Source organism: Hemiscyllium ocellatum, chromosome 3, assembly GCF_020745735.1.
Source record: "Hemiscyllium ocellatum isolate sHemOce1 chromosome 3, sHemOce1.pat.X.cur, whole genome shotgun sequence".
NCBI classification, from domain to species: Eukaryota; Metazoa; Chordata; class Chondrichthyes; order Orectolobiformes; family Hemiscylliidae; genus Hemiscyllium; species Hemiscyllium ocellatum.
The window spans coordinates 122,682,373-122,754,461 of NC_083403.1; the positions used below are offsets into that span (position 1 = coordinate 122,682,373).

Sequence of the window (72,089 nt, forward strand, 5' to 3'; positions counted from 1 at the left end):
CTAATTTATTGGAGTTCTTTGAGGATATAACATAAACTGTGGATAAAGGGAGACAAATCTAAGTACTGTACTTAGATTTCTAGAAGGTACTTCATAGTGTGCCACTTCAAAGTTTATTTGGAAAGCTCATTATGTAAAGGGTGAGGTATTAGCATGGATAGAAGATTGGCTAATAACAGAGAATAGGTACAAATGGGTTACTTTCTTGTTGGCAAGATGTAATGAGTGGCATATCACATGCATCAGGGCCAGGATCTCAACTGTTTACAATTTATATAAATGACTCGCATGAAGGAACCAACCGTATGGTTGCTAAATTTGCTGAATACACGCAGTCCCTGCGTTGTGAGCAGGTTCTGTTCTTGAGTATGTTCACAAGTTAATTTGTGGGCAATTTGAAACACAAAACAGGACATTATAAAGTAGTTGTTTTTGATTAAGAGCCTTTTGGATCTTTAAAATTAATATTAATACCCCTCTGTATGGGACCTCATTTGTAAGTATGAGTGTTCATAAGTTGGATATTTGTAGATGGGCACTGCCTGTATGCAATAAGTAGGAAAGTAAGTTTATAAAAGAACGTTAAGAGGTGACAAAGGAATATAGCACAAAAACAGAAATTGCTGACGTAACTCAGCAGGTTGAGAAACATCTGTGGAGGAAAAAAGCAGAGTTTCACCAGCAATTTCTGTTTTTGTTTCAGATCACCAGCATCTGCAGTTCTTTGTTTTATTTGTACAAAGGAATGTAGATAGGTTAGGTGAGTGGGCAAATGGAATACAATGTGGGAATTGTAAAATTGTCTGTTTTGGCAGGATGCTTAAAGAAGTATTATCTAAATGGTGACAAATTACAGAGCTCAGAGATACAGAGTGATGTGGATGGTCTAGCACACAAATTGCAAATTGTTTATATGGAAACTCAGCAAGTAATTAGGAAAGTAAATGGAATGTGATAATGTATAGCAAGGGAATTTATTAGAAAAATGAGATGGTTATGCTTCAGTTATACACGGCATTGATGGGACCACAACTGGAGAACTGTGAACAGAATTGGTCTCCTTATTTAAGGAAGGATGTAAACGTATTGGAAGTTGTTCAGAGGCTTAATACATTAATACATGGAATAGGCAGCTTGTTGGGGAGGCTAGGCTTATATCTGGATGTATGTTTGCTCACTGAGCTGAAAGGTTCATTTCCAGATGTTTCATTACCTTACTAGATAACATCTTCAGTGGGCCTCATGCAAAGCAATGCTGAAAATTTCTGCTTTCTATTTATATGTTTGGGTATCTTTGGGTCGGTGATGTCATTTACTGTGATGTTATTTCCTGTGAAGTCACTTTCTGTTCCTTTCCTCAGGGGGTAGTAGATGGGGTCTAACTCGATGTGCTTGTTGATAGAGTTCCGGTTGGAATACCATGCTTCTAGGAATTCTCATGTGTGTCTTTGTTTGGCTTGTCCTAGGATGGATGTGTTGTCCCAGTCGAAGTGGTGTCATTCCTCATCCGTATGTGAGGATACTAGTGAGAGAGGGTCATGAACACCAACTAGCCACAAAAAGACATGACCCTCTCTCACTAGTATCCTCACATACCAATGAGGAATGACACCACTTCGACTGGGACAGCACATCCATCCTAGGACAAGCCAAACAAAGACAAGCACGAGAATTCCTAGAAGCATGGCATCCCAACCAGAACTCTTATAAAAAATCACATTGAGTTAGATCCCATCTGCCACCCCCTGAGGAAAGGAACAGAAAGTGACTTCACCACAGGAAATAACATCACAGGAAATGACATCACCTACCCAAGGAAACCCAAACATATAAATAGAAAGCAGAAATTTTCAGCATTGCTTTGCATGAGGCCCACTGAAGATGTTACCTAGTAAGGTAATGAAACATCTGGAAATGAACCTTTCAGCTCCTCGAGCAAACCTACATCCAAAACCTCAACCTGAGCTTCAAATATTCTCAAAACTCGCTAGGCTGTTGGAGTTTACAAGAGCGAGAGGCAACTTGATTGAAAAACATGGAATCCTGAGAGATCTTGATAGCGTGGATATGGAAAAGAATCCAGGAGTCACTCAAGATGTAGAGTCACCCATTTAAGACACAGGTCTGGAGAAATCTTTTCTCAGAAATTTGAGAGCCTTTGGAATATTGTTCCTCAAAAGGTAGTGGAAACAGACTATTGAATATTTTTAAGGCAGGGCTGGCTAAATTTTTAGATTAGATTAGATTACCCAGTGTGGAAACAGGCCCTTCGGCCCAACAAGTCCACACCGACCCGCAACGCACCCATACCCCTACACTTACCCCTTCACCTAACACTACAGGCAATTTAGCACAACCAATTCACCTGACCTGCACATCTTTGTGACTGTGGGAGGAAACCGGAGCACCCGGAGGAAACCCACACAGACACTGAGAGAATGTGCAAACTCCACACAGTCAGTCGCCTGAGGCAGGATCTTGATATGCAAGGCAGTGAAAGACTTTTGATGGCACGCAGAAAGATGCAATAATTATATCAGCCATAATTTTTTTGAATAAGGAGGTATGCTGGAGGTCTAAGTAACTACTTCTGCTCCTTGTGCCAAAATTGAAGTCAAAGGGAATCATGTGGGATGACTCTCTGGGGTTGGTATCACATCTAGCATAAGGGCTGTTGTCCCCACTTCAGAGCCAGATGGTCTGGATCCATATCCCACCTCCTCCAGAGATGTGTAATAACATCTCCAAACAAGTTGATTAGAAAATAACTTACAACTACAGTCATCTTCAGTTATGCTAGATATAAGAGGCGAATTATATCAAGTTCAGAACATTGTTGCAGAACAGGCATGTCATGACACAGCTCTGGAGTAGGTAGGAATTGAACACAGACCTCCTGGCTCAAAGGAAGGGATACTACTACAGCTTCACTAGAGGACATTAATTTTACTCAACCTGTTCAGAGATGTTATTACACACCATTGGAGAAGGTGAGACTTGGATCTAGTCTCCTAGCCCAGAGGTAGGAACATTACTACAGCACCACAACAACCTTTCTTCACTAATGGATACTTCTCGATATCCAACTACTGTCAGATGTTTCTTCAATTTACTGTATAGTATACAAGATGCACTGCAGCAACTCAACAGCACAACTGTTGCTGGGAAAAAAAACATGGAACTCCTTTCCTGAAAGTAACAGACAAATGCAGCAGGTAATCAGGAAGACTGATGGAATATTGGCCTTTATTACGAGAGGATTGGAGTAAGAGTAGGGAAGTCTTACTAGAACTGTACAAGATGCTGATGAGACTACATCTGGAGGATTGTGGGCAATTTTAGTTCCCTTATTGCAGTAAGGGATCACTTCATTGGAGGTAATTCAGAGGTGTGGAGAGATTGTCTTACGACCAAAGGCTAAACAGGTTGGGACTCCACTCACTAGAGTTTAGAAAAATGAGAAGTGATCTCATTGAAACATATAGGATTCTTAAGGGGCTTGACAGGGTAAAAGCTGAGAGGATGTTTCCCCCTCATGGGAAGAGTCAAGGACCAGAGGGCAGTTTCAGAATAAAAAGGCACCAGATTAAGACAGAGATACAGAAGAATTTCTTCCACGTTGTCTTTAGAATTCTTTGCCACAGAGTATTTGTGTATTTAAGGCTGGGACAGATAGATTCTGATCAGTCAGGGTATCAAGGGTTTTGGGGAAAGAACAGGAACCTGAGGAATATTTGATTAACAATGATCCAATTGAATGGCAGGGCAGGCTCAAGAGGAGCAGGAGTAAGCTGCTCAGCCTGTTTATTGTAGTGTCAAAATTTTGACTAGATGGGTTCCGTTGTTATTTTATACAGTTGTAAGGTTAATTATTGGTCTCCATTCACTTTCTTGTATTGAAACTTGTGCTATTTTAGGACATACCAGCAGAGTTTTTATTTTCCTGCTTTTAATTGCACTTCATTTTTTAAAAAGAATTCTCATGCTGGTTCTTGTTTTTGCAATCTCCTGTTTGAGGACTTTAGCAGATATGAATGGGTATTATTCTGCCTTTCTTGCTTTCACTAATCCTGGCATGGTTTTGGCTTTCAGTTTCAGTATTACAGAAGCAATATCTGAACTTGTGCCCAAAGTGACTGTTGTTTGCTTCAGCTAATTCAGTAAACTGCACCGTTCTAAGAACTGCCAGAAGAAATTCAATGACAGAATGGACACCGTACTTTCTAAAATTTGAGATCATCATCATTTGGGGTCCTGAATATCATAAGTTCTGTCAGCCACTGGGCTATCTGCTTGTTTATAGCACTGGATGGGTTTTATTTATTTGGTTCCCATTGATAAGCATGTCACCAATGGTGATCTTGCTGCAAAAGAGATTGGATGTAGGTTTTTAAAAAAAATCTCTAGACAGAATAAATGGAAACTATTCCCATCGTTGGAAGATTCAAGATCCAGAGGAGACAGATCTAAAGGAAGTAACAAAAAATCAAATATTTTAAGGGATACTTTTTTTCATTGAACAGTAATTGATTAATGTCTGAACTGCATTGCCCAAGATGCTAGAGACAAATTCAGATCGTGAATTTGAAGGGGGAATTGGAGAAGCATCTAAAATAAACATTTGCATTGACAGGAAAAGAGCAGGAAAATCAGACTAGCTTAAATCCCAAACCATCTGTAGAGGTACTGAATATTGTGCAGTCATTAGTAAACATTCCACTTTTACTTTATAATGAAGGAAGGTCATTGACTCAACGGTTGACACCACCTCAAGAAACTGCTACAGCAATATCTCAGGAAAGAATGGATTAGCCTCTCAGCAACCATAACTATCTTCTTCTGTTCTAGTTATGACTCAACCAACCAATGGGGACTCTCTCTCTCTCTGTTGGTTCAAGTTTTGCCAGAGGTCCTTATGCCAATCTGAACCAAAATCTGCCTTTATTTCAAGTTACCCAAACTATGGATTAGTGAGGTTATTTCTGTGCGGGTCCTATCAGGAAGCACTTAATGACACCTTCAATCACTTTGCTGCTGAAGAAGGGCCTGATGGGACAGTAATTGGCCAGGGTGCTTTTGTCCTGCTTTTTGTGAACATGACATGCCAGATTGTTTTTCCCACACTGTTACATAGATGCCCAAAGTATCCTGATATGTTCATTATATGTTTTGTAAGTTAGGCCTGGATTGTAGATGCTCAGGAAGGCAAGCATTTTTCAGAGAACTTTCATAAGTATTCTTGTATGGAGAATAAATTGGAATGAGAATTACATAAATGTCATTGCAATAGTTTTTGAACAAAAAGCAAAAGCCAATCTACAAAATAAAGATTTATTTCTTATGATTTTAGCTTTACAAACTGAAAACCAGCCCTATATACAAAACAAGTTAATTCTAAAACAATTAATTAATTTCTATATTTATAAAGATCAAAAGATGAATCAATCTTGTGTGTGAAGGGACTCACGTGCAAAAGCATTACCATGACAAAATACAAAACTTACAAATAGAAAGCAATAAAGATGATTAGACAAAAGAAAAAACCTCAAAACAGGGATCAAAAAAATTGTGTATTTAAACATTGCAGAAAAAAAAATAAAATTTAGATCAGAACCTCTTACACACAGCCAAATGAGGCAAATTCTGCATATCAACACTGTACAAACACTTGTTTAACAAAATACAAGTGACCGACATGCCCTAGGTTGAAAACACACCACAGTTTGATGTACTGTAACAGTGAGGTGCAAATACCAACATGCTGCACTGTGTTAATGAAGGAAAAGGCATAATCCCTTACAGTTTCTCAGGCTGCAAAGTTAGAAAGCTTAGCCAAACCTATTCAGCCATAGATACTTTCCCAAAATGACGAATTTCTAAAATAATGTTGTTTATTTAAGTATTTGCTAGCTACAATTTTGAATTAAAATGGCTAGGAAACCAGCCCATTGTGAAATATGATTTTTTCAGTGATATTATTGACAATGAAACAAGCTGTTGCCTGCAGTTGGTAATAAAGAGCATTGTTGGAGTGACTGAAAAAGGAGGCTTTACAAAAAAATAAGTAATTTACATATATTTCAGATTTGCATCCATAAATTGCAAAGTGTTTGACAATGTTTATCAGCTTAGGGGCTTGGAAGCTCCTTCCTTAGCTAGACTGTCTGCTGCTTCATTTCCTGGGAAACCAGCATGACCAGGGACATGCATCTGCAAAGCAAAAGGAAAACATACTACATTTAGACACTCACTGCTATTAATATCTAGTTTCATAATTTATATGCTTTACAAAATCAGTTTGGGAGTTGGATTTAAATAAAAGATTAAAAGGAAAAATAATACATAATTGAAAACTGATGGAAAATTGGTAACAATCCTAATGTTATTTAAAATCAAGCAAGCCTAGGTGACAGTTAAATGGTAACAAGTTCAGTGTTAAAAGTGTAAAAATATTGAACGATGGGTGACCCATATTTAGGCTACAAGATCAACACTTATCTCAGAAATAGGATTATGATGTTATTTAAATGAAATAAACTAAAACTCGTTGATAAACATGATAACATCTTGATTATTCCGACATGAGAGAGGACGATCATGTCCATTATATAAATAAGTTATTCTTTAGGGTCACAGAATCAAAGAGTCATGTTGAGGGTAAAAAATTAAACTGTTTCTATTTCTTTTTGAGGACATCTAACAGCCATGAAAGAGGGTTCTGGAAATTAATTCAGTTCTTTAGTTTTCATTTAGCTGGACGTTTCTCCCTGAATATGGCAGTCTGCTGTTAGCTAAGAGCAGGCATACAGAAAAATATCAAAGGAACTGTGAAATCAGTTGAGACCTGGTAGCTATGCAGAAGCTGTGGGAGTGGACTGGCAAAAAAACAGTAAGGGTCTATACAAGGCAGTGAGCGTAGAAGGCCTTTAGTAACCAGGGATGTTCCTCATTTTTAAAAACTCGGCAAAAACTTGAGTGAAGCCCATTCTTGAGCGGAGAAGCCCACAATTGTTACCAAGTTTACAGGGTCACTCAGTGGAAAGATGTGCAAAAAAATCTTGAATCTGAAGTGAATTTGAGAGCTGTAGGTTGTGTCTATGTGCGAAAAAATATTATTCTAACATTTTTACTAATGTAGGCATTCAGACATTTAAAAGTACAGATAGTACAGTATAAAATTTGAATTTTATTATCTGCTAAGACAGGCCATTTTAACATTACTTCCTATGTGAATCAGTGCTTCACCTGAAGTCTTTTTGTTTAAAATCATGATTTTCAGGAATACAATTTGAGCTCTAAGCAAGGAAACTTGTATAGTATAATTTAGTTTTGTTTAAAAACCAACAAAATATTCAATTGTAGTTCTTTTACTTGATCACTGAGTATTCAAAATTTCTCTTAGAACATTAACAGCTTTCAACAATAAATGCAGTACAATTTTTACTCAAACAGTTGTCTGCCCAGTCTAATATTTTGTTTAATAAAAAGCAATATATTGCAGTTGCTGGAAACCAGAGTGTGGGGTTCAATTCTAAAAGAAAGGTCATATTAGACTTGAAACGTTAACTCTTTCTTTCTCCACAGATGCCAGACCTGCTGATATTTTATTTGTGTGCTATGTGACAAAATTTATCACGAACCTTTCATGCGTTAAGCACTTAATCAGTGTTTATACATCAAAAGGCTGGTCTATATTTAGCTGCCACCCCTCCCAAAGGCTACCATAAAGTTATATGAAAAAGGCTGCACAGCAAAGTTTAAAAAGGGACCATGTACTTAAGCCATGCTCAGCAACTAAATGTTAAAAAGAAACGTTGCTTCAAACCCCTGATTTTGACCAAATAGCAGCAAGCAGGTTGAAATGTATAACTACCTCTAACACTCTATTAGCAGGTAGATTAAGTTCCAACACAGATTATAATAAGTAAGAGCAACACATTTAAATAAAAATATTTTTAAACTACAAGTTGTGCCTGCAAGTTCACCTCTCCTTTATTCACTCCCAGAATTCCTTGTTTTCTCCCAGACAAGAAGAACACCAAGAATTGCAACATAAAAACTTCATATACAAACGGTCTTTCCTTATTCTTAATTCTTCAACTAGAGGTCAAGTGCTTACGCAACTGCTCTGTTTTCACATGTGAAAACTGACGGAAAGACATGTAAAACAAGAAACAAAAAAAAAACACAAACATGTTGACAACAAAGATGATACAAAAGCAGGTGCTGAAATGAATTGAAATGCAAGTCAGAGAGAAGAGCAAGCAACAAAAAGACAGCGACACATGGGAGTCAATGTGTGGTAATGAGCAAAGAGTCATTTTCTTTTCTGAAAATGCTCAGCAGGTCTGGCAGCAACTGTGGAGAGAAATCAGAGTTAACATTCTCTCCACAAATGCTGCCAGAACTGAGCTTTTCCAGCAATTTATAATTTTGTTTCTGATTTCCAGCATTCGTGTTTTTTTTGTTTACTGTTTTTCTTTTTTTGCTGTGCAGTAACATGGGTAACTACCCAGCAGCCAAATAAAAGCATTTTCATAAACCTTGCATGAAATTCTTGGCTGCAATTTCTGTTAGTGGCTCAACAGCTGATTTCCAAGAGATTTTTGGACATTCCCAGCCTGAGTTATAGGTTGGGGTTATTTTCCCTGGAGTGTCAGAGGCCGAGGGGTGACCTTATACAAGTTTATGAAGCTGAGAGGCATGGAGAGGGTGAAGAGTCAAGATCTTTTCTCAAGGGGAGAACAGTCCAAAACTAATAAGGCCTAAGTTTAAGGTGACAGGGGAAAGATTTAAAAAGAGATCTAAAGGGGAACTTTTTCACGCAGAGGGTGGTATAATTTTGGAATGAGCTGCCAGAGAAAATGGTGGATGCCCTTACTACTGAGTAAAGAACCTACCTCTGACATCTGTCCTATATCTATCACCCCTCAATTTAAAGATCTGTCCCCTCCTGCACTTACCACATTTAAAAGGCAATTAGAAGAGTACATAAATAGGAAGGGCATAGAAGGATATAGGCCAAATACTCGCAAATGGGGCTAGATTAACTAGGATTTCTAGTCGGCATGGATGAGTTGCCCTAAAAGGTGTTTCCATACTGTACATCTATGACTGATTGTAAATAAAAAAAGTTGCATACCCATTCAATATTTATACCAGAGGTTAATTTGTCAAGTCTTTCAAAGTCTTCTTTGTTGATTACTGATCCTCCAGTACTAAGCTTCCAGCCTTTACACTTCCAAGATTTGATCCACTTGGTGATACCTGTTGGAAAGAAGGACAAACTTGCATTTCATTCACAAGCGCAAGACATCAAAATATTCACCAAAAGCTAATGAAGTGCTTTAATTGTGGTTACTGCTGCAACTGCAATGTAGATAACACAGTAGACAGATGGATTGAAACAGCACTAAGGATTAAAAAGTTAACATAATTTGATCCACTGATAACATTTATTATCTGGGAGAGATAGAGTTCACCAAGGTCACATAAGCAGTAAGTTTAGTACTTTTCCCTTGTAGGTTTAGGGAGAAGGAATGGCTTAGTGGTATTAACATTAGACTATCTATTAATCCAGAGACCCAGGTAATATTGTGGAGAATTAGGTTTAAATCCCACCATGGCAGATGATGGAATCTGAATTCAATTTTTAAAGAATCTGGGATTAAAAGTTTAAATGATGACAATGACATTGTGCCGATTGTCTACAAAAGGTACATTTAGCAAAAATCACTAAATAGTCATCAGAAGCAGATACTGACTTGGTTTCCTTCCTCTCCTCCACCACCCATTCCAAATCATGTCTGGAACAGAATTGGATACTACTTGGAGATGGATAATGCTGTTTCCACGCATTTAGTGTCATTTTTCATTAAAGTGGAGACTGTTTGTTGAAGAGGTCAGTGGAAGAGTCTGTGCAAGTTTGGCTGGCAAGCTTGTATCATGATAACCAGTGTAATGAAAAGTGTTATGTCACCAATAATACTATAAGCTATATATTTGCTCTAGCTCTCGGTCATGTACCAGTACACAAAGTCCTGGCACAGGCAGACAGGATAATTTGACTCTTCTACCTGACTCAAAACATTAACACTTTCTTTCTCCATAGGTGCTGTCAGAGCAGAGTTTCTCGAGCATTCACTATATCTATTGCTCCACAGATTACAGCCACTTACCATTAATTGTAAACATGCTGTCTGTAAAAATAACGAGCTTTTCAATATTGAGTTCTTTGGCCTGCTCAATTGCTCGACAAGCTGCCTAATGAAGAAGAAAAAAAAGCAATTTCAGTAACTTTGCTCAACAATGGTCAGTAAAGTAAGTAATGTTTGATAGCAGTGCAGCTTTCACAAATCTTGTTGGCATGTCATGGTTATGACAGTAAAGTGATGTCACCAACATCATTTCTTATTAAACCAGAACAGATGCAATCACTTGTGCACTGCTTTGTGTACAGATAGGATTTGGTAACATTTTAGCTACTTTTTTCAATACAGAATACTTACAACTATTTCTGCCCTTTGGTTGGTCTGTCTTCCTGCAAGTCTTTCACTAAGGTTTCTGAGATAATAAATAAAAATTAACAGTAGAAAGGGCAATATAAAGATAATAAATCCACACAATTTTAGTTAGAGAGAAGAAGGTTAAGAGGTTTTTTAAAATAGGCACACAAGATAATCTGAGGGTTAGATCGGGTGGACAGTGAGAGCCTCTTTTCTCAGATGGTGATGGCTAGCATGAGAGGACATAGCTTTAAATTAAGGGGTGATAAATATAGGACAAATGTCAGAGGTAGTATCTTTACTCAGTAAGGACTTGGAATGCCCAGCCTGCAACAGTAGTAGACTCATCAACTTTAAGTGGTCATTGAATAAATATATGGATGATAACGGAATAGTGTAAGTTAGCTGGGCTTCAAATTAGTTTCACAGGTTGCTGCAACATCGAAGGCCGAAGGGCCTGTACTGTGCTGTAATGTTCTACAATACCAAACTCCTGATCTCAATTACATTCAAGAGTAGGTATGAGTGTTGCAAGAAATGGCTCATTTGTCACAAGATTTTGAAAATTGAAATGAGTCATTGCAGATCATTACTTAGCTTTGCATTCGGAAGAGACAACACGGTGAATCTTGAGCTTAGGGAAGATATTGCTCAAGTTATTTTTTCCTGCTTCCCTCAACTATCCTACATTTTCAAGGCATCAGCCACAAAGGTGTGCAAAAGCAGCCCACCAATTATTGTAAGATATCCCTTGACAATCCTCCATGGGAGTGAACTGTATGAAACATTAACTAGTGTGGCTCAGGAGCCCCACTCCAGTGAAGACAGTAAGCTGAGAAGTTGCCCAAATTGCTGGCCTATTGTCAGCGAGTCATAAGCTCAGCCAGCTGAGTTTATACTTTTTTCTTGCCTCTTCCAATGCCCTCCCAAACAGTCAGTCAATCTCTGGAAGGTGACAGCCATCAAATTTTAGCAACTAGAAGACAAGTGTACACCCTCTTCATGTCTCGCTTTTGGCTTTCTTGCAGCACAGATAGGGACATTCAGCAGGTTATCAGCCAGTGGTCAGTTCACTACACAGGTCTTTTGAGAAAATGCTGTTACACATTCATTAAAAGTGGTCAGCAATTTGTGTAGAAAGATGCTTCAGAACACTAAGTTGTTATCTCCAAGGCATTGACGAGGAGACATCCGAACCAACAAGGGTAAAGTGTTCAGTCTTTTCTCCTGCTGAGCATATTTTGTAAATGTCTCACTAATCAATACAAGCATGCAGGGGTCTCAATTTCTCAACTGGTCATTCTTAGCTTGTAAAGAATGGAAAATGGATTATCCCCAAGCTGAGTCAGAACGTACTGATTTCACCATCACGTAAAAGACTGCTGTGGTCATGTGTCTAGGTATGTTAAATTAACAACTTCAGAGTCACAATTCAGCATTAACACATAGCAATGTCCTGAACCAAGACATGTTTGTTCCTGACATTAATTGACAAACTAAGCTTTTTACAGACATGGGAGTTTATCCACGTGCATGTCTTGCAAATTGGTTCAGTAGTCCCTTCAGCAAGACTGTAGAATCTCCTCATTTCTGACGACAAAGGCCTGGATTACATAAATCCACAAATCTTCAAATAATAGAAACAGGTAGGACAACTGTCTGTTTACCTATTCTTAAATTCTGGATCTATCCTCTATCTTCTTCAGCCTGCCTGTACTGCGTCAGAGCTCGATTTTTAAAAAAAAACATATGGTTTCAACCAGTTCCAAATTACCTTGACGTTTAGTTGCCAAACTCAATTTCAGCCTTTGTTTTTTCATGAATTGGAAGGGTCAATTTCCCTTCTAAATTAGCTGTCGCCCCAAAAATATACACGCTCTCAAACCTTCGATTCCATCACACGCAGTTACTGTCCTATAACGACCAAAGTGAATGCTGTTTTCATTGCACAGACTTCAGTATTTGTTTTAAAAAGCACAAGCTTTAGAATTGAATTTCATGAATTGGCTACTTTCACTGAAAACCCTTAAGTCGGTGATATTTTAATAACGTAAATTCCTTTTTTTCGGTTAAGTTAATGGATTTTATTACTTAGTTACAAGGTATATACCAGTGAGAAGTGGGAGGTGGTGGGGTTTAACAGAGGTTCTGGGGGTTGCCTTGGAGTATGAGACTGGGGTAATTTCTGGTTCCAGTATCACTTTAGGGACAGAATGTAGAACTTGCTTTCTTGGAGAATTCCTGGAATCTGGCTGCTAAAGGGGAAGCCAGTCTGCAGGCAGTCCTCTGGATTTGGAACATTTGGGAAGAGAATGAGAATAATCAGTGGCTGATTAACACGGGAAAATTTATATTGCGTTTCTGTCATTGTTGTTACACATATCCCAATAATGCATCAGCACTGAAAGCATCTAACAATTAAAGTCAGCCACCACAGATAAAGCAAAGTGACTATAACTATTATCCCAGGAGATCTCACATCCATTTAAAACTTGAATAAAAATATTACAGATTCTGGAAATATAGGAAAACAAATATCCATTTAAAATTGGTTAGAGTGGAGAGTCTACAAAATGCAAAAATAGCTCAGTAGAAAAACAATATTAAGAACAGTAAAAATCAAACAAACATTCACTTAAAAATCATTACAATTACAATTGTTGTTGTTAATTTCTCACAGGAGTTTCCAAATTGAAAATAAATTATTTTACTTACAGGGAATGACCTGGTCCCCAGTACACACCAATTCCAGCTTGAGCTCTCTTCCTCCCATTACTTGAACAACAGCCATCTGTGTATACTGCAACAGCATCTCCTGATCAAAAAAAAAACCAACAAACTGTTGGATTTGTTTACAATAAGTGACATTTGAGGAAAGGGGTTGATCCTTCAACAAATTCTTACAGCTAAAACATAGCTGAACACTTTAAAAATATGAATTTTTCACAAAGGAATTCACACTATGTAACTGCACCTGGTTATTACTTTGCTTCTTTAAATTGATACAAGACATTGAGACAGTTATATTTTAATTGTCTCTATTATTCAAGACAAGTTGGAGTAGTTTGGAGAGAGAAACTCGGCAGGTCTGGCAGCATTTGTGGGAAGAAAGTACAGTTAACCTTTTGCATCTGGTGACTCTTCATCGGGTATTGGAAAGGGGAGAGGGGAGTGGATAGGTGGAGCTGGAGCCCAGAGAGAGAGAGATACGATAGGGGTAGTAAATAAAGGAGAAATGGATAGCAGGCAGAGACAGAAGAAAGCTCTGATTATCACTTATTCAGCCGATCTGTAGGAGAAAATGGGTGAATTGTACGAATACAATCCATATAAACTTGTGGGCCGGGGAGTATGTAAGAACGGGTGGCTGTACTAAAAGCAACCCAAGTCTTAACATGATAGGTAGTAAAAAGTGAGGTCTGCAGATGCTGGAGATCAGAGCTGAAAATGTGTTGTTGGTTAAAGCGCAGCAGGTCAGGCAGCATCCAAGGAACAGGAAATTCGACGTTTCGGGCATAAGCCCTTCATCAGGAATCCCCAAGTGCAAAATGAGATGATGTTCTTCGAGCTTGCATTGAGGCTGTTGTTTGGCGTGCAAACAGTTAACCCAACTTCACACCCACTCAACCCACGTCATGCTGGAGACATGGCACAGTACTGGCAGGTGTCAATTCAGTTTCAGGGCCTGTAGTACTCACAGGTGTGTCTGCTGTTCAGTAAGATTTATTAAAATTTCACTATTAAACTGTTTTTTATTCCGAAAACCAGCTGGCTCCCGAGGGTTTCGGACAAAGGATTGTGTACTTGTACAAGTTTTTTTAAAAATAGATAGATATTTTTATTGAAAATTTAACTTGTACAAACTTACAAAATAATACACACAAATACAAACATTAATATACAATTAAGTATTAAATAAACAATAACCAAAACCTAACCAAAAAAAATTTTAAAAAAAAGAGAAAACAAAACTCAACTCACTACTAATCTAACCTATGACTAACCAGAGCATATAATAAAATACCTTGCATTACTCAAGAGAAAAAAAGGATAACATAGTAATTAAATAGTGAAGTAAATGCTCGGAACAAATTAACATCAAGTCATAATAAAATCCATATTCATGCGGGATTCCTCCCCCCAAGGGCCCCTGGACCAGCCAGAACCGCTATCACAACTAGATGAAAGCCCTTGACAAAATGGCTGAAATATCTGTGTCTATATAGTTCAGAAAGGGCTGCCATATTTTATAGAATAATTCAGTTTTTTGGTGCATCATATTTGTAAGGAAGTCAAGGGGAATATACTCCATGACCAACCTATACCAATTCGAAAGTCCTGGAGGGCCCTCAGAGACCCAGTTTACTAAAATATTTTTCCTTGCACAAGAGGAGAGAATGGAAAATAATTTCCTACCGTGCACATCCAGGGAAGGCAAGCGCGAAAAGCCCAGGAGAAGAGATACTGGATCTACTCTAATTTCTGCTCCCAAGAAATCTGTCAAAGCATTTCTACTCTGACCCAGTCTTTGCGGATCTTATGACATGTCCACAAGCAGTGTGTGAGAGTGCCCATCTCTATTTTACATTTGGGACACATTGGAGATGCTTCTGCCAATCATTCCGGTGCTAGGAGTCCTATGGAGTATCTTTAACAGAATGGCCTGGGTTCTATTACAGATGGAAATTTTTCTGGCATTTTCCCAGATGTCATCCCACATTTCTGTGGATATTTCCAACCCCAACTCCTGATGTCATGTTCTAAGCAAACGTTCCATGTCTTCCGACACTTCATGTAATAAATGATAGAGAGTGCTGACCGAGGGTAAACCCATTGGCTACAACACTCTACGTTCTCTATCTAATAACATAGTCTTCATCTGTATGTAATCTGGAATTTGGATGTATCGAAAGAGGTCTCCATTAGATAGTCCAAATTTTTGGTGTAGTTGTTCAAAAGATATCAAGACCCCCTCATCAAACAGATCTCCTAAACAGGAGATAAATCCTGGACCTCCAGGATTTAACTGTGGTGTCTGAGAGGCCCGATTGAAAACCCCATGCCCCCACTATAGGAGTAAAAGGGGAGGTTTTATGTAAATTACCCTCATTTTGCTGCATTATCTTTCAGACTTTAATTGTGTTTAATACTGTAGGGTTTTTACAATGGTCCATAATGGCTTTCATCTTGTCTAAAAATAAGAGGTTAATAAGAGGGCACTTTACTTGAGAAGCCTCGATGTCCAGCCAGATGGGGCCTCCTCTGACCTGCACTCAATCAGCTATGTAGCTTAATAGGGAACTCAGCTGATACTTCCTAAAGTCTGGAAAATCCAGCCCTGCCCTTGCTTGTGGAAGCTGTAGCTTCTTTAACTTAAATGAGGGACCAGTCTATGATTCCAGATGAAAGAACCAAGACAACTATATAATTGGCACAGTGCCGGCCTCGGCAGCATCACCGGGAGCATTCTCATAGGGTATAAGAGATGGGGCAAGACATTCATTTTAATTAGAACTATTCTACTTAACCAAGAAATTGGAAGATCCCTCCAACATTGAAGGTCCTGCCTTATCCTTTCCAGTAGATGCACAAAATTGACCTTGTATAGCTGGCCAAATACTGGGGTGGTAAAAATACCTAAATATAAAAAACCCTCCAGAGACCACCGAAAGGGAAAGTGAGATCTGTCCAATAAGTGGGACATACTAGCGAGACCACCCATCGACATGGCCTCTGATTTTGAGAACTTAATTTTGTAGCCTGAGAATGCACTAAATAAACTAATAACTTGGATCAGGCAGGGCACAGACATCAAAGGATTACTAAGAAAAAGAAGAACACCGTCTGCATAAAATTACCCTTTATGTTTACCCATGCCAACCCTCGGGGCCGTTATATTAGAGTCAGCCTGTATAGCTTCCGCTAGTGGCTCAATTATTAGCGTGAATAGTAACGGAGAGAGAGGACATCCCTGACGGCAGCCCCTACCCACATCGAAGCTATCCGAGCCTAAGCCATTGGTGATCACGACTGCTTTGGGGTCATTATACAATGTTAAGACCTATTTAGCAAATACCTTTCCAACGCCAAACCTTTCCAGTGTATAGAACAGGTATGACCATTCAACCCTGTCAAATACCTTCTCCGCGTCCAACAAGACTACTATTCCTGACATTCTTTCCTGATGACAGACTTGAATCACATTCAAAACTCTTCTAATATTATTAGATGATCTACGACCATTGATAAACCCAGTCTGGTCCTCTTTTATGATATATGGCAATACCCTCTCCAGCCTCAATGCTCATGTTTTAGAAAGAATTTTAAAATCTACATTTAGCAAAGATATTGGTCTGTATGATGAGCAATCTTCTAGGTCCTTTCCTTTTTTGAGAATGAGAGAGATATTTGCTTCTCTTGACGAAGGTGGAAGGCAGCCCTGACGATATGAGTAGTTGTACATGTTCATAAATGGACCAGCTAGTACTCCTGCAAACGCTTTGTAGAATTCAACCTGAAATCCATCTGGACCCGGTGCTTTACCGCTCTGAAGCTGCCTGATTGCATCAAGTATTTCCTGGGTTGTCAGGGGAGCATTCAGGACCGACACCTGTTCTGGGGTTAAGTCCGGACAAGCCAGGCTTTTAAAAAAAGGACTCCATCTTCACAATTCTGCGATTTATACAAATCGGAGTAAAACTTTCTGAAAATTGTGTTGATCCTTTTATGATCGTGAGTCAGAGTACCAGCACTTTCCCTGATGGACATGATAGCTTGGGGGGCCTTTTCTCCCCCTTCCGAGAAACACTAGGTATCTACCAGGCTTATCGCCAAATTCATATAATCATTGCTTTGTAAATAATATTTCCCTCTTTGCTGTTTGTGTAAGCGTGGTATTCAGAGTTGTCCTAAGGGCCATAATCCTTTGTAATTTAGCAACAGAGGGCCTATCAATATACGCTGTTTCAGCTGCCTTTAAACAAGCCTTGAGCAGACGCTGTTGTTCTCCCATTAGTTTTTTCTGGGTCGCCGATTATGAAATGATCAGACCCCACGCATAAGCCTTAATGGTCTCCTACATCACCGACGGGTTACTAGCCGTACCCGAATTAATTTCCAAAAAAGCTTTGAACTCATGAGAGAAATATTTTACGAATTTACTATTCTTCATCGAGAAAGAATCCATACGCCAAAGTTGTTCCTCGTCTTGATTTCCATATACACTGCAGCATGATCAGAAATTATTAATTTATCTATTTTGCAGGATAATATGGAATTCAAAAAGGTCGAGAGGGCAAAAAACATATCAATTCTAGTGTGACACTTGCAGATGGAGGCACCACCATACATCTACTAATCCTAGCTCTTTATTCAAATCTGCCAATTGCCTGGATCTGGGGGATATACCTGCAGTACTCTTGGGTATCCGGTCTATCTCCAGGTCCATAATGGAATTGGAATCTCCCCCTATAATTGCATGATGAGCCCAGACAGCCATCAGTTTGGAGAAAGCTTCCATTATAAATTTGAAAGAATGCACGGGGGGGGGGGGGACAGTAGAGATTCAAATTCCCATATTCTTCTCCAGTTATAAAGGGCTTTAATCCGTATGTACCGTCCAGATTCATCTTTTATCTGACTTAAGATTTTGAAAGAGAGATTCTTCCGAATGAGAATGACTACTCCCCTACTTTTGAACTGAAGGATGAAAAGAAGGCCTGATCAAATCTACCCCGTTGTAATTTCAAGTATTCTTTATCCAGTAAACATGTCTCCTGTAAGAAAGCTATATCACCCCTTTCTTTAAGGTTTGGTAGTATTTTCTTCCTTTTGATTGGCGAATTACGCCCCTTGACATTCCAGGTGCACCATTTAATTGAACGACTAACCATAATTGTCCAGGCAGGTCTGAGAGGCCTCCCCCTGGGAGGAAAAACCCCATCCAAAACATCCCAAGCATACACCATAGAAAATTCACAAAAAGATTCTTTAATACACTCACGCCAATATAGTAAAAAAACTATTTCTAAATAAAAAAAATATAAAACATATTTTAAAGGAGATTTTCCCCCTTGCTTGTATCCTCACGCAACCAGTGCCCCACCCTCGACTGAGGCACCCCATGAATTAGAAAAATTCAAGTGTACTATAAAGCTAAAGTTAAAGTTAACGGTGAGTACTGTACCACGCACCCCCCCACCCCCACACCAATACCTAGATACATTTAGTAATGCTAATACCATGTATAAAACATATAAAACTATGAAGTTAATTATTACCTGCTGAGACTTTAAGTATAATAACAAAATAAAAAAAGGGGAAACAACCCCACTCTAAAAGAAAGAAATACAGTAGGACAAGGCAAACACCGCTCCCCCCCACCCCCCTCATCTGAATCAACTAGACCACCCAGCCTGTATATACAAGAAAATCGCGTAGTGCAGAACAAATAAGCCCTACCCCCACCCCAAGAGATGATATTAAACAATAAAGGAAATAAGGGGGAAACAAAAGGGTAAACTGGGATAGGGGGGCAGGACAACATCATTAACCACATGGATTAATTCTTCCAATCCATTTAAGAGAGAGTCCAAAAATTCCTTGGCCTTCGCCGGCGATCCAAAGGAATAGACGGACCCTTCGTGGTTAAAACGCAGCTTCGCTGGGTAGCGCAGGGAGTACTGAATGTTTAAATCCCTTTGACGCTTCTTCGTTTCATCAAACGTCCTCCTCTTGCAGACCAAAGCTGGGGAAGAATCCTGAAACAGCATAATCCTAGATCTCTCGTATGTCATAGCCTGGGGATCTTTCCCGAGAGTTCAAGGCTTCCAGGAGCATTTGCTTCTCTCTGTAACAGGACCGGCGGAGCGCTGGACCGACCCAGGCCTGCATATTCCAACCCGGTAGGCCCATTCTATCCGCACCTGGCATGATCCTGCCTCCAGCTTCAACATCTGAGGGAGCCACTACTACAAAAACACTGCAAGTTGGCCTTCCTCTTCCTGTTCAGGAAGGCCCAGCAAACGAATATTTTTTTCGACAACCCCCCGATTCTCGAGGTCATCAATGTGATCTTCTAAGGCCCGGACTCGCTGTTCAAGAGTCTGAACCCGACCCACAGCCGATTCTGCAGCAGCCTCAGAGGTCGCGGTCTTTAGCTCCACCCCTCCAACTCTATGTTTAATTTTTTCAATACCTCGGTCATGCTTTTGCAGCACGACCGAGAACGATTCCCACCTGCTTCTGGACTCCTCTATGAAGATGTCGATCTTCTCTTCCAGCTTGGTAATTACTACAACAAGTCTCGCCACCGTAGGGAAGTCCCCCAGAGCGGATGCCTCTGCTGTAGCTGGGGGTGTTCCTGCCTGCTTGTGAGCTGTGGGCATTCTTTCCCTTAGTCATTTTAACAAAAGCACCAAACTATTCAAGTTTGATGCAAATGACTGACTGTATTGAATTAAAAAAAAACTTATTTTGAATGGTTTGGCAGATGTGGTGGAGGCGAGCAGTCCACTTTGCCCGAGTCTTGGACACAGCACTACAGACTCAGACTTGATGGGTTGCCACCATCTTGGATCTCCATACTTATACAAGTTTTAAAATGCGAAATCTTATCATCTAATTCTTTACATCTCACTGGGAAAAATCTGTATCCCTTGGAATAACTTATCAGATGGGAATCATTAACATGTTCTTGAAAGGAAGATTAGCATGCAACTAATTCATACAACTTGAAATTGGATTGTAGACATAAAATGTTTCAAAGCATATTAAAAAATATGGAAGGAAATAATGAAAATCAGAGGTGTGCCCAAAGGTTATATTGAAATGGTGGATGTTAACAGTGTCTTAAATGAAGTTAAAAGGTTTTGGGTAGGAATTCCATGAGGTTCAGGTGATGGAGAGCAGTCACCAGTGGAGGGTAAGGATGTGGAATTGAGTTGGTTAGAGTGAAAAAAGGACAGCTAAGAACACAGTTAATTGGAAGGATTATTAAGTAGGAATTAAATATAGGCAAACAAAGACAAAAAGTTGATGGGTGAGTGAGTTTACACTTAATAGAATGACTAATGCTGCCACTCCATTTCGTAATTTAACTGGCCACATCAAATACTAAAGTGTTTGAGAGGTGAATTAACCACAAAATAAACAATAGTTAAATTAAATTTAGCTTTAAATATCTCATGGAGTTGAAAGGGGGCTCTTGTGGTGCAGTGATAGTATCCCTACACCTGGGTAGGAGACAGATTCACATTTCATCTGCTTCAGAGGTGTGTAGTAACATTTCTGAACAGTCTGATTTAAAAATATTTTCATCCAGTTGAAAATAATTAGTTAGTGCAAATAAAAATCGGGCACTAGTCAGAACACATCTCAAATACTGTGTGCAGTTTTGGTCTCATTATTTAAGAAAGAAAGTAAATGTGTTGGGCACAGTACCAGAATGATACGTGGATTGAGCAAGTTGGTTTATGAGGCAAGGTTGGACAAGCTGAGCATGGTTTCAGCTAAGTTTAGAAAAGTGAGAGATGATTTGATTGCAGTTTATCAAATCCCAAACACTCTTCACATGGTGGACACGGAAAGGATGTTATTTATGTAGGTGAGTCCAGAGCTAAGGAATGCAGTCTTAAAATCTTTTAGGACAGAAATTAGGGAAATATGTTTTAGTTAGTCACTGAACATATTCAAGTGACAAATTATGGTGGTAACCAAATCGCAAAACTAAAACGTACTGCCTATCAAGTCAAGTTTCACCATTCAGCCTGGCATCCAACATTACCATCAGCTGGGGCATAGCAACTTGCATCTTGCAACTTGAAATGTAAAGATAAAGTGCAATCTCACTTAATTCCAATAGCATAAGATTTCAAAAACTACAACATGTAAAGTTTAACATGCTACTGCCATTGTTTCTAAGAACAAAGAAAATTATAGCACAGGAACAACCCTTTAGGCCCTGCAAACCTGTGCGGATCCAGATCTTCTATCCTCTGCTGGCAATGTGTTCCAGGCGAAAGGGAGGACTGCAGATGCTGGAGATCAGAGCTGAAAATGTGTTGCAGGAAAAGCGCAGCAGGTCAGGCAGCATCCAAGGAGCAGGAGATTCGACGTTTCGGGCATAAGCCCGACCCAATGTGTTCCAGGCACCTACCACCCTCTGCGTAAAGAACTTTCCACGCAAATCTCCCCTAAACTTTTCCTCTCTCACTTTGAACTCGTGACTCCTAGTAAGAGTCTCTGTCTTTCCCCCACCTCCGCCTTGCAATCCACCCTGTCCATATTGTAGACTCATGATTTTGTAGACCTCAATCAAATCCCCCCTCAACCTACATCTTTCTAATGAAAACAATCCTAACCTACTCAACCTCTCTTCATTGCTAGCACCCTCCATATCAGGCAACATCCTGGTGAACCCCCCTCTGCACCCTCACCAAAGCATCCACATCCTTTTGGTAATGTAGCGACCAGAACTGTACGCAGTATTCCAAACGTGGCCAAACCAAAGTTTTATACAAGCATAACATCCTTACATTTACATTCAAATTGCTATCATAGTAAAGAATAGCATTCCAGTAATCACTTGATATATCTGCATCCTAATCTTGTGTGAGTCTTGCATTAAACCACCCAGATTATTCTACACCTTTGAATTCTGCAGTTGTTCACCATTTATGTAATACTCAGCTTTTTCCTTCCTGCCAATGTGAACAACATCACATTTTCCCACATTTTTCACCACCCCTATCTATGTCAGTCATAATCGTTATTAGGTCATCTTCACAACAGGAGCTATAGGGAGAGGTTGAATAGGCTGGGGCTGTTTTCCCTGGAGTGTCGGAGCCTGACAGGTGACCTTATAGAGGTTTATAATATCATGAGGGGCATGGATAGGGTAAAGAGGCAAAGTCTTTTCCCTGGGATGAGGAAGTCCAGAACTAGAGGTCATAAGTTTAGGGTGAAAGGGGAAAGACAGAAGAGACTCAAGAGGCAACATTTTCACTCAGAGGGTGGTACATGTGTAGAATGAGCTGCCAAAGGAAGTGGCGGAGGCTAGTACAATTGCAACATTTAAAAGGCATCTGGATGGATACATGGATAGGAAGAGTTTGGAAGGATATGGGCTGGGTACAGGCATGTGGGACTTGATTGGGTTAAAATATCTGGTTGGCATGGACGGGTTGGACTGAAGAGTCTGTTTTCATGCTGTACATTTCTATGACTCTAAATCAAAGTGTTGGCATCTTGAGACAATCGATATGCACCAATGCAAAATCTGCTTGTGAGAAGAACACAAAACATAATTCTGAGCAAAAGATAAAATGCACCAACCTCAAAGTTCATTCAAAAAAGTGCTTGGCATCTTAAAACACAAAAAAAGTGGATAAATCTCCAGGACCTGATCAGGTGCAATCTAGACCTTTGTGGAGAACCCTTGCTGAAATATTCATATCATCAATAGCCACGGGTGAGGTGCCAGAAGACTGGAGGCTGGCTGATACATTGCAGTATTTAGAAAAAAAAGTAAAAGGAAAAGTAAGGGAATTATAGACCGGTGGGCCTGAGGTCAATGGTGGACAGGATTTAAGTATTTGGAAAGAGGTGGACTGAATAGGGATAGCCATCATGGCCCTGTGTGTGGGAAATAGTGTCTCACTAGCATGTTTGATTTTTTTGAAGAAGTGACAAAGATTGGTGAAGGCAGAGCAGTCGGCATTGTCTGTATGGACATCAGCAAGGCATTCAACAAGGTTCCCCATGGGAGACTTGTGAGCAAAGCTGGATCACATGGAATTCAGAGAGCGCTAGCAATTTGGATACAAAATTGGCTTGAAGGTAGGAGACACTGGATAGTGGTAGAGGGATGTTTTTCAAACTGGAGGCCTTGGTGTGCAATGAGAATCAGTGCTGGGTCCACTGCATTTTGTCATTTATTTGGAAGGAAATACAGGAGGGATGGTTAGTAAGTTTGCAGGTGACACCAAAATTGGTGATTTGGTGGACAGTGAAGAAGGTTTGAGAGGAAGGATTTAAAAAGGGGCCTAAGGGTAACTTTTTCATGCAGAGGGGGATGTGTATGAAATGAGCTGCCAGGGGAGTGGTGGAGGCTGGTACAATTGCAGCATTTAGAAGGATGGGTAGGGTTTAGAAGGATATGGCCCAAATGCTAGCAAACAGGGCCAGACTTATTTAGAATAACTGGATGAGTTGGACCGAAGGGTCTGTTCTGTGTTGTACGTCTCTACGACACTATTAGGGACAGTTAACATTTAAGGAAGAAATCCAAAACATTTAGTAATTAACTGAGAAACCTACCCCAGACTAATTCATTTTCTTAGGCACAAAAAAGTACAAAAAGTAATAACACTATTGTTTGTAATGACAAGCTATAAACTCAGTTCTAAATTCTTTTACCACTGTACCTCTCTGCCAAGAGTTCCATGAAATTTAGAAATGTCATTGATTTTCTCCATGTCCAAGCCATTAAGGTACATTGCCAGTCTCTGGAGTTTGCTTTGATTTCCTTTGGTGTTCCAACTATTTGCTGAGGAATGAGATTCAATGGAGGTTTATCCATTGGCTTTTCGCAAAAAATAAAAATGCTCCTAGTTATTTACTGGTGTTATTATTCTGAATTTCTCAGCTTAAATATTGACCTGCATTGTGAAAACACGGATTCTCAAAACCTGTTGCTGCAGTTTTAAACAGCACCCAAGCTGATTATTTCCAAATCTCTAACATGGTTTACTTCCTTGTATTGTAGACTGTGTATTTATTCCTTTCGCTTCCAGCCATTTTCCTCCTTGCCACCTGATATGGAATACCAGCTCCAGCTCGCAGGTTGCATTTTGAATAATATCTAGTTGTAATTCTGGCTTTAATGTCTCAACTTCAAAAGGAGCTACAAGCTACACAGGATCCACAACTGCTTTTTCAAACATTAGTCTTGACTGCTGGCTATGCTCCGACTGAATTCACAAAGATCATCTCAAAACAAAGGAGCTCACTAAACTCCATCCATCTCCATTCCAAAGTGACACCAAGTGTTCGCAGATTAAAATGCCAATGAATTCCATGGCTTTCCTTAATTCGGTAAGCCGAATAAGTAAATATTTCAGTAGAATAATTGTAAGCATCATGTCCTTTGCTAAGACTACCTGCAAGTGGGGGGGGAGGAGTCTTTTTCTTACTTTATTCAGTGAACATAAAGTTACCCTTTAAGTTGTAGCTAACAGGGTTAGCTGACGTCCAGATGATCAACTGAAATTTTAAATCACAAAAAGAAGCGATATACCTTTAAAATTTACAAACTATGACATTAGGCATGACGCTGGAATTTACTTTCATATTCGCATGGAAGCATCTAACTCATTCTGTCTTCTCCAGACAGATTAGAAACAGAAGCTCTAGATGGCATTGCATTGCTTCCTCTTCCTACGATATTATTTATAAAAGGAAGTGTATATAATTTTACAAAATCATTTCCTTTGTTTTCCCTTCTTTTACATTTAATGTTACAGAACAACCTTGATTATTGAACAAGACAGGTGGGAGTATTTTGTTTGGAAAACTGAAGGTTTTTACAGGACCTTGAGATCTTGTTTGGATAATCCGAAATTCGGATAATTGATGATCGGGTAGCCAAGGTTATTCTGTATATTATTCTTCACTGGGGTCTCAATTAACAGATTTGATACATTGGCCCACAACTCACCAATTTTATTTTCAATGCCAACTTTTTTTACTTCATTAGAAAATCCATCCAATTAAAGTTTTTGAGGCAATAAAGAGAGAAATTATGAAGGTTCAAACAACTTACTCGTAAAGTCAGAGGGTCAGAATATTTCATAGTTGTTAAATACATTGGAAAGCAAAGGATAAAGTAATGCATTGGCAACCTGAACAGGGAATATTGAAACAAGTTCTAATTAGTAGAACTCAATGATGAAGCAGTATACAATTTTTAATGGCCAAATGGTTACACAAATATTGAAAATGAATTTATTTCCTTGGATTATTTTTACATACTTTGAAATTTAAAGTCAATTAAAAATACACCACTTGTGAGATCTTGTGCGGACAGTAAATCATTCCAAGGATACATCCACACTTCGTTTAAACATGTAAGCTTGTGTCTTTGTTCTTAATATCCATCCTGAAAAAGGACAAACTATGAAGTCATAGTTCCACCTACCCATGTAAGTAAACTTCTGTTCCAAGTCAACGAATGATTGTGTGCTTTTAAAACGTTTTGTGCATGTCTCGTCCTCAACAGATGACAGAGAACGTTTTCTCCCATTACAATCCTCTAGGTTCTTCTCCTCATTAGTAGACTTGATTTGGTCACTGCAGTCTAAATGGGGGAAAAAAAATTTAAATGATTAGTTCTATTGTAATGTAATTAAAATATGCAGATTTAAAAGTGATTCTCCAGCAATATGATTTGTTTGCAAAGTAGGAATAAATTCTGAGAAAGTAACAAAAAGACAGAATAGAGTACTAATTGAAGACAGTGAAATCAATTACATATGAAGGTGCATAAATACTTAGTAATTTCAAGGAAGAACAAGCAGGTTCCACTACATTTGTCCATGCCCTCTTCAATCATTAAATGAATTAAACTGGATTATCAAATCATGTGGACCAAATCCTATAGGAGGTTCCCAAGATAATTTAATAGGACTCAACCATTTCATACAGGTGTGGCATCTCAGTGACCAAACTTTCACAGGTAGGAGACCAAAGAGAAAAAAAAATCATTAAGGTTTGCACTTCTGCTTGCTATACACTGCTATCCTCCATGTACGTAGAGGCATTAAACTTGACTCGAATGTCTCCATGACTAAAACAGACTGACTATTCACTGTCAAAAGCTTTTTGTTTCCTTTGAGACTTGGACATCATTAGAATTTATTGCCAATTCTTAATTACCTTCGAGAGAGCGGATGATAGGAAGTCAGCTTTTGGAACCACTGCAGTCCTTATGAGTAATGGTCACTTGTGTAAAGTATTGATGTTTCCTAATCAAAATGTACTCAAAATGAGTCAACACCATCAAAAAAGGGAAACAGAATGAGGATATTGTTTTTCAAACAATTATGGATGGCACAGTGGTTAGCCCTGTTGCCTCACAGCGCCAGAGATCCAGGTTCAATTCCCACCTCAGGCAACTGTCTGTGTGGAGTTTGCACATTCTTCCAGTGTCTGCATGGGTTTCCTCCGGGTGCTCCATTTTCCTTCCACAATGTTAGGTGAATTGGGCATACTAAATTGCCTGTAGTGTTAGGTGACGGGGTAAATGTAGGGAAATGGGTCTAGGTGGGTTGCTTTTCGGAGGGTTGGTGAGGACTTGTTGGGCCAAAGGGCCTGTTTCCACATTGTAAGTAATCTAATCTAATCATCTAAAAAAAAATTAGTTTTAATGCAAAGAAAATCTGTTACATAAAGTTGTCCCACTTAGTGCCCATAAAAATATCATTTATAAAAAATTGTAATAAAAAAACCAACTCAAATGACTTAGATGGGAGTCAGCAATTGCAGTTAAGGACAGGCATTTACATTGTCTGTTGTTTCTATATGGTTATTAATAAGAATTGTTCCAAGTTGTCTTTCATTTCAAGTACTGAAACCTTTATACAATGATCCCCACATTTTCTAAGCTATTTCTACTGATCCATCAATTTAGTCAGTTTTGGTTTGTAATAAACTAACCCCTGAAAACCAAAACAATATTTTAGATTATCTATACAACAGATAACAACATTTAAATCATATTTCCAAGATGTTCTAAATCACTCATACTAAAAAAAGTGAACAAAAACAATGGCGGTCGTTAGAAACCTTTATGTTTATATGTACATATTTAAAATCCTGGACATGGAAAGGAACGAATTAAAATGGCTAATGAAATGCAAGACTTTATATCTAAAGCATAGGACATAAAGGGACTACAAATTATGCTACAGCTATATAAAAAAAACCATGGTCACTGCACATCCCGAGATCCAGAGTATCTATAATAAGAACATACTGCCGTTGAATGTATTGCAGGTTGAGTTTTCAATATATCTGTGGTTTAAAAGGGTAATTTATAAAGAAGAAATAGCATAAATTAAGTTTACATACTTGAGAATTTAGACAGTCAAGAGGTGTTTTAAAAAAACATTTTAAAGTATTAAAAGCAAACTGATAGAACTATTTCTGCAGGTTGAGAGTTAAGGACTTGTGGATGTAGCCTCAATATTAGAACTAGATCGGTCTGAAGTGAAGCCCAGTAACATGTCTTAACACAATGGGTTGTAGAAGTTATAAATTTTGCAAACAGCATTTGATGCTGTGTCAATTTAAATCTGACACTGTTAACCAAAAATGTATTAATGTTTTAAGGGATTTTGGCAAAGCAAGGTACATGGAGTTATATCCCAGATCAGTCCCAATATCATTGGATATCAGAATAAACCGGAGGGACTACGTGGTCTATTTTGTTCCCTTGCATTTTATTGTTTCCCCATTAAGAAAATACCCAATTACTTAATTTGACGAAACAAGATCATTTACTGGTTTATTGCTGTTTGTTGAAAGGATTGGAGACAAGGTGGATGTTGTCCACTGGACTGGATTTTTTTTTAATATTCTCTACCTCAGCTAAAATTGTGCCTTTGAAATAGTACCATGGATACCAGACACCAGAGAATATAGAATTCAGAAAATTTTCTTGCCAATAGATAATTTGTGGCGCTCATTATCTTTTCTTTAATTAACACAGTTTAGCACTTAGGTTAATTATTTGCACATTAAAATTCTTAGTTACCTTTTTTGAATAAGTTTTGAACTACAGTCTACAGGATTTTCAAAATATCTGTTGTCACGAAAGGAGCATTTCAAAACACAAGCATCTTGCAAAGTGAAAGAGGACTCTGAAAAAGGGTGTAATTGAAACTCAGAAAATATCTTGGTTCTGAAAAATGCATATAATCTCAGGTTGCCATGGGAAGAAGAACTGAAAAGGTAAAAGCAAATAGGTAACTAATTAGCATTGTATTATAAAGTTAGTACAGTGAAAAGACAATTCAGAACAAACCTAGCTACTGTGGCGAAGCAGTGAAGAACTGCAGGATACTAAAGAAACAAAACAGAAATTTCTTGAGGAAATAGAACAAATTGCTGGAGAAACTCAGGTGTGGCAGTATCTGTAGGGAGAAGATGTTTTGACTCAAGTGATCATTCTTCAGAGCTGGAGAAGGTCTGTGGACTTGAAACATTAACTGATTCCTCTCCAGAGATGTTGCCAAACCAGAGTTTCTCAGCAATTTCTGTTTTTGTTTCAGATTTCCAGCAGCTTTATTTCTTTGCTTTATGTTAGAGTTCTTGAAGATTCAGATAAAGGAGAAGAGGTAAATTGGAGATGGGATTAGAGCAGAATTTGGAAGGAAATTGTCCACTACTACTGCCAAGGCTGTACCAGAGTAGACTATTCATGGTTTATTAAAGAAAACCCCCAAAAAATTGGAAATCCATTCCACCAGGACTGCAACCTGTTACAGAAAAATGTTTTACAACATTAAGTCTAGCCCTCCAAATTTCTTCCATGAAATCATTTGCAATTTTTTTAAAATATAAAAGATGAATTTCACAACTGAATTGTTACAATTTTGTCAAGTGGTGACACTATCAAGGTTTGAAAAATGAAAAGCAATTGGTCAGTCACATGTCTTTACAAAAACATCAAGAACACAATTCTAACCGCAGCAAATTTTGACCTGTATCTGAAAATGTTCATGCCAATACTTTACTTAGCATGCTCAATGCAGAATGTGTTCTTTTGAAAATTTGCAGTGCAGTTAATTTGTGTGCCAGATTACTTGTGCCAACTGTCAAATAGAATCAATCTCCAAGACATTCAGCAGTGTCTAAAACACTCCTTACAAAATCAAAACACATTCACCTGCTAACCGTGTTAAATTTAAAACAATGTTGAAAATGTGTCGATCCCCAATTTTGTTTAAAATTTTACTGCTCTGCAGTCTACACTTAAGTACTTCATTTATTCATCTCACCTCTTAATAAGATTACAGCTCCCCACCATCACAACCACCACCAACTCCCAAGCTTTGTTCTTCTGGATTCTTTAATGTAACTGTCCTGCTAAGTGGTTAATCACCCCCACTCTTACAGATTGAATTAACTGCTCAGAATTATTCAATTATTTACATATTCAAAATGTACACACTTTACCTGTCGATGTAGCTTGTGAATTTGAAGCCACTGTCCTTACAAAAGACCATGCATCATCTTCAATAGCAAACTTCTTGAAACTGGCATTAGGAAACTTGTCTACTTGTTCTTTACATTCATCCCTAAAAAGAAAAAAAAGTGTGTAATTTGAAGAGAATGTAATGTTCCAATTATTTAAGCATGGTTTTATAAAATTAATTCATTATTAATTGCATAGAAAATATACGAGGCTGATCAATTAAGTGGAATAGGAAGCAATCCACATACCCCTGGAAGTTTGATTATCAATCTGATAGGCGACGAGTATAATACCTCATCTTTTTTTCTGAAAGCAACTGCAAAATTACAATCCGCAAATTATCCCTACCCAAAATGTCACTCTCCTGCTCCTCGGATGCTGCCTGACCTGTTATGCTTTTTCAGTGTCACTCTTTCAACTATAGTACCCTAATAGAAGTCGCTTCTGCATATACTTCTAGTCAACTTTCTTTTTTGCCTACCATTCCTATGTCAACTCATACAACAAAGCGGTCTGTGTAAACTTTATACATTGTAATTACACAATTCTACCAGGGTAGGTTCTGTACTATAGCCATTTGCACAATGATGTAATTGTCTCAACAAATTTAAAAATTGTTACAAACTGGGGGTTGAAAAGATCAGTGTGTTTTTGGACTAGCTTTAGAGTTAAATAAAGGGATCAAGTGACTGATTTTGAAGCCTGCCAGTTAAAAGACCTGGATGACACAATCATCAAGGGTTAACAGTAGGTCTGCAAAGTTTTCATGGAAAAAGAGACAGGAGAGGTTCACTTGGAGACAATGGTAACAACATCAGCATTTATTAAAGTGGTTAAACTGCTAGTTTCAAAATTCCCAGGTCAGTATTGAGACGGTTGGATTGTAAATGGGTACTTTTCTTTTAATTATTTTAAACCTGTCTATTTACCTCTTGGATAATGAATAACTCATCAGCATTTTACCTGAACAACAGGATGATGTGATTCACATGATTATGAAGACTGAAGCTGGGAGGAAGGAACAACCTTTGGAAACCAGTGATGACCTGGTTCATATACTCTCTCAAACTACTGAATTTCTCAGATAAGTCTGCCAAGACCCAGGGAATGGAGAGCAATTACAGATAAGTGTTCTATGGTTCACTGCACAACTCACACTCAAAGACCAAATTCATGAGAAATTAAAACAAAAAAGTTTAAAGATTTGACTAGACTGAGCTTGAGGAACATGGTTTCCATAGAATACCTTCACCAAGAAGAAGGTTTATTTAACTCTAAGTAATAGTCATTTAATAAGCCAAATTCTGATCTTATTTAAAACAAGCTAGCTATTTTTAAAATGGGAAAACAAAAATGAAAAAAGGGGCAAAATAAGCTATACACTATATTAAAAAAAATTGCAGTTCACAGTCCACTCATCCAGCATACCAGCTGTGATCATGACAAATAGGTAGTAAAATACTCCAATTGTGCAAGTTTGGTCTTGTTAGATGCAAAGCACTGGCTACCAGCAGCCAATTTTTCATTTAAAACACTTGTCACTAATTAAACCTGATACCCAGCTTTATTGGCTTTTCAAATTTTGTTGTCACTTTTGGATTTAATCTAGTACCTATAATGTTAACCTAAGGAAAGTATTGCAGTTATGAGTCTGTAAACATTTACCACAGACGGTCTATAGCTTTTTGATCTAATCATTCAAAAGTTGCAAGGATACACATTCACAACTGATTTTTTGAAATCTTTGCTATTATTAAAAATAGTGGTAGGGAACAGAAGGATAATAAAGACTCTCGTTTCTAATTTACCTAAAAATTACCTAGTTGAGCCTAAAAATAATTCAGCAACAACAAAACTTGAACATTCCCAACAACATTTCAACAGCTAAATATTGACAACTTGGGAAATTTTGGGTGAAAGCAAGAGTGCTAAATTGAAATAAATGCAATTTAGTTGTTTATTGTGAAATTTGAGGTGAGAAACAGATTATGGATTTCTGGATACCAATTACATTAAATAAATATGAAGATAGTGCCACTTTCCTGCACTAAGATAGACCATTACCTAAGAACTAAATGAATGGCAGTGCAGGTCTAATGGGTTGAATTGGCTATCCTTGCCGCTTTATTCCAGTCTAGCTAACATTGCTGTCATCAGACATAAACAAAAGAGGGAGATTGAAAAAGGTGGCAGTCTGCTCTGTGACATACCTCAGGCAAGGTGGGCTACACCACACCACACCACCAGAAAAGTTTTAATACAAAGCAGGTAGAAAACCTAGAACCCTTTAAATTAGGATTTGGAGGCTCTGGACTCTAAATGAAGATGTCTAAAGGAAAAGGGAGCTAGGGGAGCGCAACAGGCAGGGCACTCCTCTATGGCGTTGGGTACACCCACAGCTGCTGCTTCGACCTTGGTGCTTTTCAGCTCAGTGAACCAACAGCAGTAGAATTTGCAAAACTCTGGAAAAAAAAGGGAAAAAAAGAAAATTGAAACAGTGCTGCTGACAAAGCAAGAGCAGGAGATCTGGGCACTGGATTGGCACATGAAAGCGGATGTAAACAGAAATATTTGAAATCTAAGCACTAAAGTGAGACAAAGAGATCATACAGCTTGTATGAAACCCCACTCTGTGCCCAGTTTACGGATTTCATGTATCGTTTTTAAGACTCAGTGAAAATAATGCTGATACATGTGAAAGCCTAAAACAAAACCAATCAGTCTTCCCTTCCTGTCAGAACTCAAGGTTACAAATCAAAAGATGCCATCACAAAGATCATTCAAAGGGCTTCAAAGGGAAATGCTCAGAGGAAGTTCGTCTCATGGGAGTGTGTCTTGAACCAGAGTACACGTTTGTTTCAGAATAGAAGCACCAAGTTTAGACTGAGATGAGGAGGAACTTCTTCAGAGGAACTCCTTGATACAGAAAGTTGTGACCTTGTGCATAAGGCTGAGACATGTATTCTTCATCAGTAATCAGGAATCAAGGGTTATGGGGTAAGAGCAGAAAAGGGCATAAGTAATGTCAGATCAGCTATAACCCTATCGACTGTTGGAGCAGTTTGATGGAGCTGAATGGGGCCTACTTATGTTTCTATTCCTTAAGGGCTTATCAAGCCCTAAATCCAGGGGAAAAGAAATCTGGAAAATGAAAGATAGTTATGGAGTCAGAGATGTGCATCATAGAAACAGACCTTTCAGTCCAACCTGTCCATGCTGACCAGATATCCCAACCGCCAGCACAGTTGTGGGAAGACAAAGCCGAACAGCTATAGATCAAGGTCAAATGGACCTCATACACAGGTTGGTGTTTCTCTCAAGAATAACAATGCTATCCTAAACTGGAAAAATAATTTCTAAAACTCCTCAACCTTGAAGTCATAGTGGCAGCCAATACTCTCCAGGCCACCTGTAGTATCCTGCGGTAGAATTCATGAGAATGAGCTGCAGTGTGAAATTAACAGGCGGAAAACAAAAAGCCCAGTATTGCAGCTTATTCCTGAAGAAGGGCTTATGCCTGAAACATCGATTCTCCTGCTCCTTGGATGCTGCCTGACCTGCTGTGCTTTTCCAGCAACACATTTTTCAGCACTGATCTCCAGCATCTGCAGGCCTCACTTTCTCCTAATATTGCAGATTAGGTCTACCAGGGGAACTTTTGCTCACATCAAGACTTCAAGCATTAATCCTGCAGAGTTGAAAGTTGTTCAGAGTATGATGAGGAAGCGGGGGAAAAAAAAAGAGAGAAATGAAAGAAACAACCCTCAACCAAATTTCAGGAATGTGAACATGTTAATCATCTTAACAAGAGGAAAATAAAAATGCTGTAGACAATAAAGACATTCCTCGCTTGTTCAGAGCAGGGAAAGTCCTGATGTATATTTTCTGCTACATCTGTGGATGAGAAAATCTAAGAGACAGTGTGGGTTACACCTTCATAAAGGAACCTCTGGTATAGCCATTGTTGCAAAACTAATCCAAGAAAAATAAAAGTTGTAAATGCCGTACAAACCCTTCATTATATTCATCAACCGGACCAAAAAATGTGATTCCTGATGAAGGACTTGTGCCCGAAACATCAATTCTCCTGCTCCTCAGATGCTGCCTGGCCTGCTGCGCTTTTCCAGCAGCACATTCTTGACATGTGATTCAGTAGATATATTCAATAAAAATGTCCAAGAAATCTTAACACAAATTCTACAATTGTTTTAATGTTATGACTCAACCATGTTGAGCAGGAGATCTGAAACAGACACCTTCAAAATCTGGGAGAAAGTGAGGACTGCAGATGTTGGATATCAGAATCGAGAGTGTGGTACTGGAAAACCACAGCAGGTCAGGCAGCATCCAAGGAGCAGGAAATCGATGTTTCGGGCAAAGGCCCTTCATCAGGGATGAGGTTTGTGAGCAAAGGGGATGGAGAGATAAATGGGACGGGGGGGGGGGGGGGGGGGGTTGAGGGTGTAATAGGTAGATGGAGGTGGGGGTAATGGTGATAGGTTGAAGAGGAGGGTGGAGCAGATAGGTGGGAAGGATGGTCATGAGGGCGGTGTCGAGTTGGAAGGTTGGAACTGGGTTGGGGGAGATAATGAGAAACTGGTGAAGCCCACATTGATGCCATGAGGTAGCAAGGCAGATGATGAGGCGTTCTTCCTTCAGGCGTTGGGTGGTTAGGGTGTGGCGATGGAGGAGGCCCAGGACCTGCATGTCCTTGGCACAGTGGGAGGGGTAATTGAAGTGTTTGGCTATGGGGCAGTGGGGCTGGTTGGTGCGGGTGTCCCAGAGATATTCTCAGAAGCGCTCTGCAAGTAGGTGTCCTGTCTCCCAGTGTAGAGACCGCATAGGGAGCTGTGTGTGTGTGTGTGTGTGTTGGGGGGGGGAGGAAGAGGTTTGTAGGTTTTTTCCAATTCCTGCAGTGGCAGGGGAAGCTGCCAGGCACAGAGGTGTTGTGGGGGTGGGGAGGGTTATGGGCCTGACAAGAGAGAGTCGCGGAGGGAACGGTCTTTATGGGAAGCAGCTAAGGATGGGGAGGGAAATATATCTCTGTAGTGGGGTCCATTTGTACTTAGCATCATCCTCTGCCATTTCTGCTATGTCTAAAGGACCAGGGAGGGGTGGGTAGAGTGGGGGTGTGTGGTTCCGTCCTTGTTGCGGTCAGCAGGGTGGGGTTTGAGGACGTAAGTGGAGGAAGTGGATGAGATGTGCTGGACGACATTTTTGACCATGTGGGAGGGGGAAATGCAGTCTTTGAAGGAGGCCATCTGGTGTGTTCTGTGGTGGAACTGGTCCTCCTGGGAGCAGATGCGGCAGTGGCAGAGGAACTGGGAATAAGGGATAGTGTTTTTAACAGGAGGCAGGGTGGGAGGAGGTGTAGTCAGGTAGCTGTGGGAGTCAGTGGGTTTGTAGGAGAAGTCAGTGTTGAGTTGGTCATCGTTGATGGAAATGGAGAGATCCAAAATCTGGACTGGAATCAAGCACACTGGGTGTGAGAGTTATCAAAGGCACATCCAGAGCATTTTTGTCACTACACCCCTGTACTGTAATATGACCCCAAGAGTGTGAGAAATTCCAGCAGCAATGTTGTGTTCCCTTCTTAAAGGCAACTTGACAAGCATTCAGGTAAAACTTTTGCAAAATCAAGTTTGATAGACTGGATATCAGGTCCAGTCTGGCTAAAAGCACCTCTGCCAGCTCATGCCTTCTCACATCTCAGATGGACAGCATTCCAGAAAGACACAAAAAGTACAATTCAAAAGACATTATAAAGCTTTCTTTGAAGTACATTGACTTTAATGACTAGGAAGTGTTTATTCCAAGTCACACAAAATAGCGACAATCTGACAATCAAGTTGAATTATGCTTAAATCAGAAGATCTTTACCATGAGACAGAAGAGTGACACAAAAAAAGACAAAATTCTTTACTTTTAATCCCCCTAATTCTCAAGGCATCTGCTCTGCATAAGCAAAGACCAAGTGGTTAAGAATGGGCCTGTTCAGTTACATGAACACCCATCACAGCCAACAATGAATGAGACTAACAAGAATATATGCTTTGCAAAATCATGTTCCAAACAATGACAAGCATCAATATCAATCCATTTCGTAATGCCTCCTGAGGAGCAGGAGAATCGACGTTTCGGACATAAATTCTTCAACAAGCTGGGAAGGCGATGGTTGATGTCTCTCCATGACTCCCTCATTAGGTCCACACCCCCATCAACCCACCTTCCACTCCTAGCATCTTCCCTTGCTGCTGCAAGAGGTGTAAAACGTGTGCCCACACCTCTCTGCTCACCTCCAACCAAGGCCCCAAATGATCCTTCCACATCCGGCAGAGATTTTCCTGCACACCCAAACACCTCACCTACAGTGTCTGTTGTCTTGATGTAGTCTCCTCGACATTGGGGGAAACAGGATGTCAACTCGCAGAACATTTCAGAGAACATCTGAGACAGACACACCAAACAACCCCACCATCCTGTGGCCAACCACTCCACCAAAAGACATGCAAATCCTGGGCCTCCTCCACTGCCAAATCTTAGCCACCTGGAGGAAGAATGCCTCATCTTCCACCTTGGGACCCTCCAATCTCATGGCATCAACGTCAATTTCACCAGTTTGCACATCTCCCCTCCCCCCCATCTCATCCCCAAATCAAACCTCCAACTCAGCACCACCCTATCGAACAGTCCCACCTAGCTATATTCCTTCCCACTTATCTGCTCTACCCTATCACCACCACCCCTCCATCTGCATCTACCTACTGCCTTCCCAGCTATCTTTCCCCAGCCCCACCCCATTTATCTATCAGCACCCTCCCCCCACCCCCCCCCAACATTCCTGTGGAAGGGCTTACGCCCAAAACATTGATTCTCCTGCTCCTTGAATACTGCCTGACCTGTTGTGCTTTTCTACTGCCACACTTTTTGAATCACATCAGTTCCAACTCAATTAGGCGTGCCATCCTTCCACAGAATTACTGTAAACACAAAGGAACCATTTTGCCCATCATAACTACACTAGTTTATTCCCTAGTGTCAATCTTCTACCTTTTCCACATAGCCCTGCACACCATTTCTAGCCAAAATAATCATCCAATGCCCTTGTGAATGCCTCAATTCAACCTGCCTCCTCCACATTTCCATAACCAAACCACTCATTGTGTGAAAAGGGTTTTTTGTTCTGCCCCTCACGACTTGACGTTGCTCCCATTCATTCCCGTGGAGGTGCCAGTGTTGGACTGGGTGAACAATTTAAAAAAACACACACACACACGCACACACAACACCAGGTTATAGTCCAACAGGTTTAAGACCATAAGACATTGGAGTGGAAGTAATGCCATTCAGATCATCGAGACTGCTCTGCCATTCAATTGTGGCTGATGGACAGTTCAACTCCACTTACCCGCACTCTTCCCGTAGCCTTCAATACCTTACAAGGTCAAGAATTTAATCAATCTCTGCCTTGAAGACATTTAACATTCCGGTCTCCACTGTGCTCTGTGGAAATGAATTCCACAGGCCCACACTCTATGGCTGAAGAGATACCTCCTCATTTCTGTTCTAAATTGACCCACTCTAATTTTAAGGCTGTGCCCACAGTCTCCCGGCCTAACAGAAACAAATTGCCAGCATCCACCCTTTCTAAGCTATGCATTATCATAGTTTCAATTAGATCTCCCCTCAATCTTCAAAACTCTAAAGAATATAATCAGAGGATCCTCAGCCGGTCATCGTATGTTAGGCCTACCATTCCAGGGATCATTCATGTGAATTTCTGCTGGACACACTAGTGCCAGTATGTCCTTCCTGAGATGTGGGTCCAATATTGGACAGAGTATTCTAAATGGGGCCTAACTATAACTTCATAAAGTCTCAGTAGCACATTGCTGCTTTTATATTCCAACCCTCTTGAGATAAATGACAACAGTACATTTGCTTTCTTAACCACAGACTCAACCTGCAAGTCAACCTTTAGGGAATCCTGGACTAGCACTCCCAGATCCGTTAGTACTTTGGCTTTATAAAATTTTCTCACCATTTAAAAAATATTCCATGCCTGCATTCTTCCTTCCAAAGTGCAAGAACTTGCATTTGCTCACGTTGAATTTCATCAGCCATTTCCTGGACCACAGTCCTAAACTGTCCAAATCTTTCTGCAGCCTCCCCACCTCCTCAGAACTACCTGCCTGCCTGCCTAACTTCGTATCATCGGCGAACTTTGCCAGAATGCCACTATGCCCTTCATCCAGATCATTAATATATAAAAGTGAAAAGCTGTGGCCCTAACACTGAACCCTGCAGGACACCACTTGTCAGTAGCTGCCATTCCAAAAAAGAACACTTTATCCCGACTCTCTGCTTTCTGTCAGACAGCCAATCCTCAATCCATGCCAGTAGTTCACCTCGAACACCATGGGTCCTCACCTTACTCAGCAGCCTCCTGTAACGCACCTTATCAACGGCCTTTTGGAAGTCTGGATAGATAACATCCACTGGGTTGCCCTGGTCTAACCTACTTGCTATCTCTTCAAAGAATTCTAACAGTTTTGTCAGACACAACCTCCTCTTACTGAATCCATGCTGACTTGTTCTAATCCGACCCTGCACTTCCAAGAATTTAAACATCTCATCCTTAATGATGGATTCTAGAATTTTACCTACAACCAAGGTTAGGCTAATCGGCCTATAATTTTCCATCTTTTTGTCTTGATCCTTTCTTGAACAAAGGAGTTATAACAGTGATTTTCCAATCATCTGGGACTTTCCCTGACTCCAGTGATTTTTGAAAGATCACAACCAAGACCTCCACTACTTCCTCAGAATGAGGATGTAGCCCATTGAGGCCAGAAGATTTAATCAATTTTTAGACCTTATAGCTTTTCTAGCACTTTCTCTTTTGTATTGGCTACCATACTCAACTCTGCCCCCAACTCTCCTTAATTGTTGGGATATTGCTCATTTCTTCTACTGTGAAGACTGACACAAAGTACACATTAAGTTCTTCAGCTATTTCCTTTTCTCCCATCACTAGCCTTCCTGCATAAATTAGGAACGGCCCAGTTTCTACTTTTGCCTCTCGTTTCTTTCTCATGTATTGAAAGAAACTTTTACCATCAATTCTAATATTACTGGCTAGTTTACCTTCATATTTAAGCCTCTCCTTCCTTATTTCTCTCTTTGTTATTTTCTGCTTGTTTTTGTAGTCTTCCCAATCTTCTGGAACTCCCAGTGCTCGTGGCCACTTTATAGGCTCTCTCTTTTTCTTTGATACATTTCCTGACTTCCTTTGTCAGCCATGGCTGTCTAATCCCCAACCCTCCCCCCCCCCAAAAAAAAAGGATAATTTTTCTTTACTTTGGGGTGTACCTCTGTCCTGTGCCATCAATTACACCCAGAAACTCCTGCCATTGTTGCTCTTTCCCACTAGGCTCTGCTTCCAGTTGATTTGTCAGTTCCTCTCTCATGCCCCTGTAATTACCTTTATTTAACTGTAACACCATTTCAGTGTGCAGTTTGAAAAAGAGAAGGTAAAATCAGAAGTACTCTACCATATTACAGTCACTGCCTAAGTGTTCCCTTATTTTTATAAAGTCTGGCTCATTGCATAGCACTAATTCCAGAATAGCCTGCTCCCTTGTGGATTCCATCACAAGCTGTTCCAAAAAGCCATCCTGTAAGCATTCTATGAATTCCCTTTCTTTGGATCCATCAGCAACATTATTCACCCAGTTCAATTGCATATTGAAGTCTCCCATGATCGTTGTAACCTTGTCTTTCTGATATGCCCTATCTATTTCGTGGCACATCTTGCACCCCTAGTCCTGACCACTGCTGGGAGGTCTGTACGTAACTCCCATTATGCTTTTGTGGTTCCTCAACTCCACCCACACAGACTCCACATCACTTGTCCCTATGTCATTCAACGACATAGATTTAATTTCATTCTTAACTAACAAGGGAACCCCACCTCCTCTGCCCACCTTCCTGTCTTTTCACTAAGTGGTAAGTCCTTGGATGTTTAACTGCCAGTCCTGAACCCCCTGCAACCACATCATAATCATTCACAATGATTTGTGAATTTGCCATTAATTCATCTACTTTGTTACAAATACTACAAACATTCAGGTAAAGCACCTTAATGCTAGTTTTCTTATCCTCATCATTTCCAATGTGTCCTAAGTTATCCTTCCTTTTTGCTTCATTCCTAGTCTGCCTTAAACTTAAACCCTGCACACATGCTAACCTGCTGCTTATCTTTCTACTTGGCTCCATACTCCCTGTTGTTTTCACTTTCCCTCCCCCCCCAACTCTCAAGTTTGAAGTCCTAGTGACCACTGTATTTATCCTTTTCACCAGAACACTGGTTCCAGAGCAGTTCAGATGGACACCACCCCATCAGTATAGATCACTCCAGTGCCAAAACTGATGCCAGTGTCCCATGAAATGGAATCCCTCTTTCCCTCACCAATCTCTTAGCCATGTGTTTACTTCCCTAATTTTCTTATCCCTATACCAATTAGCACGTGCCTTGGGCAGTAATCCAGAGATGATGACCCTCAAGGACCTTTATTTGGAAGTACTAGCCTTCAGAGCACTGCTCCTGTGGAGCAGGATCATAAGACACATAATTTATAGCAATAGATCTTGTTTCAGTTGCATGACACTGGGATATTTTGCTATAAATTCTGTGCCTTATGATCCTGTTCCTCAGCAACCTGAAGGTGCAATACTCTGAAAGCTAGTGCTTCCAAATAAACGCGTTGAAGTATAACCTGGTGGTGTGTGATTTTTAACTTGTCCCTTCATTCTGATGAGTAGATGGGGCAGTGGGATCTTGCCCCCACCGTGCAGGAGCTGGAGAGTGGGCCAGACAAAGGCCGAACGATATCCCTCTATCACCGAATGACACACCAAGAGGCCATTCAACCCATCGCGCCTATACTGGCTCACTGCGAAAAGCATAATCTCCCGACATCCCCTCCACCTCCTTTTATAATTAAATAAATAAACCCGTTGCCCTCGACCAGCTGTAATCCCCCAACAGTCACTCACCAGGTTGCGTACACTCCGGGCTTCCTCCCGGCCTTCACCGCATAATAAAACCTTTTCTTCATACCGCTCGATAGCGCCGTTAACAGCCCACTGAAGCGCCACATTAGAGACCCTCTCCGCGAAGCCGGCACTCGCCCTTTGAGGAGGCCCCGCTCCGCCCCGCCCCACAGCGACAACCTCAGGCCAGGAGGAGGAAATGCAGCGCTGCTTTCTCTCCCGCATTGTCCCGCCACCCAATCAACCACGAGTGCGCGCACGTAGACGTACACAGACCTCAGTTAAAACTCACACAGCTGAAAATGTGTTGCTGGTTAAAACACAGCAGGTTAGGCAGCATCTCAGGAATAGGGAATTCGACGTTTCGAGCATAAGCCCTTCATCAGGTTCCTGATGAAGGGCTTATGCTCGAAACGTCGAATTCCCTATTCCTGTGATGCTGCCTAACCTGCTGTGCCTTAACCAGCAACACATTTTCAGCTGTGATCTCCAGCATCTACAGACCTCATTTTTTACTCTAAAACTCACACAACACCAGGTTACAGTCCAACAGGTTTAATTGGAAGCACACTAGCTTTCGGAGCGACGCTCCTTCATCAGGTGTTAGTGTACAGACCTGGCTTTGGTCAGAATTTTACTAATCTTCTTTAAACATCAGCCGCCTGCACTGTTTGCATGACACCAGCGGAGCCTGACTGGGATTGAATCGAATGCTACTAAAGATTATCAAATTGCAAACGTAAATGAATTGCGTCTGGGGAGTGCCTCCTGTTGAGCGATTTTATTTATTTTTTCCAGCATCCATAATATTTTGCTGTTATGCAGCTTGATTAGATTAGGTTAGATTACTAAATGGGAACAGGCCCTTGCTGATTCAAAGTCCATTCATAGACTAGTCCCCACCGACACAATTGACCATGCCCCTACCTCAGGATGGTGACTTTCTACTGATTGCATTTGTAGTATTACCCGGATTGCCACTTTTGGGACCTCATTACATGACACAGGGTAAAGGTTGTCTACAATATTTCACTGCCACCAGTCGTCTCTAGTCTGTATTCTGTCCAGACCCTAGAGTGTGGTGCTGGAAATGCACAGCAGGTCAAGCAGCATCCGAAGCCTGTCTAATTATCAGTGACAGACCATTGGTGACTCTAAAGTGCACTTGTCTCAGTTAACAAGATGGTCATTTCATGATAACATTAAGTACAGTCAACGTTACTGGTCAGACATAATTACTAAGGTCTATTGACAGCCGTACCGCATTCATCTTTTCCCAAAAAAGACTCATGTTTAATGCCTTTTAGTCTCCCAATGACTGTATGTGACATCATAATATTGAATGGAGCTAATACATCTTCACCACTAATTAGATTAGATTACTTACAGTGTGGAAACAGGCCCTTCGGCCCAACAAGTCCACACTGACACGCATCCACCCAGATTCATTCCCCTACATTTACCCCTGCACCTAACACTATGGACAATTTAGCGTGGCTAATTCACCTAACCTGCACATTTTTGGACTGTGAGAGGAAACTAGAGCACCCGGAGGAAACCCATGCAGAGACGGGGAGAATGTACAAACTCCACAAAGTCAGTCGCCTGAGAGGGGAATTGAACCCACATCTCTGGACTGTGAAGCAGCAGTGCTAACCACTGTGCCACCCACTTAAATATTCATTGGTGAGATGTAGAGTTGTTGGTTGGGCAAGTATTTATGCCCATCCCTAGATGCCCTTGAGAAGGTGATTAGATTGGATTACTTACAGTGTGGAAACAGGCCCTTCAGCCCAACAAGTCCACACCGACCCTCCGAAGAGCAACTCACCTAGGTCCACTCCCCTACATCTAACACTACGAGCAATTTAGTATGGCCAATTCACCTAACCTGCACATCTTTGGACTGTGGGAGGAAACCGGAGCACTCGGAGGAAACCCAAGCAGACACGGGCAGAATGTGCAAACTCCACACAGACAGTTGCCTGAGGCGGGAATTGAACCCAGATCTCTGGCACTGTGAGGCAGCAGTGTCACCATGCCACCCACTAATTCTTTCAGAACCATTACCTTATACAACATGACCTACTTGTACCCAGATATAATCACCTAAGCCACACCATCCAGTCATCACCTCTACTTGCGGTCAATTGAAGTCCTACCCTGTTGTATTTCTCTAGCTGCTGTTGCATTAGTTTAGTCCAAATGTAAGCAATTGCAGCAGAACAAAACACCAATGTGAAACTGTATGAATCACTGTTAGCCACAGATTTGTACTAAGAGCACATGAAATCAAGTCTATACAAGTCAATTGAAAAATAAAACATGGACATTAAATTTCTTAGTTGAAGAATGACTTATTTCCTGACAAACCCACCAACTTTGTAACAGATAATTGTGGTCCCAGCAGAAATTGTTACAAGTAACTATAATGCTTACTTATAGCATATTTTTATGTAACACAACAGATACACAAAATATTCTCAACTTTAAACTCAATATGACAGTCAGAACATCACAACTATTTATGAACCAATCCCATCATCACCACCTATCAACTATAAAACTTTAAAACACACAAAGGGTGTAGTGGAAGGTTCCAAACAATGTCTGTATCACAGAAAATTGTTCAAACTACTACACAAAAGCATAATAAAAAATATGATACTGAGCTAAGAAAAAGCAATTACAAGGGAGGCCACCAGCTTGGACAAAAAATTGGGATTTAAAGTCAATCTTGAAAAATGAAAGGAAGATGCTGAGGTCATAGAGTCTTACAGATGTATCACACAGAAACTCCAGCATAGGCAGCTCAAGACAGGACTGCCAATTAAGACATGAAGGGAAGGAATGATGCACAAGAGACTGGCGTTAGAGATGCAGATGACATTTGTAGCCTGGAGAATGTGCAGTGATAGAGAGGAACAATTGAGTGAGAAGGTAAATCAAGCATGAAAATAATAACTTTAACCTTGAAGTGTCAAGAACTTTGAAAGCCAATGAGGACGGTTAAACAAAATGTTTTTGGGATTCAGCACTGGGTCGGATTCGGATATGCAAAAACAGAAATTTGTGGAGCATGGAAGGCTGTCTATTTAAACATTAGAACTGTCAGGAACTTAAAACGTGATATCTCCAATGGCTTCTGCAAAGTTTTTGGATTGTGACCCTAAATCAAAATCAGCAATGCATTCCCACTGAGGTGGCTGTCTCTGTTCTGGCAAAAGGTGTAGTGGAATGATGTGATGGTGAATTACCTGAGTGTCCTATGTCATCATCCTCAGAGAATGAGCTCTGGCTGCCTGTTTGATGCTATCATGAATGCCAGTGACTATACCATGCCACTTACTTTGTGGAGTGTAAGAGATTATTTATCCTTTTGCTGAATTGAACTGAATTTTGTATGAGAACATCACCTGTAAGTTTACCTCCAAGACACTTGCCATCCTAACTTGGGAATATATCACCATTCTGTTGCTGAAGTCTAGGACCCAGTCCCTGCCTGGCTATCTCCCTGTTTGATGCCATCATGAGCACCAGTGACTATACAATGCCACTTAGTTTGTGGAGTGTAAGAGATTATTTATCCTTTTGCTGAATTGAACTTAGTTTTGTATGAGGACATCACCTGTAAGTTTACCTCCAAGACACTTGCCATCCTAACTTGGGAATATATCACCATTCCTTCAGTGTCACTGGGTCAAAATCCTGGGACTCCCTTCCTAACAATATTGTGGATGTATCTACACCAAATGGGTGGCAACAGTTTGAGGAGACAACTCACCACAACCTTTTGAAGGGAATACAAATGGACAATTATTACAGGCATGCATGAGCCCTAACTCTGCATATCTCTTCATAGGATATGTTGAGCACTCTGTTCCAGTACTATTAGGTCCCCACCTTGATTTATGTTTCCATTACACTGCTATCAGTACTGGGTCTGATTCAGGCTCTAATCTGGAGAACTTTCTCCTCGTTTCTCTCCATGTACACCTGCTGATATACTATCTTCCATGTTAGAGCTTCCAATAATGATTCTTTTTATCTCCAAAGCAGATATTCCTGTACCATGCCATATTTGATAGGACTTTCCATTGAGGCTGTATCATTTCTGATCTGTCTGCCCTCATGCTTTGTTCTGCTCAGAACTGTAAATGAGTCATTGTGTTCTACAATACAAAAAGGTCCCTTCAGCCCATCAAATCTATGCCAGCCGAAAACACCAAAATATTCTAATCCATTTTCCAGGACTTGGCCCTTAGCCATTTCATGGGTGCCCATTGGCATTACTTTTCAACTCATCAGCTTGTGCATTTGACAAATCATCTTCAGCCACAAAGAACACATGGCTACTCCCTACTCACTTCTGCTCTCTCAAAATTCTGAATAGATTGTTTCCTCTCTTGAAACCTTTCTGTTCTTTCCCTGACAATTTTACATGAAAGTGAGAACTGCAATACTGGCCCATTCAATATATACCTTATCACTGTACACCTCATATACTTTTTTTCATATGAAGCTGCAATTTTTCATTTGTTCTTTTAACCCAGTATACTTATGTACAGTTCTCACATTGCATTTATGACACTAAAGAGATCTGCAAGTTCAACCTGAAAATCTCTTTCGCTGGTTTACCAGAATTTATTATCCAATTTCAAATGCATCTTCGTCTTGTTCAATTTTCACCTTGACTGTTGTGACTACAAATACAGGTTTTGCTTCACTGTATGAGGTAGAGTACAAAGGTGCTTGTTCCTCTGGCTTATATCAAAGTCACTCAACCTTTTTAGCAGAGAAAGCAGGTATCATTGCATTCTTTAGGTGAAGTGCTGTTTGGAGCTTCTTTTAATTTATACACGAGATGTGGTTTGCTTTGGGGAGGCAATACTATTTGTTAAAATTATGCTCTCACCTCAACCCTTGCATCCTTTATTTCATCTTTCAATGTTGCATTATGTGCTTGTCTTGTTCTAATATTTTCTGGATCTCGTTTAACTCTGTAACATGTTGCATTACACACCTCTGTCTTCTTAATTGAACGTATAAGTTATGTTTCCTTTTGTAAGTTTGTAATTTGTTCCCTAGATTCCTTATGTTTTCTATTTAGATGCAAGGCACATACATGGGCACTGTAGCCCAGTTTATTCTGGATTTTTTTAAATTTTAGTGTTATCCATCTGAACCTTCATAAAAAGTGGCCGGCACGGTGGACCAGTGGTTAGCACTGCTGCCTCACAACGGCTGTAGACCCGGGTTCAATTCCCGACTCAGGCGACTGACTGTGTGGAGTTTGCACGTTCTCCCCGTGTCTGCGTGGGTTTCCTCGGGTGCTCCGGTTTCCTCCCACAGTCCAAAGATGTGTGGGTCAGGTGAATTGGCCAAGCTAAATTGGCCAAGTAGGGGTATGGGTGGGTTGCGCTTCGGCGGGTCGGTGTGGACTTGTTGGGCCGAAGGGCCTGTTTCCACACTGTAAGTCTAATCTAAAAAAAAGTCTATTAAAAAACGAACCATAATCTCCATCACAATCTTCCATAATTCCTAATACATATTTGTTCCAACTGCTATGGTTTTCACAATCAAACATCCTAGCAACCTCTGTTTGGCAAGTGTAAAAGCTATTGGTTTATTTAAGAATTACTCAACATACGTTCAACTACGATCTAAAACTGTGACTTCGATACTTGCCACACTTAAAGCCAATTAAACTATGAATTCTGAGAACAATCTCACTCCTGACAACAATTGTTAATTTTAGAAGGTTCATGTTCACAGTTACCTAATATAAGTAGTTGATGATTAACAGAAATTTTCTGATAGTTTATTGAGAAACTGTAGTTTTGATATGGTACATTAGTTAACTAGGCAAAGAAAGGAAATATAGTACCTGTGACAAATGAGAATGCTTCATTGATCTGGGAGCTGTTCTGCAGAATGGAGGATTAGAGTCAGAGTACTCCCATGTCCCAGTGGTCCTATGCCCTTTTGAGCTGGTCTCTGGTCATCTTTGGTGGTCACAGTACCAACAAACTGTTCTTTCCTCAGGTAGTTGTAGGGGAACTCCTGGCTTGTCTCCTGGAAATGGTATGGTTCATCTCTCTGAATCTTCTTCCCCCCTCCACCCCTACTAATATACATCACTTCGGGACTGGTGATCAATGTTATCTTGGTAATTTGACAAACCCCTTTTTGGCAATGGCCATGGGACGGCTACTCATGACATCAGATGAGCATTCTCCCATTGCCCACCTCCATTTTAAGTTTAGTTATACTTCTTTTGGGACAAAAGTCTTCTCATTTCCGGTACATTACATTGATAATGAGGTAGGATGAGACATGACAAACTTTTGTCGTGAGTCAGAACTTTGATGATTCTTATGACCTCTTCTCTGTATCCATATACCGATCAGTTTCTGTCTTCAGAAGGCTAGTTACTTATATGACACAGTTTGATGAGGTATCCTGGTACGCAGGATACTAAATATAGAATGCTGAATTAAGAGGATCACCCCTGCAGGGCCGTAAACATCTGTGGAGAGAAACATAGTTAACATTTCCCATCAATAACATTTGATTAGAGCAGAGATGCTATCTACCCGGCAGAGGATTTCTAGCCTCTTTTGTTTTTATTTCAGATTTTCAGCATCCATCAGTATTAGTATTATCCTTTAGAAATTAAAAAAAATTCCATTCCAACGATATCATCCCCACATTTCTCTTAGATCAAACCCCCCCACTATCCCCAAACTCTCGGCATGATAAGCTGAGCTCAAGATGAATCTGTCTTGATATGTCAATCATTTCACTCCAGAGATACGGTGAGCCTTTGTCTCCAACACAAACATTTCCATAGACAGAGACCAAAAATTGCACACATCGTATTCCAGGTTTGTGTGGGTGTGTGTGTCCTGTAGGAGTTGGCTGTTCAGTACATTGGTTTGGCCTCTTTTGGAATACTGTATTCAGTTCTGGTTTCCCTGCTATTGGAAAGATATTGTTAAACTTGAAAGACTTCAGAAAAGATTGACAAGGATGTTGACAGGGTTGGAGGGTTTGAGCTATAGGGAGAGGTGAAATAGGCTGGTGCTATTTTCCCTGGTGGATTGGAGTGACCTTATAGAGCTTTATAAAATTATGAGTGGCATGGATTGGATGAATATCCACAATCTTTTTTCCAAGGGGAGGGGAGGACATAGGTTTAAGATGAGAGGGGAAAGTTTTAAAATGGACCTAAGGGGCAACCTTTTCACACAGAGTTGGTGTGTGTATGGAATGAGCTGCTAGAAGAGATGGTGGAGGCTGACACATTTACAGATTTTCATGAAGATATGTAGCTCTGGTCATGGATAAGGCATTTGGTTAGCTTGTCAAATTATTGGGTTATCATGCAGACTTTTCATTACCCTACTGGGTAACACCATCAGTGCGACCTCCGTGAAGCGCTGTTGTTCTGTCCCGTTTGCTTTTTATGTGGTCCGGCCTGTTGAGGTGTGTGCCACTTCTGAGTCTTCTCTGCAGTGTACACTGGGTCTATCTCTATGTGTCAGTTGATGGTCGCTTTGGTTAAAAACCAGGCTTCCAACAACTCTCTCACATGTCTCTGGTTGGCATGTCCTAGGATAGTAACTTTGTCATTGTTGAATTGATGATCTTCTTGATCTTGTCTAGATCATGTCGTTTAGTAGCCAGTTGATATTTGTGAAGTCTGATGGCGAATCTTCTACCTGTTTGTCCCATTTAGAAATTATTGCAGTTGTTGCAAGGGATTTTGTGTTCCACATTAGTCCTGCATGCTGTGGGTATGGGGTCCTTAGTCCTGGTAAGTAGCTGGTGTAGTGTGGCTGTTGGTTGGTGTGCCACCACAATACCTCGAGGTCGTAACAATCTGGTAATTAATTCTGATATGTTCTTCAGAAAGGGTAGGGTGGCCAGTGTCTTGGTAGGTACAGCTTCTTATTGCCGTTGTCTGTTGGACAAGCATTGGCAGATGAAGCTGTTGGGTATTTGTCATTAGCAAATGCTAGCAAATAGGATTAGATTTATTTTGGATATCTGGTCAACACAGACAAGTTGGACTGAAGGGTCTGTTTCTGTGCTGTACATCTCTATGATTCTACATGTGTGCGTTGGTCTGGTTCCACCAAAAATCTTCGAGGACAAAGTGAGGACTGCAGATGCTGGAGATCAGAGCTGAAAATGTGTTGCTCGAAAAGCGCAGCAGGTCAGGCAGCATCCAAGGAACAGGAGAATCAACGTTCCTGAAGAAGGGCTTATGCCGGAAATGTCGATTCTCCTGTTCCTTGGATGCTGCCTGACCTGCTGCGCTTTTCCAGCAACACATTTTCAGCTCTGGTTCCACCAAAAGCCCAGTGTGACTTAGAATCATAGAATCCCGACAATGTGAAAACAGACCATTTGCCTCAGCAAGTCCACACCGACTCTCTGAAGAATACCTCACCCAGAGTCATTCTCCTATTATTCTACATTTACCCCTGAATAATGCACCTAACCTACACATCCCTGAACATTGTGAAAATCACACAATACCAGATTATAGTCCAACAGGTTCTGTATCCAGTTAAACCTGTTGGACTATAACCTGGTGTTGTGTGATTTTTAACTTTGTGCACCCCAGTCCAACACTGGCATCTCCAAATCCAGAACATTGTGGGCAATTTAGAACTGAAAATGTGTTGCTGGTTAAAGCTCAGCAGGTCAGGCAGCATCCAAGGAACAGGAAATTCGATGTTTCGGGCCAGAGCCCTTCATCAGGAATGAGGAGAGGGTGCCAGGCAGGCTAAGATAAAAGGTAGGGAGGAGGGACTTGGGGGAGGGGTGATGGAGATGTGATAGGTGGAAGGAGGTCAAGGTGAGGGTGATAGGCCGGAGTGGAGTGGGGGCGGAGAGGTCAGGAAGAGGATTGCAGGTTAGGAGGGCGGTGCTGAGTTCAAGAGAATCGACTGAGACAAGGTGGGGGGAGGGGAAATGAGGAAACTGGAGAAATCTGAGTTCATCCCTTGTGGTTGGAGGGTTTCCAGGCGGAAGATGAGGCGCTCTTCCTCCAACCGTCGTGTTGTTATGTTCTGGCGATGGAGGAATCCAAGGACCTGCATGTCCTCGGTGGAGTGGGAGGGAGAGTTAAAGTGTTGAGCCACGGGGTGGTTGGGTTGGTTGGTCTGGGCGTCCCAGAGGTGTTCCCTGAAGCGTTCTGCAAGTAGGCGGCCCGTCTCCCCAATATAGAGGAGGCCACATCGGGTGCAGCAGATGCAATAGATGATGTGTGTGGAGGTGCAGGTGAATTTGTGGCAGATATGGAAGGATCCCTTGGGGCCTTGGAGAGAAGTAAGGGAGGAGGTGTGGGCGCAAGTTTTGCATTTCCTGCGGTTGCAGGGGAAGGTGCCGGGAGTGGAGGTTGGGTTGGTGGGGGATGTGGACCTGACGAGGGAGTCACGAAGGGAGTGGTCTTTGCGGAACGCTGATAGGGGAAGGGAGGGAAATATATCCCTGGTGGTGGGGTCCGTTTGGAGTTGGCGGAAATGACGGCGGATGATACGCTGTATACGGAGGTTGGTGGGGTGGTAGGTGAGAACCAGTGGGGTTCTGTCTTGGTGGCGGTTGGAGGGGCGGGGCTCAAGGGCGGATGAGCGGGAAGTGGAGGAGATGCGGTGGAGGACATCGTCGATCACGTCTGGGGGGAATCTGCGGTCCTTGAAGAAGGAGGCCATCTGGGCTGTACGGTATTGGAATTGGTCCTCCTGGGAGCAGATGCGGCGGAGAAGAAGGAATTGGGAATATGGGATGGAGTTTTTACAGGGGGCAGGGTGGGAGGAGGTGTAGTCCAGGTAGCTGTGGGAGTCAGTCGGTTTATAGTAGATGTCTGTGTTGAGTCGGTCGCCCGAGATAGAAATGGAAAGGTCTAGGAAGGGGAGGGAGGAGTCTGAGACAGTCCAGGTGAATTTGAGGTGGGGATGGAAGGTGTTGGTAAAGTTGATGAACTGTTCAACCTCCTCGTGGGAGCACGAAGCAGCGCCGATACAGTCATCAATGTAGCAGAGGAAAAGGTGGGGGGTGGTGCCAGTGTAGTTGCGGAAGATGGACTGTTCCACATATCCTACAAAGAGACAGGCATAGCTGGGGCCCATGCGGGTGCCCATGGCAATCCACATATCCTACAAAGAGACTTTGGGCCCCAGCTATGCCTGTCTCTTTGTAGGATATGTGGAACAGTCCATCTTCCGCAACTACACTGGCACCACCCCCCACCTTTTCCTCTGCTACATTGATGACTGTATCGGCGCTGCCTCGTGCTCCCACGAGGAGGTTGAACAGTTCATCAACTTTACCAACACCTTCCATCCCGACCTCAAATTCACCTGGACTGTCTCAGACTCCTCCCTCCCCTTCCTAGACCGTTCCATTTCTATCTCGGGCGACCGATTCAACACAGACATCTACTATAAACCGACTGACTCCCACAGCTACCTGGACTATGCCTCCTCCCACCCTGTCCCCTGTAAAAACTCCATCCCATATTCCTAATTCCTTCGTCTCCGCCGCATCTGCTCCCAGGAGGACCAGTTCCAATACCGTACAGCCCAGATGGCCTCCTTCTTCAAGGGCCGCAGATTCCCCCCAGACGTGATTGACGATGCCCTCCACTGCATCTCCTCCACTTCCCGCTCCTCCGCCCTTGAGCCCCGCCCCTCCAACCGCCACCAAGTCAGAACCCCACTGGTTCTCACCTACCACCCCACCAACCTCCGTATACAGCGTATCATCCGCCGTCATTTCCGCCAACTCCAAACGGACCCCACCACCAGGGATATATTTCCCTCCCCTCCCCTATCAGCATTCAGCAAAGACCACTCCCATTGTGACTCCCTCGTCAGGTCCACACCCCCCACCAACCCAACCTCCACTCCCGGCACCTTCCCCTGCAACGGCAGGAAATGCAAAACTTGCGCCCACACCTCTTCCCTTACTTCTCTCCAAGGCCCCAAGGGATCCTTCCATATCCGCCACAAATTCACCTGCACCTCCACACACATCATCTGTTGCATCCGCTGCACCCGATGTGGACTCCTTTATATTGGGGAGACGGGCCGCCTACTTGCAGAATGCTTCAGGGAACACCTCTGGGACGCCCGGACCAACCAACCCAAGCACCACGTGGCTCAACACTTTAACTCTCCCTCCCACTCCACCGAAGACATGCAGGTCCTTGGACTCCTCCATCGCCAGAACATAACAACACGACGGTTGGAGGAAGACTGCCTCATCTTCCACCTGGGAACCCTCCAACCACAAGGGATGAACTCAGATTTCTCCAGTTTCCTCATTTCCCCTCCCCCCACCTTGTCTCAGTCGATTCCCTTGAACTCAGCACTGCCCTCCTAACCTGCAATCCTCTTCCTGACCTCTCCGCCCCCACCCCACTCCGGCCTATCACCCTCACCTTGACCTCCTTCCACCTATCACTTCTCCATCGCCCCTCCCCCAAGTCCCTCCTCCCTACCTTTTATCTTAGCCTGCCTGGCATCCTCTCCTCATTCCTGAAGAAGGGCTCTGACCCGAAACGTCGAATTTCCTGCTCCTTGGATGCTGCCTGACCTGCTGTGCTTTAACCAGCAACACATTTTCAGCTCTGATCTCCAGCATCTGCAGACCTCACTTTTTACTCGGCAATTTAGAACGGCCAATTGAACCTAACCACCTGACCTGTTTAGTGAGTAGATTAGGTAAAAACAATGACTGCAGATGCTGGAAACCAAATCCTGGATTGGAGTGGTGCTGGAAAAGCACAGCAGTTCAGGCAGCATCTGAGGAGCAGGAAAATCGATGTTTCGGGTAAAAGTCCTTCATCAGGAATAGAGGCAGAGACCTGCAGGGTGAAGAGATAAATGTCCTGCAGGGACTCTGGCTCTACTCCTGATGAAGGGCTTTTGCCGGAAACGTCGATTTTCCTGCTCCTCGGATGCTGCCTGAACTGCTGTGCTTTTCCAGCCCCACTCTAATAGTTTGGACAGTAATAAGATTGTATTTCTTCTCCTGCATGCTGTGGATGAAATGATGCAAGGAGACAGACCTGGTACCCAGTTACCATGGTAACTGTGTTACACATGCATGGAGTTCCATCATTCCTCACTCCGGCGGAGGGGGCGGGGCCTCCCGCTGCAGAAAAACTCTCGCGAGGTTTCATGCCTCCTCCCTCTCTCTTTCTCGGCCGCTCTTCTCCCAGGTCGGTGAGGGCGCCTTCGCGCTCCCCGGTGTTTACCTCTAATAACTCCGCCGATCCGCTCGATACGGGCGGCCGAGCGGTGGGGAACGGCTGGCAGGGCTGAGATGGATCAGATGCGAGTGTTCGTGCGGGCGGATGGCGGGGATCTGAGGTGGTGGTGGTGAGGGGGTTTAATGACACACCGGCCCAGGGAAACGAGAGAGGAAGATGGAGGCTGACGGCAGGACTGAGGCTGCGCGGCTCGGGCGGTGGAACACGCGCCGCGCGATTCCCGGGCCCACGTTCCATTCTTGCCCACGGTGGGGTAGAGCAGCTGTTTGCAGGGAGGGCGTGCGCGCGTGGGGTCCCCACTGCCCGGGCTCACGTTCCATCCTGCCCGCGGGGTGCAGTTGCGCCCCAGCTGCAGGGCCGGGCGCGCGATCCCCGGGCCCGCGTTCCATCCTGCAGCCCTTCCACTCACTGCTCCCAGACCCTTGCGCTTGATCTCCACATAACCAGGAAGTGGTTACTCCTGCTTTCTGCTAACGTGGATGCCCGGGCCGTCAGGATGGTTTCTCTTCTCCCCTATTCCACCCGATCGAGGTTTTAGGTTCTGGTTTTGTCGCCGCCCGTTTAAGGGCGCCTCTCGTTCACCAAGACTGAATTTTTTTAAATTTCTAACCCCCCCCCCCCATCCCTTTCCTTATCAGAGACAGGCCATGTTCAGCAGCAGCGCCAAAATCGTGAAGCCTAATGGCGAAAAGCCAGACGAATTCGAGTCTGGCATTTCCCAGGTACGTCAGCACCGTTTGCAAGATTTATTGAACGCTTTTGATGGATGTTAACGTGAAATTAACATTTGAATTGCTTAACTCTAGACAAGCATTCAGTCACATGCAGTGCAAGTGAGAGTTCACAACTTAAACCTGTACGGTTGTCGTTTGCCCCATAGTCACAGGTGAGGTGGCTGATGTGGTGCTACTATTTAAGGTGGTAAGGAAAAGCCAGGGAGTCATAGACTAGTGAGCCTGATGTCGGTGGTGGGCGTGTTGTTGGAGGTAATCCTGAGAGACAGTGTTTACATGGATTTAGAAAGGCCAGGACTGATGAGGGACACTCAGCATGGCTTTGCGTGTGGGGAGTCATGTCTCAAACATGATTGAGTTTTTTGAAGACGTGACAAAGGAGTCTTGATGACAGCAGAGCAGTAGATGTGATATGGATTTCAGTAAGGCATTCGGCAAAGTTCCTCACAGGACCCTGGTTAGCAAGGTTAGATCCTATGGAATATAAGGAGAACTAGCTATTTGGATACAGAACTGGCTCGAAGGTGGAAGACATTGGATAGTGGTGCAGGGTTGCTTTTCAGATTGGAGGCCTGTGAGAAAGTGAGGACTGCACATGCTGGAGTACCAGAGTTGAAAAATGTGGTGCTGGAAAAACACAGCAGGCCAGGCAGCATCCGAGGGGCAGGAGAATCGACGTTTCGGGCATAAGCCCTTCTTCAGGAATGAGGCTGGTGTGCCAAGCGAGCTGAGATAAAAGATAGGGGGGAGGGGCGCTGGGAATACGATAATTGGAAGGAGGTGAGGGTGATAGGCTGGAGAGGGGATGGGGCGGAGAGGTAGGTCAGGAGGGCGGTGCTGAATCCGATGGTTGGGACTGAGATAAGGTGGGGGGAGAGGAAATCAGGAAGCTGGAGAAATCTACATTCATCCCATGTGGTTGGAGGGTTCCTAGGCGGAAGATGAGGTGCTCTTCCTCCAAGGTTCGTGTGGCCAGGGTCTGGCAATGGAGGAGGCCAAGGACCTGCATGTTATTGGTGGAGTGGGAGGGGGAGTTAAAGTGTTCAGCCACAGGGCGGTTGGGTTGGTTGGTGGCGATTGGAGGGGCGGGGTTCAAGGGCGGAGGTGTGGGAAGTGGAGGAGATGTGGTGCAGAGCATCGACCATGTCGGAAGGGAAATTGCGGTCTTTGAAGAAGGAGGTCATTTGCGTTGTTCGGTAGTAATCATTTGAGTCGGTCGGTTTGTAGTAAATATACTACAAGCCGACTGACTTCCACAGCTACCTAGATTACACCTCCTGTCCCCTGTAAAAACGCCATCCGGTATTCCCAATTCCTCTGTATCTGCTCCCAGGAGGACCAGTTCCACTACCGAGCAACCCAAATGGCCTCCTTCAGAGACTACAATTTCCCCTCCGATGTGGTCGATGACGCTCTCCACCGCATCTCCTCCACCTCTGCCCTTGAACCCCACCCCTCCAATCGCCACCAGGGCAGAACCCCACTGGTCCTCACCTTCCATTCCAGCAACCTCCGGATACATCGTATCATCCTTTGTCATTTCCGCCACCTCCACACAGACCCCACCACCAGGGATATATTTCTGTCCCCACCCCTATCGGCATTCAGGAGAGACCACTCCCTCCGCGACTCCCTCGTCGGGTCCACACCCCCCCACCAATCCAACCTCCGCTCCCATCACCTTCCCCTGCAACCGCAAGAAGTGCAAAACTTGCGCCCTCACCTCCCTCTAAGGCCCCAACGGAGCCTTCTATATCCGTCGCAAATTCACCTGGTCCTCCACACACATCATTTACTGTATCCGCTGCACCCGATGTGGTCTCCTCTACATTGGGGAGAGGGGCCGCCTACTTGCGGAACGTTTCAGTGAACACCTCTGAGACACCCGCACCAACCAACCCAACCGCCCCGTGGCTGAACACTTGTAACTCCCCCTCCCACTCCGCCAATGACATGCAGGTCCTTGGCCTCCTCCATCGCCAGACCCTGGCCATACGACGTCTGGAGGAAGAGCGCCTCATCTTCCGCCTAGAAACCCTCCAACCACACGGGATGAATGTAGATTTCTCCAGCTTCCTGATTTCCCCCTCCCCCACCTTATCTCAGTCCCAACCCTCGGATTCAGCACCGCCCCCTTGACCTGCAATCATCTTCCCGACCTCTCCGGCCGATCACCCTCCCCTCACCTCCTTCCACTATCGTATTCCCAGCCCCCCCCCCCCCCCCCCCCCCCAACCTTTTATCTCAGCCCGCTTGGCACACCACCCTCATCCCTGAAGAAGGGCTTATGCCCGAAACGTCGGTCCTCCTGCTCCTCGGATGCTGCCTGGCCTGCTGTGTTTTTCCAGCACCACATTTTTCACCTGTGGAGGCCTATGTGCCACAAGGATCAATGCTGTGTCCACTGCTTTTCATTTATATAAACAATTATTTGGATATGGAACATAGGAGGTAAAGTTAGTATGTTTGCTGGTGACACCAAAATTGGAGGTATTGTGGACAGCAAAGGTTACCCCAAATCAGAGCAGGACTTGTACACTTAATGGCAAGGTCCTCGGGAGTGTTGCTGAACAAAGACCTTGGAATGCAGGTTCATACTTCGGTGAAAATAGAGTCACAGGTAGATTGGATAGTGAAGAAGGCATTTTGTATGCTTTCCGTTATTGGACAGAGTATTGAGTGCAGGAGTTGGGAGGTCATGTTGCAGCTGTACAGGACATTAGCTAGGCCAGTTTTGGATATTGTGTGCAGTTCTGGTCTCCTTCCTATCGGATATTGTGAAACGTGAAAGGGTTCAGAAAAGATTTACAAGGATGTTGCCAGGGTTGGAGGATTTGAGCTGTAGAGAGATGCTGAATAGGCTGGCACTGTTTTCCCAGAACATCAGAGGCTGAGGGGTGACCTTATAGAGGTTTATAATCCATGAGGGGAATGGATAGGCTAAGTAGACAAGGTCTTTTTCCTGGGGTGGGGGAGTCAAGAACAAGAGGGCATAGGTTTAGGGTGAGGGGGAAAGATGAAAGGGACCTCCGAGGCAACTTTTTCACGCAGAGGGTTGTGCATGTATGGAAAGAGCTGCCAGAGGAAGTGGTGGAGGCTGGTACAATTGCAACATTTAAAAGACATCTGGATGGTTATGTGAATAGGAAAGGTTTGGAGGGATATGGGCCATGTGCTGACCAATGGGACTGGATGAGGTTAGGATATCTGGTTGGCATGGATGAGTTGGGCCTAAGGATCTGTTTCTCTGCTGTATATCTGATTATCTCCATGAACTAGTTTAGGTCCTTTCATCCACTCAAACCTTCAAACGTACATTGAATCTGTTGTAATAATTTGTTTCTCTCCTGCTATCCTAGCAGAGATTTCCAGATCATTATGACTCCTGTAAGAATTTTGTAGCATCCTTCCTGTATATTGTGCTCAAAATGTTAAATGCGTCTTCCCCCAAGTGCTATCAGCAGTTGGGTGTTGTTTTTCTTGATATGTAAACCTGTCCATCTTGCACAGTTCTGTTAAATCTTTTTCTGTTCTCTTTGCTCCAAGTCACCTGATTGGCTACCTTTTGGTCTGCAAGGCGCTGTATAGTTAAAGAAAATGTCTTTCAGAACTTGACAGTCAATACCGTTTAATTAACTGCACAAGATTTTTTAATGGTGTCTCACCTTCCACTGTAGGCTCTTCTGGAGTTAGAAATGAATTCTGACCTGAAGGCTCAGTTACGAGAACTGAACATTACAGCTGCTAAGGTGAGTCTTTTTTTAAACAATTCATAGTCATACTGCATAGAAGCAGACCATTCAGTACAACTTGTCTATGGTTGACCAGTTTTCCTAAATTAAACTAGCCCCATTTGCCTGCATTTGACCATATCCCTCTAAACCTTTCCGATTCATGTACCTGCTCAAATGTAACTTGTACTCCACCCTACTACAATCTCTGGCAGTTTGTTTCAAATACATATCAGCTTTGAGTGTTTTTTTAACATATGAAAGGGGAAAAGAGAAAATGTAATGTTTTATTGTAATTCATGGCAGACCATCATGAGCTACCCCAAGGCTTTTCCAAATCCTGAGCCCTGGAATATTACCAGTGAATTATATCTTTACTGTATTTATACCGAGCAATGCAACTGTAGTTACTCTCTCCTATCACTCTAAGGGACTGGTGACTTAAAAATGCAATAATTGAATTAAGTTTATTGGTAATAGTTTGCATCTTTTCTTTCCCTTCTCATTTCCGTTCTTTGTTCTGGCCATGCTTATTCGTTGTGATTTTTATGGTTCTACAGTTGTTTACTTTCTATACTGCTAATAGCCAAATTGGGTTATGCTGACTCACTAAGTAAATGCTTGAGACCAGTTGGGATTTGGACCACCATGAGATCTACATGAACAAATTTAATACTGATCTTGTAAGTTAGTGATTTGTGATTGAAAAAGCTACTGGGACCATGAGATGGGTGTTTAAAATTAATAACAAGAGTTGAAATCTATAGAGCTGAAAATGCGTCGCTAGAAAAGCGCAGTAGGTCAGGCAGCATCCAAGGAGCAGGAGGAATCGACGTTTCGGGCATGAACCCTTCTTCAGGAATGAGGAGTGTGTACCAAGCAGGCTAAGAAAACAGGTAGGGAAGAGAGACTTGGGGGAGGGGTGTTGGAAATGTGATAGGTGGAAGGAGGTTAAGGTGAGGGTGATAGGCCGGAGTGGAGAGGTCTCCGCCCCCACCCCAACTCCAGCCTATCATTCTCACCTTATCACCCTCACCTTAACCTCCTTCCACCTATCGCATTTCCAACGCCCCTCCCCCAAGTCACTCCTCCCTACCTGTTATCTTAGCCTGCTTGGCACACACTCCTCATTCCTGAAGAAGGGTTCATGCCCGAAACGTCGATTCCTCCTGCTCCTTGGATGTTGCCTGACCTGCGCTTTTCCATTTTTCAGCTCTGATCTCCAGCATCTGCAGTCCTCACTTTCTCCTTGAACTCTATAGATACATTTAAAGGGAAGCTAATCAAAATTCACGTGAATGAGATGGTTCACTAATCTTCATGTTGAAGATTATAGAAGTAATGCTGCATTTGCAGCTGAAGTTGATGAAAGTAGTCTGAATGAGACCTACAGTATGATTGTTTGAGGGAATTATTTTTAATCCAACAATGGTCTGGGATCAATGTCTAGAAATAAACAAATATTCTCACATTCTTCATAGAAGTTAGCATTGTTCATGTATAACACCAAAGCTTAAGACAATGACGTTAACAGTAAAGATCGATGTGTGTTCAGAATCTGTTTTGGGACCACATAGTGATCAGGGTAGAAAAGGTGTAGTCCGATAGACTTGATTTAAGTAGATGAGTACAGCGGAGCTGTGCTGACACCAGAATTATTGTGCATAACAGATACTCAAAAAATTAAATTTACTTCCAGATTTTAAAAAAATTGTCATAACAGCATTACATGCTTGTGATCCCTTAACAACAGGGTAGCTACTTGCAGAATCAGAAATGACCCTTTGAAATATCCTGGAAGAAGAAAGTTTAGAATACAGATTGTGAATGAACACAAAATACATTAGAAGAGTCTAGAGTCAAGGTTGAAGTAGATGGTATTGCACTGGAAGATGCAGATAAGTTGGTCTATGTGGGACAGATGGTAACTGAAGATAGCACATATGCTTCTAACTTCTGAATCACATGTAAATATTTTTGTGAAGGATTTGTTAGCAGATGGAAAACAAGCTTGAACATGAAGAAAACCTCTTGATGCTGCATTTTTGTCTACTTGCTAGTATGCTTCAGAAACATGGATAGTAACTAATAGGAAATAGAGGCCTTTGAATTGTGGTTACTGAGAAGTATGGTAAAAATTCTTTACATTGACGAAGACCAATGAAGAGGAGCTTGAAGCTGCAAGAACAAATTATATCTAGAAAAGATAATGTCAGTCATTTGATCAAAGCTGAAAAAGTGCTGTGTAAACCAAATTATGTTTTTTATTGTGCAAACTTGGTTGAATTGGTTTTGGAAGAAAGTTCCATTTAGTGTGTTTTTTAAACAAACTATGCACTTCCAGGAAAACATTTTTATTCTGAATGATTCGCTTAAAAGGGGTTGGTGTCTTTGTTTTTACCAGTTCACCTTTGTACAAAAATTGAGTGCATTTTCAATGTTTCCTTTTAATTAGGAAATTGAAGTTGGCAGTGGCAGAAAAGCAATCATTATCTTTGTGCCAGTCCCCCAACTAAAGTCTTTTCAAAAGATACAAGTGCGACTAGTTCGAGAGCTTGAAAAAAAATTCAGTGGTAAACACGTTGTCTTCATTGCACAGGTAACATCAAATTTTAAACTTGTTATAAAGTTTGGCTGTAGTACTATTCTAACCCTTTCTGCATAAGCTTATTAAAAGACTTTTTTTCTTTTTTAGAGGAGAATTTTGCCAAAGCCAACCAGGAAAAGTAGAAACAAGAACAAACAGAAGCGTCCCAGAAGGTGATTGTCCTATTTTCCTATTTCTTTCTACACTGAACAAAATATGCCAGCAGAAGTATTATTTGGTGTCATTCCATAGGTTGATGGGATATCCAATTAGAAGGCTGTTTCTTTTCCTGGGAAGTATGTGGTACAGGTGGATATAATCAGCTGAGTTGAATTTGGACATTGACTTTGACACAATGTTTGATATTATGGAACATGTGATATGGTTTTGCTTTTTATCCTGAACACTTGATTGTTTTATAAATGTAGAAATTTTAGTTTGAAGCCATGTAGAAGTGTTGTGAAGAAAATGGGATGAATTTGGATGGCTTGTTCAAAACGCCAAAACAGAGATGTAGTCAATCTGTTTAAAGAGTTTTATTATAACTAGAGGGTGAGAATAAATTATCCGAGGCTTATAAAGTTAAATATAAGTATTAATGGAGGATTGATGTTTGGGGGTGTATTGAAAACAGTGAAGGGCCAATAAAAACTGAACATGGCTCAAAGAAAGTGGGTTATTAAAGCAAAGGAGGCAGAATGTTGTGATTGTGACAGCTTTCACAAATATGAATGGAAGGGTAGTTAAAATAAACCCTGGTTCCTTGGAAGCAGGGGTGGAAGTAGTAGTTATGGGTAATGAGGAAATAGCTGACCTTGAGCAAATTTTTTTTACATCTTTTCAGAGAAAGAGCAAGTTGCATCCAGAAAGAGGATAACCTTGATACTTTAAAATGTTAATTTAAAGATTTTAATTAACATTCTAAAGAAATTAATATCCTTACTGGAAAGAAATAGTGTTGATATTTAAGGGATTGAAATCTGGCAATCCCATGTCCTGATGCCTTGTAATCTAGGTTTTAAGAGGTATGGAATGCTGGAATGTAGGGTGCTTTATTTGCAGTTATTTTAAAATTGCCTAATTTCACATGTCCAGCTTCCAGCTGTTGTAAATTAGCAAAGATGTGGCTTTTCAAGAAAGGCTGTTTGAACACTTCATCGCTACCTTTTCTCTATCCGATCTCCATAACATTTTATGCTCTTGATAATCAGACATTTGACCAGTTTCCAAAACAGTCCATTTCCTCTTGAAAACATTTTCCCCATGACACAGGCTCCTGCTTGACTTTGTATTATCCACAAAATATCACATTTGGTCTTCACATCCAAAGCATTGTTATGCAGCAGTACCCCTACCTGCGGGAGTTACGTTCCAGAACCTACCGTGGATAGCAGTGAACCCGTTCACTCTAATGAGAAATTACCCCCCGGTCCCTGGTGTTGGAACATTCCCTTTTTTATATGTTCTGGCTGTGGTAAACCATGGAAAACGATTCTGCAAATATGGGGGTTGCCCTGTATACATAGGAAGCTCGATCATCCAGGTGTCACTGGTGGCGAGTATTTGTTCAGATAATCAAATACTGGATAAACTGATGATGGATAACAATTTAGCCAAGCATCGGGACCGTGTGATCTTGTTCGGACAATCCAAAATTCAGATAATCGAATGCTGGATCATCAAGGTTTTTCTGTATTGTGACCAGCTGGGGATCATGTTTTTAAACTGTGATTTAATGTCCGGCTGGTCACTGCCAATGTGAGATTTACCCATTTTGTTCCTGCTGTTTTCTGCCTGTTAACCAACTGTGAATCCATACCAAAACATGACATGCTATACGTGTAATTTTGCTATCTAAAAGTTCAAATATACTACTTTTGTCAAATCTTTATCAATTTTGTTATTAACATCCTCAAATAAACCCTCCATATTGCCAAAGACACTCTTCTATTCTTAAATCCATGTTGACTGCCCAATCGGATCACTTTCATGTCAGTGTCTATTTATCAAGTCTCTTATAATAAATTCTAGCACTTTCCCTACTTCTGATGCAAGGCTGACAGACTTGTTCTTTTGTTTGTTTCCTTAATCTTGTTTAAAATAATGGGGTGACATGTGCAAGCTTCCAATTTGCAAGAATCATTCCAGAATCCGACATTTTGGAAGAGGATCACTAAAGTATTGACAATCTCTATAAGCACACTCTCCATCTCCGTGTTGAAGAAGATTAGTTCCCAAGAGTTTATCAACTTGCGGTCCCATTAATTTCTCCAGTAAAATTCATACTAATAACTTCTTTCTCCTTAGTTACTTGGACCTCTCATATCTCAGGTTTTTGTATTTTCCTCAGTCATCATTTAGCTGTTACTTCGATCTTCCCCATTTTAGTTTCTCTTGACTCTGCTTTTATTGGGCCCACATTTGGCTTAGCCAAACATTCCCTATATGTGCTCAAAACAAAACCGGCTGTAAAAGTTTTGATGCTGCTAGATTGGACTTGTATTCTATGCATCCTTCTAGTTCTTGATTCTCTTTGCTGTTATTTATTAACCTCCCGATAATCAGATTTATTATGATTTTGTGCCATGTTAAAGATTGCCCAATGTCTACGTACAGTGAACCCTTTGATGCAATTTCCCAATCCAACTTAGCCAGCTTATGTCTCATGCTGGTATAATTTCCCCAGTACAGATTTAACACCCTTGCATTAGAATATGCTTCCTCTCTTTCAAACAATGTACAATTCTATCATATTGTGGTTATTCATCTTTGGAGATTTTTTGTAACAATTATTAATCTTGACCTCTTCTTTATGTAATGATCCAAAATAGTGGGCGGCACGGTGGCACAGTGGTTAGCACTGCTGCCTCACAGCGCCTGTAGACCCGGGTTCAATTCCCGACTCAGGCGACTGACTGTGTGGAGTTTGCACATTCTCCCCGTGTCTGCGTGGGTTTCCTCCGGGTGCTCCGGTTTCCTCCCACAGTCACAAAGATGTGCGGGTCAGGTGAATTGGCCATGCTAAATTGCCCATAGTGTTAGGTAAGGGGTAAATGTAGGGGTATGGGTGGGTTGCGCTTCGGCGGGTCGGTGTGGACTTGTTGGGCCGAAGGGCCTGTTTCCACACTGTAAGTCTAATCTAAAAAAAATGGTCTGTGTTCTAATTGGCTGTTCAACATGCTCTAGAAAGCTTTTCCTAAGACACTCTGGAATCTTGTCCTCAGATTTAATCTGAAAAATGTGTTGCTGGAAAAGCGCAGCAGGTGAGGCAGCATCCAAGGAGCTGTAGAATCATTCCTGAAGAAGGGCTTATGCCCGAAACGTCGATTCTCCTGCTCCTTGGATGCTGCCTGACCTGCTTTTCCAGCAACACATATATTTCAGCTCTGATCTCCAACATCTGCAGTCCTCACTTTCTCCTCAGATTTAATGTTCTGTGGGTTTATCCAGTCGATATACAGATTAAAGTCCCCATGATAACTAGTATACATGCTTCGTGCTTTGATCCTCCCTATTTGTTTCATTGCCTAATTGCCGTTATTAACAATTTGTGCCTCCTTGTGATGTTTTTATTCCACATGATTTTTTTCTGATCTATGATACACCCTTATGAATATACTGATCCCATTTGGATTATCACCACAATTTATTTTCCTTCTTTAGAGTCATACTGCACTCAGTGTTAACTGTTCCACTCTCCACAGATGCTACTGAATTTTTCCTGCATTTTGTATGTTTGTTCAGATTTCTAGCCTCTGAAGTATTTTGCCTGTATCCTTTTCCTCCTTTCTTAAACCAAGACTATTATTTAATATTCTGTTCCCAGCTGTGAACATGTAGCCATGTTTCTATATAGGGCAATTGCATCATCACATCTGCCTGTATTGTAGACTTAGACTATCTTGTTGTGAATGTCGTATACCTTTTTAGGCAGAGTGCTGATATTTTTATCTCTGTGCCATTTGGATTTCACAGCATTCTCAATGCTTGGCTTGTCTCCCTTACAACTTCAACTTTACTCCCAGTTTGGGTTACCCCTCAGGTTTCTCGCCTTTGACAAGCTAATTCAAACTAGCCCCAGTAGCAAAACTCACTGCAAGGATATCAGTCCTAAACCTACTAAAAATGTAACCTGTCTGGTTTGTATAAATCACTGTCTCAAATCTGATGCCTACCCTCCCTCCTGCATCAATTCTCCAGTCCCATTCCATCATCTCTTGCTAACTAGCCTGTGACAATGGAATAATACTGTGTTTACTGCTCCTGAGGTCATTTTAAAAAAATTCCTTCTTGACTGCCTGAACTCCTCTCCTCCTAACGATCTCCTCACTAATATGGACTGTGACTTTTGGGATTTTCTCCTACCCTAAAAGGAGGGGACCCGATGTCATCCATGCTCCTGGAACCAGGAAGGCAATCCGTCATCATTCTGGAGTAGAAGCATCTGTTTGATCCCTTGCTTAGAGAATGTCCTTCCATCAAGTCCCTCCCTCACTCACTCACTCACTCCCTCACTCAAACAGCTGAGACACCCCTGACGCTGTGGACTTGTTTGTGCTTGTACTCCACTGAGAAACCGTTACCTTCAAACAGCGTACTGTTTGGCAAGCCCAGTAGATTCCAGTGACTGCTGCAATACCTGCCTAGTTTTTCGATACGGTCTGTCAAACAACCCCCGACCCCAAATGATCCCAAATTTTCTACTTACAAAGTTGTCTGCCTCATCGATGCATAACACTGACTCCAATCATTGTTCAAGTTTTGAAACTCTGGTCTCAGGGTGTGTAGCCGCTGATGCTTGCTGCAGATGTTTTTCTGATACAGATAGTACATCTCTGATATCACACACCCCAGGATGTTCTTGTCCCCACTGACTTGCTATGAAAATTTACTTGCAACTCGTTTTTACTTAACATTTCATTCATATATTGAGAATGAATAACTAGTTGTTGGTTTTCTGCGATGCGTAGTCTCCAGAAAGATGTTTATATATTTATTCATTATGATATAAGTTTGTGATTTGTAAATATTTTGTTTTCTTTGAACTTGTAAATTTTGACCTAGTGGAATAAGGGGCTTTCTGTTTCTGAAGGTGTTTAGTTATTAACTTGGAAATTTTCTGTTGCTGTGTTGACTTCTTTTAAGACTGTTTGATAGAAATTTCCTGTGGAGTAATTTGTTTTCTTCACCATGAGACAATTTTATATGCAAATGTAAATAGTGTTGTGCATTGAGCCTTCACATTTTTAGATTTTTCTTTTCTGTGAAAGTGTGTTCAGGGGAAACAGCCATAGCATGAAAATATCTTTTATGTTTCAGTTGGAACTGAAGCTGGATGTGTGCAGTAATTCTTTCTGAGAAAGAGGAGATAGTTTAGAATTATTTTGAATTAGATTATCTTGGTGTGAGGAGTATAGTCAAAAGTTGCAGACCAGAAGTGTGTTGTTAAAATTTCTGAAAGGGTTATTTGAAGCTGAACAATGAACCTTCAAGTGAATCATTGCAGTTTACCTGAGATTTAAGATATATACAGAGGAACCTTGGTTATCTGAAGGACACAGGGTGGGGGGGAGAGGGGGTGTATTTTGTTCAGTTAATCAAATTCTGGATAATCGAATGCTGAATAACGCAGTTTAGCCAGGTGTCGGGACCATGCGATCTTGCCGCATAATCGGATGGCGGGCAATCGAGGTTCCTCTGTATAATGGTTTTAGCGTTTATGTGTGCAGAGTAACATTCAAAATCAACTTGATATTGAAGTTTAATGTTTTAGTTTTCTCACTGATTAACTTTATTTGTATGGGTGCCAGTCTAAAAAAACGTCTTCAATCCTCACATCCTAACTGCAAATACTTGCTTTCAGCCGTACATTGACTGCAGTGCATGATGCCATTCTTGAAGACTTGGTTTTCCCCAGTGAAATTGTGGGCAAGAGAATTCGTGTGAAACTGGATGGTACAAGGCTAATCAAAGTACATTTGGACAAAGCACAACAGAACAATGTAGAACACAAAGTGAGTTTCATTTCAAACAGTCATGCACATACACCTGTGTAATTCCTTACTGTGCATTTATGAGGAATATTCTCAAGTTTTTTACTTGATTTCCAGTGTTCTCCTCCTCATTTAATATTTAGTTAGGATAATTCTGCTTAGACTTTACTACTATTAAATGTATGCTTATTGAAACTTAAATTTTTAATGTGGATAAGCATGGGTTGAATTTTCCCCAGCAGTCATGTACTATATGTCTTCTGGAATGCTGAGTACAATGATAACATGGTCCTTTCCCACATTATTGGGTATTCTGTTGTCAGGCATTAGACTGCATCCTGAATGTCCCTGATACTGATCCTTAGAAAGCATAACAGGGAGGTAACTATTGCAAAATATTTGGGTTTTTGAAATTATTTGTATTGTAATGTACCTTTCTGAGTTGTCTGATACTGTCCTTGATTTGTAAATGGTTTTTAAATTTTATTAAATAAACAGAACAGCATCTGCTGGAAATCTGAAAAAAAAACAAAGGAACTGAGCAGGTCCTGCAGTATCTGTGCAGAGAAAACAGTCAATCTGTTGAGTCTGGTGATCTGTTTTTAGAACTTCTAAAGAAGAGTCACGAGACTTGAAACCTTTGAGGTGAAGTGATGGCCTAGTGCTATTATTGCTAAATTATAATCCAGAGACCCAGGGAATGTTCTGAGGACCTGGGTTCAAATCTGCCATGGCAGATGTTGGAATTTGAAATCCAATTTTTTTTCTTCAGTGGTGACCATGAAGCCATTGCCGATTTGTGGAAGGGAATGCCGTTTGGTTCATTGTCCTTTTAAGGAAGGATGCTGCCATTCTTATTTTGTCTAGCCTACATGTGACTCCAGCTCCATTGTATTGTGATTTGAATCTTAACAAATAGTGATGGACAGTAAATGCTGGTCTGGTCAGTGACATCTGCATCTCGTGACTGAATTTGAAAAAGATTTCTTCAGTTTGATATTGAGAAGGCCAAAACCACAAACCTTACTTAGCTACTGATTTCATATTGCTTCCTTGTGACTGTTTAGGCTGAATCAGGCCACTGTCAACCCTTTGTAACACAGTTGATGTTTGTGAGCTTCCAGCCACGAGTCTGAGCCAGCATGTTTTGCTCCTCTACTGTACCCCCTCCATGAAATAACTTCATCTTTGAAAACTCTGCCATTGTCATTACTTGCATCAAGTACTGCTAACCAACCACTCCTATGTTTGTGATATATATTGGCTGTTAGTCAGACCCCGTGTTGCTTTCAGATTCATCAATGGCTTCAAGCCTCCCTGTCTCTCCCAGCCCTGCATCGCTTGGAGATCTGGCTCTGCAAACATCCTAACTGTGTAACTATTCCACAAGTAGTTACTGTGCCTCCAGCTATTGTAAGCTGAGAGCTTTGGAATTCTCTCCCATCTCATTGTAGTCTTTTGGCCATCTCCTCCAGTATGTGTAATATGGTTTGATGTTGCATGTTGCTTTTGTGATAAGGTAAAATCACCAGAGAGCCATATGGCTGTGCTGTCATTAGAGAGATGACTGGTGGTGAGTTAGCCTGTCACAAGTGTGGTGATGTTAGATGGTATGGCGATTGAACTGCACTGTTGAGGTCACTGCAATGCAAACCAGCTAACTGAACTATCTGGCACCCATGTTGCTTTGTAATGTTCCAGGGTGTGCCTCAAGATGGTTTTGTGATCCCTTGCTCAGATTTGTTTTTGCACTTCGAGTAGGTGAAAATTGAACTCTTGCCTTTTGGCCCAGAGCTAGGGATACTACCACTGCACCTCCAAGGCCCAATATGAATTACCTTGAAATGCTCTTTACTGACACAGTTAGATATCTTGGTCTCCCAAGTAGGTTGAATCCAACTACTTGGGCTAAGATAGGCAAATGCGCAGAAATGCTTTCATTTAGTTATTGAGAATTCTGCAGCCATTCTGTACACCCAATAGGAAGTGTACACTTTCTCATTTGTTGGGACACACTCTCTACTGGAACTCTGAGCCAGTTTGCTAATATATACCCCGGTTTTACTTGGTTCAACCTTGCAAATATGAAGGAAAAAGGCTGGTTTGTGTGTTAGTTGATCCACCCTCTTGTTAGTACTTTAGTGTTAGGAAGGGCTGAACCTCCAGCGACTGTTTGTGAATTAGGTTGATTGATTAATCATTGACAGAATATTGTGGACTACTTTTCCTCGTTTTATTACCAAGTATGCTTCAATTGACTTGATTCTGAAGATGTAACTGCCTTCTTTAAATTAAGGTATCTTTGCTGTATTCCTGAACTATTCCCTCTTCCCAGACCAAGATGAGGAATGACTAATTGGTAGTAAGCTAACCAACAATACGTGTATTAAGTCCTCAAAAGTGCCTACTAGAATTCTCTAGTTTTCCATCCCCTGAAGGGCAGAATGTGTGATGTTTTTGAAAGTAGCTTTTCATAAGTACTGCTGTTCTTGTGTACTGGGATGTGAGAAAAGGATTTTGAATTAATTTCATCCAGAACAATTCTTAGTTGTTTTTTCACTAACTTGTTGATTTGGTATTTGACAGATTTCTTTTTGTTCTTCCCCAGGTGGATACATTTTCAGCTGTCTACAAGAAGCTAACTGGCAAGGATGTTGTATATGAATTCCCAGAGTTCCAACTGTAAATTGTAAAGAATGGCCTGAATAAAAAAAAGTCAATACTGCCTTTGTGGTTGTGCTCATGCTGTTAAGATTGCAGAGATGTTCGGTTTCACTCCTCTAATTGAATCAGTCTCATTCTTGTTGCATCTGGCTCCTGTTTATCTTAAACCTTAGAGGAATGTTTCCATGTGCTTGTAACTACAGTCGGTTCTTCTATAATGCAATGGTTGCATTCTTGTGCAACCCCACACTATAGAAGAATTATGCTTTATAAACTGCATTTCAGGTGTTGGTGCTGCAATTGTGTTACAGCCAATACACTCTTTCTAAAGTGTGAATTTTTAAAATGTGACCCAATTCAGTTGCGTTACAGCAAATTTGTGTTGACAAAACATACGTTATAACAGAATGACCTGTACAGTGTTTGTCCTGCTGCAGTTAAGTATCAGATCAATTTTGAACCCTAGGTTATATTAATGGTGGGATATGTAGTAACGGTGATGCTGTTGAATATTGGGGAGGTGTTTAATTGGAATTTGTTGTTTGTGTGTCACTGGTGCTTTGCTGATGTTTCTCACCACGTTATGAGCTGGATGTCTAAATGTGTCTGGTCATGGAGCTGAGCCTGGTTTCTGAAATATCACATTTTAATATCTCAGTTAAGTTTTCATATCTGCTCACTAACTCCACTGTCAGAAGCTAGCTGCTGTATTTACTTTGGTTAACCCCAAACAAAAGAGTACTCTTGTTTTTAGTGATGTAATGTTTCTGCATTGTTTTCCACACTCCATTCCTCGATGACAAGAACATAGTCCCAGAGGACGTGAGGGATTCTCATTGGAGAGAGACCATTGGTATTGGTTTAATCTAAAGGTTATCATGCCTCTGGTGAGGTTGAAGAAGCAGACCTTTTGTCTGCCGGTCAGGAATTGAATCCATGCATCACAAATCACCTGTCCCACCAATTGAGCACGAGCTGTGTGGTGGACAGCACAAAGCTGCTACAAGCATAATATGCACGTGATTTGAAACACTCTTTGGCGAATGTTTAGTGAAAAATCTAATTCTTCCTTTTGCTTTCCTGCTTGTGCCATGTTCATCCTTTAGGTATTGGCTCTCACTAGAATTGGCCATTCTTCCATTTTAAAGTTTAGTGTTTTGGGGGAGAGATGGGGTTGGGTGCAGTTCTACCTTCAGTAACTTTACTGTGAAAAGTATGGGCTAAGAGGTGTGTAGGTTGATATACAAACCAGGTCTTATGTTCACATATGGAATGTAGAGTGACATTTATTATCTGAATAGTATTGTCTTGTGAAATCCATTTCATTTGCAATGTTTTCTCAACTCGACACCAGTGCTGCTTTTACCACTGCGGCTCTCAACTATTCCGTTACCTTCACTTTTCCATTCTCTCCTTGTTAAAACACAACATCTCAGTAACCTAGGGGTTGACAGATTGCCCTCTGTGACCTCCACCTTGATGATTTTACGGAACGCCCCCTACCTCTGGCAGCATGTTCCAGGCACCTACAACCCTCTGCTGCATTTTAAAAAAAAAACAAACTTGCCTTCCACATTTCCTTAAACTCTACACCCCTATATTTGATTTTTTTTCCACCCTGGGGAAAAGACTGCAAATATTACCACTTAAAGGACCTGACTGTCTCATCTAAGACCAAATGTTTTGAACTCTAGTGCTGCGCTTCATGGTGCCATGCTAGCAGGAGGATCTTCATTTCCGTGCAGAAGTCCTGGGTTAAAACTTAAAACTCTCAAACACACAAGCAAGAGTGGTACCAATTGAACTGTGGTTGAGCAAGTCTGTCTGCTGTGATCTCACAGCAAAAGGTACAAGAGCAGCAATGTCATGAGAATACCATCGCCAAACTTGCACCAAGTAACAAATAACCCACGCAACATAATTGTGGGCGACAAATCAAAAGGACTGCAACAGCTCGCATCAAAGATCTACCACTTCCACCTCAATGCTATTATGAATAGTCACCAACTTGCCCTACTTCACTGCCATGGATGAAGCAAATGTTATGTCTACATTCAGGAATTATTCATTAAACATGGTATTAGTTTTTCTCAGAACTGAGATTCCCGAAAAATGGGCAGGGACCTATTTTCAACCAGTTAACACGTGTTTTTTTTAATTAAAGCTGATTTTGAATTGTTTTTAATCCACCTGTTCAAATATGACACATCTCTGTGCAGGTGAGACTTGAACCTGGTTCTCCTGGTCCACAGGAAGAGGAAAATATTTTAATCAACATGTTCAGATGTGTTATGACACACCTGTAGCAGGTGAAATTTGAACCAAAATTTCAGGTCTCACAGGTAGGTACAGTATCACTACACCACAAGACATCAAAGTCCCCAATCACTTGCAGTTTACGCTAAATTTAGCCTTTATTTTATTGATAGTTTCAAACTATTCCAACAGGAATATTTTTGGTTAATGCGAGGATATTGATACAACTACACCCAAAATTGGAAGTTTTAAAGTGCACATGCTTTTGGCTTTTTAAAAATGTTTTTGCCAATTTGAGGGGATTACAAGCCAAATTTGTCAATAGCTTTTATTTTGATGATTCAGCAACATTGACGAATTTACTGATCGAGGGCGATGGGATATTCCCCGTTTTCCTGGGTGAGTGCAACTCTCTGAACACTCCAGTCTGATATGATCCAGGACAAGGCAGACCACTTGATTATTTTTTGTTTTTCAAATCCCTTTTGAGGGATGTGGGTCAGCATTTATTGTCCAGCCCTAATGTGCTCAGTGCATTATTAAGAGATACCCACGCTAGTCTGAAGTCCTAGTCCTGCTGTGGGTGGTAGATTTCCTTCCCTGAAGGAAGTGAATCAAATGGGATTTTTTTTCTCTTGCAACAATCAACAGTGGTTAGACAGACACCATTGGCTCACACTTTATTCCAGATTTTACTGATTCTTACTACAGTGGCTTGAGTTTGAGTTTCTTTTCAGAGGAGACATGATCCAAGGCACTGTCAGCCCCATTAGGTGGCAATGTTTGCAGTTTTTTCCCCCTAGGTTGGAAATATACTAGAGGGCATTGGTTGAAGGTGAAAGGAGATGTGCAAGGCAAGTTTTTGTTTACACAGGGTGGTAGCTGCTTGCCAGGGGAAGTGTTAAGCAGAGGTGATAGCAACATTTCAGAAGTATTTAGACAGACACATCAACAGGTAGGGAACGTACAGATATGGACCATTTGCAGGCAGAAGGAATTAGTTTAGAATGGCATCATGGG

At 41.5% G+C, this 72,089-nt stretch overlaps 2 protein-coding genes across 2 annotated transcripts; one reads left to right on the top strand and one right to left on the bottom strand.

The window, feature by feature from the left end:
• Positions 1-5,458: 5,458 nt before the first annotated feature.
• Positions 5,459-40,963, bottom strand: rnaseh1 (ribonuclease H1). The gene is made up of 8 exons (XM_060821687.1): positions 40,819-40,963; positions 29,742-29,863; positions 25,702-25,860; positions 13,221-13,320; positions 10,509-10,563; positions 10,179-10,263; positions 9,143-9,267; positions 5,459-6,210 (listed from the first exon to the last, which is right to left on the bottom strand). Exons 1-8 carry the CDS (start codon positions 40,920-40,922, stop codon positions 6,124-6,126), a joined length of 837 nt encoding a protein of 278 aa, XP_060677670.1. The 5' UTR covers positions 40,923-40,963; the 3' UTR covers positions 5,459-6,123.
• A 12,066-nt stretch (positions 40,964-53,029) lies between these two features.
• Positions 53,030-68,874, top strand: rps7 (ribosomal protein S7). Its single transcript, XM_060821699.1, has 7 exons — positions 53,030-53,053; positions 53,743-53,826; positions 57,516-57,587; positions 60,025-60,168; positions 60,265-60,329; positions 66,020-66,170; positions 68,758-68,874. The coding sequence occupies exons 2-7, from the start codon at positions 53,752-53,754 to the stop codon at positions 68,833-68,835; spliced, it is 585 nt and encodes a 194-aa protein (XP_060677682.1). The 5' UTR covers positions 53,030-53,053; positions 53,743-53,751; the 3' UTR covers positions 68,836-68,874.
• The last annotated feature ends 3,215 nt before the right edge of the window (positions 68,875-72,089 follow it).

Excerpts from the sequence above, each read along its gene's own strand:
- rps7 (XM_060821699.1), top strand. The coding sequence starts at position 53,752 with ATGTTCAGCAGCAGCGCCAAAATCGTGAAGCCTAATGGCGAAAAGCCA. Across the intron at positions 53,827-57,515 it reads TCGAGTCTGGCATTTCCCAG|GCTCTTCTGGAGTTAGAAAT; the intron begins GTACGTCAGCAC and ends CTTCCACTGTAG. Across the intron at positions 66,171-68,757 it reads AGAACAATGTAGAACACAAA|GTGGATACATTTTCAGCTGT; the intron begins GTGAGTTTCATT and ends GTTCTTCCCCAG.
- rnaseh1 (XM_060821687.1), bottom strand. The coding sequence starts at position 40,922 with ATGTGGCGCTTCAGTGGGCTGTTAACGGCGCTATCGAGCGGTATGAAG. Across the intron at positions 13,321-25,701 it reads ACAGAAGTTTACTTACATGG|GAGATGCTGTTGCAGTATAC; the intron begins GTAGGTGGAACT and ends TTTTTTGATCAG. Across the intron at positions 6,211-9,142 it reads CTGGTATAAATATTGAATGG|ATGCATGTCCCTGGTCATGC; the intron begins GTATGCAACTTT and ends TTTGCTTTGCAG.